General features: G+C 32.1%; 1 protein-coding gene across 1 annotated transcript; it reads left to right on the top strand.

Moving 5' to 3' along the window:
• Positions 1 to 287: 287 nt before the first annotated feature.
• On the top strand, positions 288 to 55,246 carry LOC125066357. Its single transcript, XM_047674414.1, has 4 exons — positions 288 to 399; positions 50,891 to 50,933; positions 52,459 to 54,052; positions 54,372 to 55,246. The coding sequence occupies exons 3-4, from the start codon at positions 52,533 to 52,535 to the stop codon at positions 55,216 to 55,218; spliced, it is 2,367 nt and encodes a 788-aa protein (XP_047530370.1). The 5' UTR covers positions 288 to 399; positions 50,891 to 50,933; positions 52,459 to 52,532; the 3' UTR covers positions 55,219 to 55,246.
• The last annotated feature ends 5,702 nt before the right edge of the window (positions 55,247 to 60,948 follow it).

The raw sequence follows: 60,948 nt of genomic DNA, 5'->3' as shown, positions 1-60,948 counted from the left end.
GCTCACAAACTGCTACTCGTAAAAACTTACCACTTCATCGAGTGGCTTACATAGAATCGCCTTTACTCGGATAAGTTCGACTGCCTTCGGCGTTAGTCGTGGCTTTTGGGCGGGCGGATATTCAGTCCACGGAGGCAGCGGCAAGTGAACGACGTATCGTGCAGACGTGTTATATTAACTGTGTAACATCGTTCTACATATAAAATTGTTTTTAATTACAAGTTTTAAGTGCTAAGTTGTGTAATAAATATAAATAAAATAATAAGACAAAAAAAGAAATATTTCGTGTCATCGTGTGATTTTTAAAGTGAATTAATAGATTTGTGAATCAAATAACTTGAGTTGAGTACGGCGGAAATGATGTTGGGGTGGTTTAATACGAGCACAACATTTAATAAGGTAAGAACTGCTTTCGATGGTATTCAAATAAAATTTCATACATTTCATATTGTTAGTTTATACTTGTTAAATGCGTCTTCAGCGTTTTATGTGGAGCGTGTATGTACTCGCGATTCAAAGACTTCCTTGCGTGTATGTAAGTGATAAAATTTGCATGTTACTTTGCATTTTGTATAACAACGTTATAAGGTCGTGGCTTTGATAGAATTAAGGCATATACGTTAAATATTTATCGGCTAGAATAGTTGTTTTTTACTCACGTCTACAGAACTGAGGAACTAAAGCAATGAGACTTCTTGTAATAGGAATTATAATTATTTGTAACGGTAAAAATGTGTAATAGTTGTTTGTCAAATTTTCGATTCTTCTTTTTCCTATATTCTAATGTATATAAAGTATTTTGTTTTATTATGAATTCAATATAGCTTTAAGATTAAATTTTCAGAAAGTAAACGCTAATTAGTTTTGGGAAATGATGCAAAGATAATAGTAATTTGTAGTTATAATTATCTATGTATATATATATTGTACGTTTTGATTTATTGTTGAATTATATGTTCAATTGCCAGTTACCATGCTAAAAAAACAATTTGTTCGTTGTAAAGCAACCGTTGTAAAAGTTGATTATTTATTTTGCAGCGACTAGTATTAAACGACTGCGTCACATAAGCGAACTTCAATGTTTTAATATACATGTGGCTTTCATGTCATTTTGAACATTTATTTTCGTTTATAATTTACTAGCTGATGCCTGTGGCCTCGTTTGCTATTAGGTTTATAACGGAGCTTTCATTACTTACCAACTGGGTAGTTTCCATAAATTGTTTTATGACTGGTTCCCGTCATTGTAGTAGTATAAAATATGTATCAATATTGAAAACTAATCATAAGGTTTTTATGGCTTAAAATTTTATCAAAATCGTTTCAGTAACTATCACGAGATGTTACAGCAAAACGATTTACATTAGAAAAATAATTTATATTCAAATAATGAATACAAATATTACTCATTGAATAGTTTTTGAATTTCGAATTTTTAAAAAGCAGTTGCTACACTGTACATTCAATATAATGATTTGGATTCGCTTTCGAGTTGATTAGACTCCCGCTTTTAATCCTTTGATCCCTATTTTGAAATAGTAATTAGTGGAGTAGTGTTAGTAATACGACATATTATCAAATTGTCAATCAATAGGGCGTTTCAAGATTTATATTTATTTGAATGTGTATTGTGAATGTTGTGACTAATATTTTATTGAATCTTTATAAAATTAAATGTAACAGTTATTTCATATAGATGTAAGGGATGGTTAATTTTTCTTACAGAGCCATTGTTTATGGGCGGTGGTGACCACTCACCAGCATTTGCTAGGCCGTCAACCTATATCATAAAAAAATGTCGGACTCGAAACTGGTCGCAGAACCATCGTGATACATGTACAAAACTATGTTAGAAAGCGATTTGCGACTTTAGCCTTTACAATTATAGCATTTGAAGGATATACGAATCAAAATAGCGTAACACTCTGAGCTGAATTCTAACATTTCAAGAATAAAATATCACGTGACTTACGGAATAGCACGGCAGTCATAATAATTTTAACCGCAAGTTACCATCTTCTTGAACAAATGCTTGGGTAATGTAAGCACGTTTAGTACTTGCTATATACAAATTGAGGGTTAAGCAAGACTAAAACGTGAAGCTCAAAGGATTTCTTCACGACTATAATAAGACTAATAGGTCTGTGCTAGGAAAACTACTACTATTAGGTTTGGAGTTTATTACACCAAGCTGCTACGATGTGGGTTAGTGGATGTAAGGAAACTTCACGGGACATATGTAGATTTCTGTGAAGATGTTTTCTTTTACGACGAACACGTGAATTATAAACACAAATTTCAGAAATGTAACTCAGTAATACTTGCACCGGCTTGACTTAGCAATTTGCTATTAGGTTTATAGCGGATCTTTCATTACGTACCAACTGGCAGTTTTCATAAATCGTTTCATTGTTTTATGACTGGTTCCCGTCATTGTAGTAGTATAAAATATGTATCAATATTGAAAACTAATCATAAGGTTTTTATGTGTTAAAATTTTATCAAAATCGTTTCAGTAACTATCACGTGATGTTACAGAAAAACAATTTACATTAAGAAAATTATTTATATTCAAATAATGAATACAAATATTCCGCGTTAGACAGTTTTTGAATTTCGAATTTTTAAAAAGCAGTTGCTACACTCTACATTCAATATAATGATTTGGACTGGCTTTCGAATTTCGATTAAGATTCACTTGATTTTACAACTTGGCTATTGGGGCCAGTTTTTTAATTTAATATTTATATTTACGTTATTAGTTAGGGTTAAAGGATTAATGTTAGTGTTAAAAGTTAAAACTTTGTGCAGTTAATGTCGGTACTTGCGTGAAGTTTTCTGACGTAGTGACATCAACGTACAATACACACTCGGGGTCATGTCGTGTAATTATTACAATTTATTTTAAAGAGGATTACAATTTTTTTTATATGTTTATTTAGGTCGTGACTGTTAACACGGTGACTTGCTTAGCCTAACACTTGTTTTAATATTAATCATATAATCCTGAAAGCAAATAAATTTATACATTTACGTTATCAAAAGCTGAATGTTATAATAAGTTTCATTCGAGAAGTAAATAGGTGTATTTATAATGTATTTAATTGAGCGGAAAGTGCTCTTATCAGTAATTGGTTGCAGTTGATTAACGTTGCAAAAGTCCAATCAATTGGATTCGATTGTTTTAACCGAATTTGTTCCCCGTGCCCAATCTATGGAAGCAATTACAGTAACAAAACAAACAAAAGAAATCTCTTGTTTATTTATTCTAATCCCGATGGTCTGATGAAACATTTCCTCCTTACTCACTGTTTTGTTTAGATTAGCATTTTTGTAATAGCTTTTTTTTGTGCCCTTCGCCTAAATAATTGAATTTTGTTTTAACTAGCTAAATGCGATTTCCTAAAGCAAGTTGTAAAGTGGTATGTTCTTTTTTTAAACGGATTTCTTATATATCTTCGTCCTCTCGTATATAAAGACCAACATGTTATAAACTCTAACCTAATAGTATTATGTGTACATGATTTTCTTTAATAAGGCGTTCATAGTAATAAGGTGTTCGATGCATTATTTATTTACTTTATATAAAGGCAGTGATTAAAAATGCTATAAGAATATGATATTTATAAAATATTTACATTTGAATAATTGCAAATAATTCTTGTACAATTAATGATCTCGTGGAGCACTGCCAAGAGATCTGACAACATTTCTCTGTTTAATCGTAACTTATATTATGTGATTAACAATGGGTGCAATAAGAGGGGAAGGTGTCTACAACCACCCCAGTGTAGAACCACACGCAACACAAACGTCGACAATACCTTGCGCGTAGCCAAGGGTAGATCCAGATGTCGCACCATCGTCGGGTGAAGATTTCGAGTTAAAGTTAAGATATGAGAAAATTGATGGGATCAGGCTACCTGTCAGCTGAATCTAAAACCTAAAACCTACTTATGAGAGATTGTTATGGTGCAATAATCTTGTCTTAAATGAATCTTAATTAAAGACTGTTCGTACTCTCTATTGGTTCTGACGATAAAACAAATTTAAGGTGAAAACGTATTCTTCTTGAATCCAGTGAAATGGTACATTTATTTTTTGTAAGAAGAAAAGAAATTTTATTTTATGCTTTTTTCTGAACAGTCAACATATATAAAACTTATAAGTTGTTACTGTGTAAATTGAAAAGAAAATTGTTATCTCCTTAAAATTCTTAAAATGTCTATATGAAGTGTTAATCATTTTAGTTACTTTTATTAAACATTTATATGATAAATTTACTTACTTTTAATTAATAAAATGAACTGTAGTTTTACGATTTTCAAATTAACAAGTAATATATGTGAACGATATTTTTATGCGTTATGGTCAACTGACCACTAGTCTAAATACATCTGTTATCCGAATAAGTCCCATACATAGGGCTAATAAGCCCTATGTATGGGACTTTTCTAACAGGACCCCTATAAACATTCCGAAATGTTCAATTGTAAAACCCAAAAACATTGTTACTGATCGTTTTTATTTTAAAGGATATCGTGAAATTAATTACTTTTTAGATCATAGCACTCTTGGGGAAAGAAACGATCGCCTCCAGGTCGTTTCAAATGAACACATAAATTTATACAAGGTCAAAATTAATTGTTGAAAAAAGGTCCTCCTCAGATCTGAGGTATTTCCTAACGAAGTGGTTTTTGATACTTGATACTTAACAAGCAAGTACGTATGGATATACTGAATAAAGATTTTGATTTGGCTTTAATAAAGGGTTGCCTAAGAGCGAAGCATTTCCCGAGCTTATATGAAATTAATCATTATCATAAACTTCCACAATTAAATAATTATAATAGAATTTTGGGAGTCAATTAGTTGTCGTATCAAGCTATTAACGTTGACGCGTTTAAACAAGAAAACGAGACCCTTTTTGGAAAATCTTAATTTGTTCATTACTTTTGTAATTGCTAATGGGCGAAGTTTTGCATATTTTTCTAAATATCACCCTGAATTGAATGAGCCATTACTCATACTTTTACTGACTTTACCTTTAATGAACACATTTTTTTAAGATAATTTCATGAAAAATAGCCTTTTGGGTTAAGATGTTGTCATCTTTCTCAACTTTTAGTTGTATATTAACGTGTCAGATGTTTTTATGTTTTTTCAAGTTCATTACTGTAATCAACTCATACTAAATTTCAGTTGTAATCTGTCCTTAAATTTCTAATAGATGAAAATGGAAATGTTCACTGATTGTTTCGAACTTCTCGCTTACCATCTATCTTGGTGCAAAATGTAAAGAAAAAATCCTCCATAAATATTGTTATACGATTGTCATAAAATTAATGGAAAGAAAAAAATACTATGAAAAATAAATAAAATATTTTAACGTCTTGTGTTATAAGTTACATATTTAATTATTTGATTTGAAAACAATAAGAAGCAATCGAATCTGAAAATATCCAGACAGGAGACGACAACCGAACTACAAACTTCAATAAGCCGGGTAAGCACTACTGACATGTTGATGTGATTTACATTTCATCTAGTGCTCTATGATAAAGAGAAATATCATCAGGAAACCAGTAGTGTCCCGGAAAATCTTTAGAGGCTATGTGAGTAATATAACCCACAAAGACTTCATTGAGGGTTTGTGGTTGTCGCGCGGTGGAATGACCTCCAAATAACTCTCGTACCTAGGAGGTATTTGCTCAGTATTCAACATTGCGCTGTTACATGAAAATTCTAATTAGATTCTCTACAGTATAGATTATAGCAGGCTAGATATAAAATATTTTTTTAACAAATTGTAGTAAAGGTGTTCTTTACGAGACGAATATAATAACGAGCGTTGAATCCATAGAACGTAGACGCGAAATTAATATTTCCAAAGTCGTAAATAATCAAATAAAGAAATAAAGTCTTTCGATGCTGAAAACGTTAGTAAAAACATAGTAGTATTACCTACTTAAGTTGAAAACTCTAAAAATAAGTACTCTTTTAATATTTCTCTTTCATCTATTTGAAAATCTATAAATTGTTTGAAGATGAAATTATATGTTCATAACAATTCTATTTATTACGCAAGTGTTTATTAATAATCTTTATCACACATTGCTTGTTGCTATGGCTTGGTAGGCGGTCGGTTAGGCATTCACACGCTATATAATAACATCAATCCAGAGTGGATTTTTTGATTTGTTTTCTTGGAGAAAACTGATTGAGTCAAAAAGAGCCGAGATGGCCCAGTGGTTAGAACGCGTGCATCTTAACAAACCCAGGCAGGCACCACTGAATTTTCATGTGCTTAATTTGGGTTTATAATTCATCTCGTGCTCGGCGGTGAAGGAAAACATCGTGAAGAAACCTGCATGTGTCTAATTTCGACGAAATTCTGCCACATGTGTATTCCACCAACCCGCATTGGAGCAGCGTGGTTGAATATGCTCCAAACCTTCTCCTCAAAGGGAGAGGAGGCCTTTAGCCCAGCAGTGGGAAAATTTACAGGCTGCTAATGCTAATGCATAAAAGTTATTCACTTTCCCACTAAGACATCATATTTCTATCAAGCGTTATATCTTACATGGCTGTTGCCATGAGCTCAGACCACTTTCCAGGTGGCCTATTTGCCCATCTGCTCCTTAAAAAAAAAGTAAAACTAAAGTAATGCAGCACTCGAATACGCCATTGTTAGGCCAACGTATATGCTCCTCACGTTATGTTTGTTCAGTGTTTGTAAGTTTAACATGCAAATTTGTATGCAATGAAGAAGTCTGCAGGAGATGTTGTATAAAGCTTTATACGTACCTGAACAAGAAACGCATTATACTCCTTGCTTCGTAGAATAATTAAATGAAGCAATTGTAACTTTACTTCATTGTTGCGGCTTGTTGTCTCGAAGAGTTTTAAGCCAAGCCGTGGGTGCAATGAATTAAAAATTAAAAGTTTTCGTTGCGAACAATTCATGCATATTTAAATAAATAAATCTATATTCGATTAATTTATGATAAAGTTAATGGCATTTTTATTGGTTTTATTTTTAATAAAATGTCGTAAATATATTGTACGATAAATATTAATGACAGGACACGTATTGAATGCTTTTTTTATATCATGATCTGTTTTTTCAATGGTATGTACAAAGCAACGGAGTTGTTTAATATTTTATAATGAAACATCACGTTCTACGGCTTTACCTATAAATGATGCTCAGAAGTGATTAAATTAAACAAAACTATGTCTTCTTCTTTCTGATATCAAATCAATGATCAGATATCTTTGTTTAAGTCGTAATTATTACTTTCAAACACCAAATAATAATGACTATGCTGGCTAAGGTCTCTTCACTTTTTGTGGAGAAGGTTTGCAACATATTCCTCCACGCTGTTCTTGGATAAACATGTGGCAGATTTCATTGAAATTCAACACTTTTTTCGACGTTTTTTTCACTATGTTTTCTTTCACTTAGCTCAAAATGAATTATGACCACCAATGAAGTAAAAGAAAATTTAGTGCTTGCCTGGGTTTGAACTCGCAATTATCGGTTAATAAATCGGCACGCGTTAACCACTACACAATCTCGGCTCATTGAATGAATAAAATAAAAAAATATATTGAAATAGATTCGCCTGACAACGTGGTACGTTATATAAATTATATTCTATTCACAGCTGCACCACCGCGACCAAATTTAATTGCTAAATTGCCACCATAAAATTATTAGCCAGTCACAGAACGTTGTAGCAAATGAAAATTATCAGAAATTCAATACAATTGCCTCGTATGTGTTCAGCTTGTTCAATTGTTCTGACCACGTATATTTAACGCGACACTTTGTCCATTCGATTTTGAGTACTATTTAATTAAGGCGCGAAAAACATTGTTGATTTAATTTGTTTTCTTGTATGCATAAATATAGTCAATATTTAGTCGTACAATATTTACAATGAACATTAATGAACAATGAGTGTATGATAACGATGCATCATGATCGAGTATCGGTCATGATAGGCAATCTCGAGACCAGGCCATTTCGTAGGTGATATTATTATATGTATGAAGTGTCAAGTATGAACAAACACTTGCCCCCGCTATACTCGCAGTCTCATAATCCGATGGAACGGCAATCATATACAATTAGAGAAATCTACTTTCTTAGCTGGTTGCTAGTGATAATTCATCGTCAGCAAACCACAATTGCCTTTATCATTTCGATTCAACATTTGAAATGAGGGCTTAGTTAGTGATTGCAACCTTGGCTTGCCAGTTAAAAATATTGATAGAAGTTATCTTATTAGGTCCATTCCGTCTTTGTATTTATTTGACATGGTACATAATACTTGGAAATTCATAACACTTTTCTTTTACTTTTAGCTTCGTCTGGACATTGTTATAAAAACTTCTAACTTATAGTTTTCTTCCAGTTTTAAAGGTAGTGTCACTTTGAAACTTGGCACAATATCGAGTTTCTAAAATAATTCGATGAAAGAGGAAAATAACGATACAATAATTCATAGTTTGATAGAACTAAGACAGATTTTTCCGTAATTTTTTTTATTTATTAAATAGGTAGGCGAATGGTCTAGTAGGTCACTTGATGGTAAGTTGTCACCACCTACCAGCCATAGACATTGGTGGCCGTAAGAAATTTTAATCATTTCTCCAATGCCTCATCAACCTTGGGAACTAAGTTATTATGCCCCTTGATCCTGTAGTTACGCTCTCTCACTCACCCTTCAAAACAAAATACGACGATACAGAGTATTTCTGGTACTTTTACAGATTATTAATCGGTAAAAGTCTTACGACTCGGTTAAAGCCCCCTCTCCTTTTGAGGAGGCTTTAAGCTGTTCTGCGCCAATCCGCATTGGTAGATCATTCATGTTCGTTAAAAGGTTTTTGATATAATTTTTTTTACATCTATTGACCAGAACACTGTTTATTACCAACTTAAAACATACAAGAATTGAAATGTATTAAATTGGATTTTATAGGATTTAAACAATAATTTTGCCTCGTTTAAATCTTGATGAGTTAGCACTGTCAGCTGATTCTTTTAAAAAACATAGTTTAAATCTATTACTGTTGTAGGTTTCTTTACAGACACACTCCATTACAACGTACATGTAGGTACTCGTATGTTAAGTTTAACTGTAACGAATTAAATATCCTGGGATGATGTTTGAGCTGTTTACACACACTTATGCCGCAGTGTGTATTATACGAACTTAATCTTAGTGTGAGTTAACATATATCATTTTGAGTTTTTATTTTTATTTTGAGTATGTTATTTGTGGGTAAAAAAGTAATCTTCTTAATGCTTATTTTATCTTTAAATAAAGAATATATTATTTGCTCTAAAAAATAAGTTTTATAATATATTATGTTTTGTGTATTTTTTAAGATATGGTAAGGCGAACGGCCAAATGGTTCTGATGGTAAATGATCACCACCGCCCCTATAGACTGCCGTGTCTATACATTGAAGTTGTAAGAAATATTAACCATTCTTTACATCACCAATGTGACATAAATCCTAGGGACTAAGATTATATGTTCCTAATGCTTCTTGTTACAATGGCTCTTTCATCCTTTAGACCGAAATACAACAATACGAAATATTCCTGACTGGTAGACGATAGGCCCGATAAGCTTGCACAGAGCCCTACCACCAAATAAAAAACGAAGACTATTATATTATTAGTTTGTTAATTCTATATGTATATATACGCGGTGAAAAAGGGTATTGGGTAAAAATAAATACAATACACTAAATACATTATGGACTCACAATCGATAATATTATTAGATATTATTAGTTTCACAATCATGTTATTTTACTTTAGTGAAATTAGAAAATATATTCAATATTATGTATCAAGTGTAAATTTTTTTGTAAAGTTAGTTTAAGGAAAATTTGGAAACAAATTGTCTTAGAATGACGTTGTTGTCAGTTTGTTCTAAAAAATGCATGTGTTGGTTTTCTGACATTTGCTTCACCAATAATTGACGTCTAACGTCAATCAGTCAGTAGGTCCTTTATGTATAAGTCGTACTGAGACAGGTATTTGTTTATTAAGGAAACGTAAGCCCACTTTCGATACCCAGCAATTATTAAAATTAATTATTAACGAGTACTGTATTAGTTACGTTCGAAATTTCATCTATTTACATACCGGATGTTATTTAAATATTAACACATGTATTATGTGTTAATATTTAAATAACTAACCATGAAAACTTTACGATTAAATATTTCAATAATTTTACGTATCATGAGAGCACTCTGAACTTTATAAAAATATATAATGCGAGTCAAAGTGCAATGCCTTGTTACTTGATCGTAGCTAGTCGGTTCGTTACATAGTAAGAGGATTAGCAAAGACCTAACTAGACCGTCTAACCAGCCCTGTTGGACTGCGTTGCTTATTTATGTTCCTGTAATGCTTATAGTGAAGCGACATGTTTTTTTTCCTCGACTTACACAACTTATAATACGATTAACGTAATAATTTAATACAGCAGAGTTATTCTGAAAGTACGAACTCACCACAGAACACGATCACGAAATGATATTACTGTTATAACTTTTAAGTGATGTAACTTTAGAGCGTTATTAAGTAGTACGACCATTTACAAAGGACAAAAATCAACTAATCCTAATTCCACTCGTTCTTTAATGTATATAACATTTTAATGAGTAATATGCCTTATTTTTTTTGTATAAAACCTTTAAATGTATCAAATGGCTGTGCTGTTATATGAATTCTGTAAAATTATTTGCAGGTTGGTATTATAGAAGCCAACATCTTGCCTGAGGAAGAATGAATTGACAAGTTTACAAGTTATTTTTTTACTTATCGTAGTTATACAATGTTTGTTACTGTTTCTATAAAGATAATCAATATTATTTACTGCTGTAAGTATGCGAACTTTGTTAAAAACCTACTGTCGGGAGTCTTGAGCTCCGAAATTGTAAATGGTCTTAATAGCTCTATTTGTTTATACGTCAGTCGTATTACCCCAAAGTAATATACCATAGTAAATGATATTGCGGGAACACAAACGAGCCTTGAATGCCCTTGACCTTTTGACGACAGAAAAAATGCTCTGATTGGCTTAGAAATTTGAAATCCGCACATGGATAAACTTTTCGTCACTCACAAAATAATACCCGTGCCCAAACAACTTTAAAATCTGCTGAGTAATCATTCAAAAGAAGCTATAATAATGCCTGTTTGTATTAGAGTCAGAATTCATTAAATGTTTATCTTTATAATAATTCCCACGACGCACTTTAGTACGGAGGAGTGTTTTTTTACGAGGATTAGGAGCGCAAAAACATCAGGAACTAGTCTATAAAATATTAGGCCTTGATGGCCGCGGCTTCGCTCGCGTTGTAGAGGTTGGTTGTCAGGTGTTAGGCTTAAAAATGTAGCCTATATTTTTAAAGAGCAACAGAAAAACAGACATACCACCAGACAAATAGTTTTACATTCACATTTATATAATTATAAATTAATTTAAATCTACACTCAAGTATTTAGGTATTTTAAGATTTTATTGTTTATCGATAGCTATTGTAACTTTTATCAAGATGGGCTGATCAATACGAGTTTTACCCTCTACTTGCACCCACCGATGACAGGTCCGGTTAAATTTTTGTCCACAGGATCTGAGTTACGATTAAAAGGGGGAAATGTTGTCAGATCTCCTGGCAATTTTCCACGCGGGTATTTGTACAATAATTATTTGAAATTCTGATGAAAATATTTAATTAAATATCATATTGTAGTCTTATTTAACCTGTATTCTTACATTTTTATTGAAAGATGGTCAAATATTTATGTAGGTCCTTCGCTTATGTATTTTAAAATCGTTTAGACAACACAGGCCGACAACGCACCTGTAACCCCCCTGGTGTTGCAGATGTCCATGGGCGGTGGTAATCACTTTCCATCAGGTGAGCCTCCTGCTCGTTTGCACATAAAAAAAACAAACATTGATATAGAAAAAAATAATAATATCGATATGAAGCCACTATAAAAAACATACATGTCACGATACCTTCTGATTTACATATTTTCGTATGAGGATCTAGCTTAGTACGTTTAGTAATATTACAAGATATTTTAATAAATATATAAGTACACATGAGGCCTTCAGTAAGATATATTTACAAAAAGCAAACGCGGTTTGAAGATTGCTACGATTTTTCTGTAAGCAATTCATAATAATAATATGTAGTGAATTAAAAATCGCAAGGCCATTTAATGTTTACTCTACTAAGAGCATACGCCTGTCAAAAATATTGCGGGTCTTATCAAATTATAAAACAGAAGGGCTATTCTGTGACAAGAAACTCGAATCTCACTCGTATGAACTCGTGTGAATGTGACATTGACTATAACAATTATAACATTTGCAGGGTACTAGTATTAAAACGGCGTATCGCTGTAAGTCAGTTGTCGAGATTTCACGAGTGACGTATTAAGTGAATTCTTACTGAATAGCACTGCAGCTTACTTAACCCACACTACATGTACAGTTTTAACGAATTTCTAAATTCCTGTTATATGTGAATTTTGTATAAAAATAAGGTGCTTATATAAGCATATAATATTATATACATAAAATCTGTACCTACGCAAATATTATTTAGTATGTTTTTTTAAAGGTTATTTTCAGTAAAACTGATATGTGATTTTAATCAAAACGGTATCCTGTATTTATATTACAAGTTTGATGGAAATGCTAGAGTCTATTTTGTTTTTACATATAATCGAAATAAATACATATTATGTACTTATATAAATACAATGTATGATTTTCTATACACTTAAATATGTCTTAACAAATATTTTTATGAAGACATCCAAAAAAACGGTTTAGTTTTTTTTTAATTTTTTTTTTCAGTATTAGTATAACATACCAGTACTTAACAAAAAATTAGGATTATACTTGGTGTAAAGTTGGGGTAGATCGTTAGTGCTTAGTGTCTTACTTAGCTGCAAGTCAGTTCGTTTTATTACCTCGCTTAGTTGCACGTCGTAATAAACAAGTTTCTATAATTTACCAGTACAAAAAAAAAGTAAAAAAGTAACAAGAAAGGAGGTTACAGATAGTTTTTTTTTAATAACTATTCTATACTGACGGATCAAAAATAATACTACGCAATTCTCATCTTTATTGTTAAAGGCAGTATTTTGGGAATATAGTGAAAGATTATAATAAGATAAGAAGGAAAATCCCTTGTATATCAGCCAGTATTAAATATTTTTTTAATTAACACGATGTAGTATTTAATACGGATTTCGGTTTGACTACATAATATAATTCTACCACTAACTAATTATCAGATAACGTATGGCTTATCTGGTGGTTAAAAGCATACAATTTGCACGTATTAAGTTCCTTACTAAAATCTCCTCAAAATGACTCCCCAAATAATATTCGTAATAATCCTCGAGGGATTAAATAGGGGATAGAAATTTCAAATAGGATTATATTTTTAATGGTGTAATATGAAAATTTATGAAAAAAAAATTGACTTCTGTTTGTTTAAATCACGTGCATTCGTTTTTTAAAATTAAATAAATGTTAGTAAATTTTATGAAAATAGTGTTAATACTGTTTTAAGTTCAGTGGTCTCCTCAGCTTGTGTGTATTGTTTACGAGGAATTAATTACTCGCCACGACCAAAGAGTCAAAAGGAGAACAGAGTAGTTTATCTAAAGTCTAACAATTGAGAAAGTCCGTTCGTTCCTGAGATGCTGCGCTTAGGAAATCCCATCGGGCATACCGCTAGTCTAAACGTACAAATCTTTATTGTTTCATAATGACAAATGATTCCTGTCTCCTTAAGATATGCATCTGTACGAAGAACGATATCACATGCGAACGTGACGCAAATACTAAAAGGATCCGTATTTAACTTAAAGTTTTCTACAGAATAGAAAAATCAACTTGTTTTATAATAATTATTATTAATTTATTTGTTTGTGCCTAATTGACAAATTCGTTCATTCGTGAAGAGTAAGCAGATGAGAGAAAGGGAAAAGTATATTTAAAACAGCACGCACTGCATATAAGGTATACTAATTTCATGACATTTTTATTTACAAAAATGAAATCTCAATATTAACTTCTGACATCTTGGTAACAAGCAACATCAATATTATATTCTCTCTAAAAATGGGCTACTCTGACGTTTAACGCTAGCAACGCGCGCGCTCATTGGATAAATCAAATAGCGCGCGCTTCCCGAGCTTCCTGTTACATACTTCCGTCCCTTTTTACGAAATCAATTCCATAGATGGCAGGAAAGCGAGCGAAAAGTGGTTACATATAAAAAAAATAAAAAAATTAACGCAAATATATATATGTAATCTTATCGGTAGACTAGATTAATATTATATTTAATATTGTTAATTATATTAAAATTCTTGAATATATTCAAGAATTTTAATACGAACAAATTTCAATACGAACTATTAAATTCAAAATATTCTATAGAATATTTTGAATTTAATATTATTGAATTAAAATATTAGTTGCGCTATGCTGATGGAATATACATGTGACGTCATAATAAATGGACCCATTAAGTCACTTTTATTATAAGCCTCGTGACTGTAAATAGAAGATGTAACGTTATCGTTTGACACAAAACATTTTCCTATTCGTGTAAGTTTAGCGATATAGCGAACGACGGCACAAGTTGGCAACAAGTTAGTTTTTAACTCGTTAGTTTGCCTTGAGACTCGTCCTACTTGTCTGTGTCGTATATGAACCATATAGATTGTAAGCAATGTGACAGTTCGGATAGTAATATGCTTTTCTTGTTCTCAGTACATTTTTAACTCTACGTCTTGCTAATGGGATTGTTTGTTGAATGAATGAACGAACGGAATTGAATAATTTGTTAAATGACTCGTTTTTTTTGTTAATGTTTATAAATGTACCACTGCCTGTCTCTTTTTGAGACACTGGTCTAACGGGAGTTGGTGGATACAAATGTCAGATTTTAAACCCATATATGCAGGTTGTTTGTCAAGATTTATTCTTCCACTAGCCCGGAAATGAACCCGCCATCTTCGCTTAAGATTCACTTGATCTATCCAGAGCCATCTTGGCTCTTGATACGCTATTAAGCTGATTGAAAGACAAAGAAAAGAAAACAAATACAAGAATCAACAATGAGTGCACTACGGATGTTTGATGTATAGAGGTATTTTAAGACATGAGTACAAATAAATACATACAAATCATTATCAAATTACAAATAAAGATTAACGGCCTGTAATGTACATCACATGTGGGAAAGGACATATTCTTTCCTGAAGGAGATTTCGAGCTTATAATTAAATTTAAAATTTAATTTAAGGTGAGCGAAACGATCGTATGATCGTGAAACAGTATCTATTACAAACAAATGTCTATAGCAATTTTAATAAAACAAGCTATGTTTAACATTTTGATTTTGAAATAGTTTTTTTTTTTTTGCGTGCGAATAATTTTATTTTCAAAGAAGAAAAACGTAGACAGTTCAGAATTCAATTGATTAACTTAACAAAAATTTCGTACATACTTTTAAGACAAAGGATTTATAACGAGACACTATTAATAAGCTTATTATCTAGAACTTTCGAGATTTTACTCGTAAAATAGATATTCGATCTTGACAGGTTTTCAGCTTAAGTAAGCAAAAACGTTTTACTTACTTTAAACTGAAAACCTAAAAAATCTAAATATTATTTATGACTAAACCTTAAAAAGAGAGTACTACACATCTCCATCTTGAATTTTGAACTGATTTTCAATCAAAGCGACAGTTCTCAACAGAGAAGAACCAATTACATGGGTAATATTAGATTGCATAATTGATTGTGAAAAAACACAGCCTCCGTTAGGTATATACACATACACTTTCTGAGATAGAAGCGTAAACATTAGTCAGTTCTCAGAAAACCTGATAACTTTTTACTGGAACGCCCTGAGGTTCAAACCCATCTTGATATCTACAGCCTCATAAAATAGATCAAAGAAGCATCGTGCAAGTTAAATAAAAATATATGACACATTGAACAAGTACCGAAGACATTTTTACTGCATATTTCGTGACTACTTTGTTTAACAAGAAAAATTGCAAGACTGAATCTGAGTCATAGAACTTCGGTATTACTGAAGTATTCATGAGAAAAATCTGGCAGCTGGTATGACGAACATTGAACAACAGACAAATGTTGCAGGCGAAATTTTTGTCAAATTTTTATTTGATATGAAATTACTACGAAACATATATTTAGAAAAATACTTATATTTTATTGCTGTGATTTATTTACATTTATGTTCACACACAAATAACTATTGGAAGAAATTTCTATATATTTTATTGATTACATACGTATGTATGTAAGTATATGAAATACCTAGAACTTAATGACGTTGATTTTTTTTTTTTTATGGCATTGGTTGGCGGACGAGCATATGGGCCACCTGATGGTAAGTGGTCACTACCGCCCATAGACAATGGCGCTGTAAGAAATATTAACCATTCCTTACATCACCAATGCGCCACCAACCTCGGAAACTAAGATGTTATATCCCTTGTGCCTGTAGTTACACTGGCTCACTTACCCTTCAAACCGAAACACAACAATAATGAGTACTGCTGATTGGCGGTAGAATATCAGATGAGTGGGTGGTATCTACCCGGGTTTACACAAAGCCCTACCACCAAGTTGATGGACATCATCGCTAAAATTGTAAAATAAATAAAAAATAAAGCAATACTAAGAGATTTTTTTCAATACTAATAGTTAGAGACGTCGCAGTGAGATACTCTCGTTAACTAAAGCACATATTATACAATCTATGTTATGAATTATTGATATGGGACTTACTCCAGTTAGTACAGGTGATTAAGGATTATACAGATAGCGCATGTTTGAGCAGAAAGCCTTCTTATATAACGTTATCGTATTGTTTTCAAGCTTTGGTATTTACGGAAAGGATTTCATAAATATTTAACGTATTCAAATATAATATTGTGTACCAAATTCGGTTATAACGAACAATTTATTTATTTCTCAAGAGACATTGCACCAAGGTTAATTTTTAATTTCCACTCTCTTATGATTCGATAGAACGGAAATTCGCCACCAACATTTAGAATTTCTTGACAGAAAAGCTCAATAAAATTGTTTTGTCCTGACATGCGAGTTAAGCCCAGGACTTAAGGTTTTCTAAGCAAGCCAGAGAACCAATAAGAATATGCTTAAAATCACAGTAATGCTTTTTGCTTTAAAAATTAATAAACCAAGACATTTTGATTAGATATCAGTTAATATTTAACGTTTACTGTAAAGTATAAGAGCCGAGATGGCCCAGTAGTTAGAACGCGTGCATCTTAACTAATGATTGCGGGTTCAAACCCAGGCAAACACCACTGAATTTTCATGTGCTCAATTTGTATAATTATATGTATTTGTATTATGTATAATTCAGCTCGTGATCAGCGATTAAGGAAAACATCAAGAGAAAACCCGCATGTGTCTAATTTCACCGAAATTCTGCCACATGTGAATGCACCAATCCGCATTGGAGTAGCGTGGTGAAATATGCTCCTAGCCTTTTTCTCAAAAACGGAGAGGAGGCCTTAGCCCAACAGTGGGAAATTTACAGAATATACATTTTGTATGTTGTTGTTGTAAAGTATTATTTATGTAGTATTTTTATGTTAAAACTTATTACTTCATATGTCAAAATATGAAACAGTTTAAGCCACACCGATAGATTTTAGATTAGATTTTATAAATTGAAAAGGTTCCGAAAACTTTCCTACAACATGCGAGTAAATTGGCATATTCGTACGATGTTTGTTATTCGGACTAACAATCCAAGCGTAACGGCGTGTATTTAAAAATCCACAAAATAAAGTTAGGATTTTTGCCTTGACATAAAATGTTTTTACATCGGTAGTATTTTTATTCTAAACAGTATCGTTAGGGTAAATAATAATAATGTTTTAAAACTCAAAGTGTTTCACTTTTGTAATCAAGAAGTCGTTTAGTGTTTCTTTCAGTCTAGGTAATGCATCTTTTGAGAATATTTATTCATCTTTATTGTTTTGAAAAGTTTTAGCATCTAAGGAACACGGTTAGTTTGCGTCTACTTTGTGTAAAGGAATACGGAGTGATCATTTGGAGTGCATCTACCGCTATTGTTAAGTTTTAAAAGGGTTATTTAAGGATAATTTATTTTTGTTTAATTTCGAGTTAATGAGAAACGTTTTCGGATTTGTTTAATCACATTCTTAACGATTACTTCTTATCTAGTACTTTGAATATATTATTAAATAAAAAAAAAAAAAATCTATTTTAATATTTATTTATTTATTAAGTCTTTATTGCCTACAATTTACAGTAAATTTAAAAGACTAACAGGTAAATTATAAAGTTAGCAAAGGTGGCCTATCACCTATCATCACCTAGAGTGATCTCTTCCAGGCAACCTGTATTTGCGATTAAGGCAGGGCAATAATCGACCATGGTGTGCACTTAAATTACACAACACACAACTAAATTAAGTAACAAAATAAGTTGTAATATATAAGCAATACAATACACACACATACATAAATAATAAGGCAGTATAGCTTATGTACTGTATGCAAATACATTTTTTATCTATTTTATAACCTTTTTTGTGACATTAGAGTGGTACCATTTCAAGTACGAAATCTAAAATTTAACTCAATTCTTCACGTATCACGTAAAGCTATTTGATAAAGTAAAAATAATAATAATAAAAAAGAAACTGTTTCATAAGAACGTTGGATGTTATTACTTGTCTTAAAAAAAACATAAATGTCATTACAGACGCTTTCTTTGTGTCTCGTGAATTACTCTCAGTGAGAACAAACGCGTGTCCGAAGTGAGACGTCAGAGCGCCTGTTTTGATAGGACAAGAGCGGAAACTCGGCTGGTTTGTTTTCTTGGACATTTTTTTTTGCTCGTGCGTATTTGTGTTTATTACTTTCGCTATTACGAAAAGTTTACGACTGTCGTCGCGTTTGCGCTGTTTGCGGTTAATGTGGAGATTTATTTTTCTGTTATGATTTGAAAGAATCTTTTCTTTGTATTTGAAAGAGTCTTGTTTTAAGAATACGATTCGAGTACAAGATGTTATTGCTCCTTATGTTTTTGTTACTTTTTTATTAGTATTTTTTTATTGATTCAACCTTTTCTAACCACTTGGCTATATCACTATTTTTGTGTGGAAATAGCTGTAATTAAAAGTTAATTTTTAAATTTATTAATTTGTACATTTATTTTTATTATAAAACTTAAAAGAATTAATGTTAAAGGAATAGAAAAAGTTACTTAGTTTGATTAAAATTTTTTATCATAAAGTGTATCGTACACTTAGCTTAGCTTAGCTTAAGCTCATAAGCTTATTAATATTTTAAAATCATATTTAGGTCTCACTATATAGAATACTATTTGTCATCTGAAGCTTCGCTTGCACTTTGGGGGCTGATCGTTACGTGTTTGCCATAAAAAGTAGCCTATGTCGTTTCTTGAAGTTCAAGTTTGCTTCATACCAAATTATATCAAATTTGATTTAGCGCTCTAGCCGTGTAAGAACAAAATACAGACAGACCGAGTTACTTTTGCATTTATAATATTAATATATCAGTATAGATGTTGCAAGATTAAATATATTTGCTCATGGTAGAACTTATTCAAATAAAACACAAAAAAATACACTTCAAAAAGTTTATACTCCACAAGTATAATATATATATAAAAAATTAAATCAGTGTTCTATTCTATAAAACGACGCCATATGAAAAACGATACAAAATAAATTGTCTACATTTTACTATATTCCAACTTTTGTAGAGAGGCCACATGTTACCAACAAATACAATGAAATTGTATTTTCTGGCAACGTGTACCGAGAGAATGAGGGCTTCGTCGATTGAGCTATTTCTTTCATCAGCATCGCTTGAAATGTAACACATTTCTAACATTTTATACATAAATAATATGAGTAAAGTAGCGATATTGAAATGTTATAATGTCATTCTAATCTATTGCTTAATGTTTATCTCATTAAAACTCCCGATGCAAAGGTGTTCAATTATTTATAAGTATAACGTATCTATCTATGTGGTAGTTCTTAAACGTGGCTTGATCGAGAGAAGATTTAAATCAAACAAATTTAGAACAAAATTCTTTAAGCCTGAACCTGACCTGAGAAGAATCGGCAAAAGAAATTCATAACTTAAAAAAATATTTCATCTGTTCGAAGATCATGAGTCCCTTTCTAGTTGAAGGGACGAGATAAACTTCTTATGGTCTGATTCAAAATATAATATCCTGTGACCTCAACGATATTACAATAACTCGAAAACCTGATGCTGCAGCGTCGTCTGGACTCAGCAGAGATTCTTTAAAAAATTTACATCAGAGGTCTACTTTGAGCTCATTGGAATGGTCGCAATAAATAAGTTATAGGTATATAATATGATATTTTTGGATGATTTTTTTGATATCATTGCAAATTTATTTTTCAAAATGTTCAAGTGTCTATTTAGGCGTTCGGGTTTTTTATTTTGAAGGCTTTGAGCGTTGCACTCAAAGAAAATTTGCGTACAAATGCATTGTCAAACAAGCTAGAGAACGATGCCCTGTTAAAATTTTGGAAATTGTGGTAGCTTATAGATCCATTCGCTCACAAAGGCCCCTCCACGTTAAATTTTCGCCGTTCGTTAGTATTGAGTGATGTCTGTGCTTAGAAGATGTCTTAGTGTGCGTGCAATGATTAACATGAGAGTAAAGATTAGATGAAATGATTATCATTGTTTTTAAGTTTTACGAGGAGATTTCAAATATAAACAGGAATTCAACGTTTTATACAGATTATGTATGCGTTTAATTTATGCTTCCTTTCTAACACGTACTCTTTACAACACATAACATAAAAATAAATGTCAACAGGTATAGATAAAGAACAAAAATATCGTTGGACACCAAACGGACGATCCAATTGTTTGTGTACATATTTGTCCACAGTGTACAGCGTCGAAAAACATACAAAATATTTAAAATTATATCATGTACACAAAAAGCCTGAGATGTCTCAGTGGTTGGAATAAGTGAATTTTAAATAATAACTGTGGGTTCAAAACAAGTAAACAATGTTGAATTTTCGTGTGTTTATGTTGTGTTTGTAATTTATCTCGTGTTTGTCAGTGAAATAAATATAACGTAACACTCGTGTATTATATTTAATATCGTGTATATAACATCAATTCGCATTAGAAGATGGGTGATGGGATAATCTCCAAGCCATTTCCTCAAAAGAAGAGGAGGTTTTAACCCAGCATTGGGACATTTACTAAAGTTTATGGACGATGGTGTCCATTTACAACCAGGTCGCCTATTTGCCCGTCCGCCTACGTATATTAAAAAAATTGCGACCGATTATAGAATAATGTAGGAGATTTATGTGTCAGTGTCTGCACGCGTGTGTGTGTTTTTGTGTGGGCGTGCTTAACACAGATGCATGCTATCCATTTACATATTCTCATTATCTCTTGGGTCGACAATTCTTAACTACTGGAGAGAGTTCAGATGCGGGAAACTGGGTTTACATGTTTGTCAAAATTATATTATAAACATTGCAAACAACATTATTTGCTACTTTCAAATTCTCGGCTGTTACTGAAAAATTCTTGACAAAAAACCGTATATATAAGCATTGCATTTCAAGACGTCTGTATAAGCAGATTTATAAACTCGTCACTACTAAAACAAGTAGGTAGTTATAGTAGGTCATTATATAAAAAGTGTTCTTTGAGTGTATGAGTTCATGGCAAGTCTGTCTTGAGTTTAGTCTCTTTATTAACGTAAGCTGTACATTCATAGCTTCAGTTTGATTTGTGTTTTCATGTCAAGGCTGGCTTTGTTTCAAATATCGGCAAACGAAGCACGTTTTAAGTTACGTGTACCGAATACAGATATACCATTTACAATATTTTTCTTATAACTTGGACAAAAATGGCCAGGAACTTTTGTTCTTCGCCATTGATTCCTTAATGTTTTTTTAAATAGCATTATAGTTAACAATGTAATTGTTATGCGGTATAAGATAATTTTGACTGGCAACACTATTAAAGCACATTTTGACTAACGAAGCAGGTTAGTTTAGTTTAATTATTTTAGTTCACCTGATGGTAAGTAGACCACCTAAAGACATTGACACTGCAAGGAACATCAACCGTCCCTTATAACTTCAATATGCCATTACCATCGGAAACCTAATGCCCTCCCTTGAGCCTGAAAGTACACTGGCTCACCCAACTATCAAACCGGAACACAATAATACTAGGTATTGTTGTTTGGCGGTAGATTATCTGATGAGTGGGTGGTACCTACGCAAACACGTTTGTAAAAAGCTCCAGCCCTAAGTAAGTTGGTTAAGTTAGTTCAGTTAGTTTTATTTCTGTGAGCGCGTCATCTGGTAAATGGATATAACACTACGGTCTTTGTACGAAGAAACAAAACATACAGGCAGATGGGACGGTTGTAGGAAATTAAACTGACCAAAACTGACCTCTGTTTTTCATCTATAAACAAAACAACTTTTAATTAATATTGTCAGTCAAAATTAGTTTTGATTGGGTTGGTTTCCTCTAATAACTAAGCTAACTTGTATGTATGTTGAATTCATTCACTCATATGAATGTCTTTACAATAGTAAAAGATAAATTAAAGAGGAAAACGTTAGAAATATTATATGCACTTTTTTTAACAAATATGCAATGTGTTTATTTTTATTATATTCTATAATTTACGACGATGATACGGTGATGACGTAACAAACAAACAAATTTTCGAATGAATAATGCTATTTAGAATTTAGTATTTTACATCAAAAGTGAGTTCGAAATTTGAACACAATCGTTTATGTGAAACTAGCTTAAAATTCAGTAGTAAGATTTCACCCAGACATTCTTGTAATTAGTGATTTTAAATAATAACTTTCAAAAAACCGATAAGTGTGATATTTCATAATAATTTATGTGCTACCAAATATGAAAATTAAATTACAAAATGATAATTAAAAAGAAACACAAATGCGAGTTTGATGTTCTAATTATCCCTTCTACATAAATTTGCACATAGATTTAGCCACTATTAATTAGTTTGATCGAAGTATTGTTTGTGAAAATTATTTGCCATTAAATTAATTAATTATATTTTCAAATAATTTTCAATAGGTCTATAAAGGGGAATTTTCATTTTACATAATTGATATTATATTTGTTGAACGATTGATGTCTTTTTTGTATTAATAACGGTTTTGTAATCGTACGATTATCTTCAAGGATATACAAATATGTCTATTTAGCGTACACTCTGATATTTACTGACAAAAGATACGTTACAATATACATACCGATCACTTCATATCGTTTTTAAATCACATAGTGTAATTTTAGCCGATTTCACGTAGGAAAAGCAAAGAATATTATAAGTTTGACGTGTATGTTTATTGGTAAGTTATCATTGTTTTTATTGTAACTTTATTTTAATTTTTAGAGGTTTATAATTGTTTTGTTTGTATTAAGCCTTAAGCCGTAGCTTTTACCTAAGTTTGTGCGTGTTTGAAGTTTCTATTATTATTATTAATTTAAGAGTGTATTATTATTATTGTAATTCAATAGTGCTGTAAATACCTTTAGTGGTCTATCACACTGCATTGGTCCGTGTACTTTTGATTGCATTGTTTTTGTGGATATGCTGATGGTGTTTTGAATAAATAAATAAATAAATAAATAAGTAAGTTTGCCATTTACTCGAAATCAGCAAGAATCATGTTGAAGATTTAAAGTGTGTTCTAATAAGGTATGTCCCAAGTCGTATATTTTTGTATATATTATTTTTGTAAATAAATTCTTACAGTAGAATGAACTGACAGAAATCATCACGTAAGAAAAAAACGTTATTCAGGCGATCTTACCTCTCTTTTTTTTCCTCTTTGTCTCTTTCTATTGTATACGATTTTATTTAAGTTTATTTAAAAATATTTTTTGTTCAAATTCACAGGTTTTGGAATAACAATTTTGTTATTGGCATTTAAGTATTCTCAATTTTTGTTAATTTATTTTATTGCGTCTGTTATATACTACAGAGGATATAACGAAAGCAAAATCCTTCAACTGGGTGTCCCTTGATACCTCCCGCTTTTGTGATTTTTTTAATTACTTTATTCATTAAACGTGATGAATTTTAGTTCATCAGAAGAGTCCAATTTCCTCCTAAAATTGACATGTTTAGTACTTTATAAATACATATTTACGTAGCACGTTTATTTGTACATAGTACATACTATATAAGTAGTATTTAATAAACTAGAAAGGATTTATGTATTTTTTTTTAAATATGTTTATCTATGTAAAAATAAAAAAATATATGCTAAACTTTTTCATCCGAGCATTTCTGTTGAAAGAATAAACATTTTATCGCAATATTATTTAAAATATATTTATAAAAACAAACAGTTTAAAAGAATCAATAAAAGTCGAGTGGTCGTTTCAACGGTATCCTGTTAAATATTTTATCTTTTTGTCTTTTCGTATATCTTTTAATATATATTAACAATATGCTTAAATTTTTATTGAAGTTAAAATTATCTGCAAGATTTTAAAAATCATATACGCTCTGGAAAGTTGTATTGACTTTGGTTAAGTAGAAAACGTAGATATTCTTCTAGAATGTGTATTTATTACAAAATTATTTAAAATTTTTGTATAATATACAAGCCTCATAGATAAATTAGTCTTTTTGGTATCCTGACATCGATGCGAAATGCTTATATGGAAGTGAAAATGTTTAGTTTAGTTTTAATTACTTTATTTTCAATAGGACAACGAACAGTAGATACAATATCATATAAAAAACTACATTTTAAAATTATCTTGGCAAATGTTCTACTATTTACAGGCAGTATATTACAGTAAATGTACTATCACATAACATTGCATAATATATATTAAAAATATAAATTAAACATAATCAATGATTAGAGATAAGAATTATAATACATTTTTTTAACTATTACATAATAAATAATAATTAATAAACCAATGAAATACAATAAAATTAGAAATGAGCTCAAATAAAATTGTTTATATTTCGATTGTACTGAGGGCGGCTACCGTGACGTATGTCTAAATGTTTTACTTTATTAATAATGGTGATGTATAACAATGATAACCTCGATATTATGAAATTTTTCTCTAATCGCGTTCTGTATAGTTGTGTGATTTTTAGTGATGTAAGTTTTCCGCTTTATTTATTAATATATTTTAAAGCGTTAAGGTTATCTCAAACGTTAAGTATCTTGTTGTTACTGTGTAGTATTTTAGCCACAATAATTACTAGTATAGCTACCACTAAACCGGTTGAAAATAAAGCATTCTATGTAAGTAATAATTTTATGTAAATGAAGATTCATGTGCATTGCCCGGTACCGAGGGTGGATTAGACCCGCAGTAAGTAAGCATCGTTAAATTGCCACGTGACCAAGAGCCGTCGAAAAGTTTCGTTCAAGTTAAACTTTATTTTTTTTTAATTTAAATACACAAGTTAATACCATGAAATATATGATGCAAACTTTTATTATTTCTTTGTCCGTGCGTTCGACGTATATACATATTTTTATAGCTATGGCATAATTCTCATTTATTTTTCTATTTGTTTTTTCATATAAATATCAACAACTTATACACTTTTCTTCGAGTGATATTAAATTTATCTGTGTTTGCTTGTTTGCTTTGTGCAAGCCTGTCTAGGTAGGTACTTCCCACTAATCAGACATTCTACTACCAAACAGCAATACTCAGTATTTTTGTGTACCGGTTTGATGGGTGAGTGAGTCAGTGTAACTATAGGTACAAAAGACAACATTTTAGCTCCCAAGGTTGGTGGCACATGGACGTTGTAAGGAATGATTAATATTTCTTACAGCTCCATTGTATATGACTATTTAACATCACGTGGCCTATATGCTCGCCCGCCTACTTAATTAATAAAAAAAAATTTAAATTTTTAACAACAAGATTAATACAATTAGGATGAATTTTAGTACAGTGCTAGAACATTATTATTTATTATATTAATAACTCTATTACTATTACATTATATCACAATCATGACACTAGCAACTTGCATGTGTGATCCAAAATTTAATAAAATATAAAGGAAATCCAAAACAGTAAAACATACTTAAAAAAAAAAACCGTCAATAAAAACATCAATTTCAATTACCAATTCAGAAAGTACTATCTCTAACCTATAATTATTCTTCCACTTTCTTTCGAAAACAAATCAAAATCGCTTCATAAATTCACACGAACATTCGTGAAAAAAATGATATTCACAGACGAATTGGAACCTCCTCCTTGTTTGAAGTCGTTTAAAAATGTAAGGTACGTCACGATGGTCTATTCCGTGTAGTCCTTGCTATGGTCGAATTAGTTAAGGACAATTGGAGTACTCTGTAAATCGCTGTCATTTGTTGAGTTGAATTTTAATGAAATAATCTGTTTGGAAATATACATTTTCAAAGTACTAGCTCACAATACGTCCCCGATACATTTTTTATAGACATAAGCTACGTCACAATAGAATTCAGGCCAAAAAAAACCACCAAATTAAAAGAAAATGAACAATTAAAACCTTTGGGGTTTCTGCGTTCGTACCAAATTCCATATAAATTGTTTCAGTGGAGCGACAGCGAATGACACACAGAGTTACTTTTGCATTTATATTATTACAATAGATTATTAATCTATTCCAAAAGAAATGCTAATATTTACCAGCGATAACAATGTAACTCAAAATTACCCTGAGAAATAAAATCGTGTAATCAATCCGCATCCTACATGTTATCTTTCCGGTGAAATAAAAAAATTCTTGCATATGTATTCTAAGTGGAGTCTCTAGTCCATTTTTTTTTTTTTGTTTAACGAGGAGGAAATGCATTTACGCATGCCGCCCGGTCGGGGGACCGGGACGGGTATGTGGGACTCAACCGGGAACTAATGCCCCGTGCCAGGGCACGCTAGTGCTAATGCCCTGTCCTACCCACTAAAACCATCCTCGGGTTTCCACCATGCCGCCGAGTGGTGAGGCCACGGGATCGCCAAGGGCATGCAACCGCGACCCCACCAGCGGCAGCCGCCGTAAGGCGGCTGAATATACATGGAAAGCGCGCCTAGTGCGCGCCTTCCCCCTCATCCTCCACGCGGGAATGTGGCGAACTACCCCGAGTCCGCCACTGGAGGCTGGGCGTCAACGAAGCTGACGCCCTGCGGCGGATAAGATGGTAGGCTCCGCCGCTAACCGCCGGTGTAAAACACCTGGGAGGCTCGAGTAGCGAGCCCTCCCACTCCCTCCTAGCCAACGAGGCCACTCACATGGACGCCGATCAGGGACGAACCAGGAGCAGCCCCGCGGCATCCCTCCCGCCAGTCTTAGCCGTGGCCGACGAGCAAGCTCAAGCCGGCCCCGTTGCCCAGGGTACACCACGAGGAGGTGACTGACATGTACCCCGGAGTCTCTAGTCCACCTCTAAAGCTTATCCTTAAAAGGAAAGCCTTCTCGCTCTTGCCTGCTCTTGTATTGTATAAGAATTACCTAATTACCAGAGACCTTAATTATACATAAATAAAAATTAAAAACAGCTACTGTACAAATCATTCAGAGACTTTTCATTTACTATATTTAAAAATCAACGAATGATAAAATATAATGAAGTATCTGTGTTTTTATAGATCGATATTCTTTTTTGTAAGAACGGTTTATTATATTATCATCCTTTAGGTTAAATCTCAAATAATACGTCATTAAAACTTTTTCAGAGTTCGTATAATTTTTACAATATGAAATTCATAATGTGAGTGAGCGAGACAGAATTTTATCCTAAAATAATAACAGCTTAAAACTCCTCACTAAACTATTGGAAAGAGTTATTTCAGTTGTAGGCTCATAAAATATTATTGTACGAGTATTTCAAAGTACAAAACTCAATGTCCTTAAAGCCTTAACTATAATGCTCTCTGTCTAAGGCACAAAAGTTGGCTTTTTGTCAAATAATACTACAAAGAACTGTATCGTTTCATGTTTGCTTATATAAGTTGTTATATAAAAGAAGTGTGCTGGAATGTTATTGAATATGCGAGATATTAAATAGTTATAAATAAAATATAATGAATGCGTATAATAAAGAAGGCAGCATCATATCGTGAGAAAATCGAAATTCGAATGAAGATCTGCGTGTTCACTCGAAAAGAGTGTAGGACTGAGATAAGGAGTTTAAAATTTACAGAATTATAATTCTTTATTCAATTTCATATTTATTATTTATTGTTATTCTAATATAAGAAGATTCTCCATATCACATACTTGATAAAAATAAAAATCTTAAGAAATTTTAAGTCATTTGCATACAGAAATGATAATGCGTTAAGTCGGCTATACCAGTAAGAAGGATGCTGAATTTTTATCTATAATTATTTACGTATAAAGCTATTTTTATATTATTTATATAAACATATGTACAATATGTACATATAACCGTATAAATAACTTTGATTAAATTTGTATACCTACGGATTCCTTCTGTCTGTGTGGGCCGACAATTTGCCTTTATTGACGGCCGCTCCTCATAACAATGTACAGTCCGGCTTGTGTCCCGTAACTTTGCGTATATAACGTCGAAGCTGTAGTTGAAATCGTTATTTTTTAATTTAAATATGTATGCAATGTATAGAACACTTGCTTAAGTCTTAAGCCACCCCTGCTTTGTTATTTAGCATTAGCTTAAGTCATTTTTATTATTCTTAGTTATTTTATTCGTTACACTTCAATTTCCTTTGGGTGATTTCTGTTTGTTTGTACGAAATAAATGGAAGATTATGATTAAAAAATACGATTGGTGATTGGAAATTTTGCAAACCCGTCAGGTGAGTGAGAGTGTATTCTACCGCCAAGCGACAATAGTGAGTGACTCAGTATAACTACAGGCAAAAGGGGCTTAACATCTAATGTCCCAAATTTGATGGCGAATGAGCGATGTAAGGAATGCGTAAAAATTCTTACGGCGCCGATGTCTATGAGTGGTCCACGTTTAAGTGGCCCATTGAACCGTCCGCATATATATTGCATAAGAAAACAAAATTTTAAAAAATTACATGAGTCATTTGTAATTTAACATTATAATAAATTACCACGGGCTGATGTTTTCTGTAACATCACTATAGTGGATTACTGTATTTCTGTTAGAAGAGCGAGTGAGCCAGTGTTATTAAAGACTGGCACAAGATAACATCCTAGTTTTCATAGTTTGTGATGGGTTGGCAATGTAATTATGGTTAATATTTTATTCGCAATGTCTATGGAAGGTAGTTAACATCTGGTATCAAGTTGTCTTACCTTTGTTGGAATATAATTTTTTATCTTTTCAAACGTTACCAGCTCAAGAAGGCCCAATGCTTAGAAGCACGTCAAGCTTAATCAAAGATTGTGGGTCCTAATCTGGTTACGCTTCATGTGCTTAATTTATGTATTCAAATCATGTTGTTGTCGGCGGTGCAGGAAAACAACGTAAGAAAACTTGCATGAGTCGGATAAGAACCTGCTATAACCACCAACAACTATACGAGCATCGTGGTGGAATTAGCTTCAAACCTTCTCCTTAAAAAGGATGCTATTGCCAAGCAGTGGGATATCTTTACTAGAAACTAACAGAGAGACCTATTCTATATTTTCTAGTATTGTAAATTATAGAGTTTTGTGGTACGAGCTGTGTTTAATGCATAATATAATAGTCTTATTGTTTCATTTAATATATTTTAAATGAATGGATGTTATTTTTTGAATCAAATTCAATTCAAGTATATACATATATGCTTATAACATAAACCACGTACTCAGGCTCGCATGTGGCAAGAACCGCTATTATTAAGACGTCGCAATAAACGCTTCGCATTCTGTACACACTTCTGTATGTTATTTGTACTTATTACTTTGTAAGAAACTCACATGTAATTGAACTAAATTTATGATTTTTTAACCTTCGCCCGTATCGCTATTTATATTAATGAAAAAATAGTACAAGATTAAATTTAAAGTAATACTACCACCGAATCGGAATATAGAATTTCAATAATGTCAATGTTTCCTCAGTAATGGTTCTCTCTTAAGTCATTTTGGTCTTATTATCTTCGTTTATATAATATATAGTATAACAATTTGTTCCACCAATAGAGTGAGTAGCGAATTTCTTGTGACGCTTCGTAGCATTGCTTTCAATTCTTGTTTTGTCTTTTTCTAAAAGAGACGAATCCATTGTAAGCTTCACGGAGACATAATAAAATGAATTCCGTTTTCCTTTTGTTAAACTATATATAAAGTACAAGTCGCTATTTGCTTATGAAGGGAATATACCGAACCATTTTGGGTTATTAATTAAAGAGTAGTCTCTTTACTTAATATATTATAACAGTGAGTTTTATTTAGTAAGTTTAAAATATATGTACTCGTAAAATAATGTAGAGCATCTCGCAGTTCCGATTACACATATTAAATTTCTTTAAAGCATCTCCATAAAATAATTCTATCGTTTGGATGTCTTATTACTAGCAACATAATAACCATACTCTTATGAAAACTTAAGCACTATTTGTAGTCTATATTTTATAGATAGATACTATGATGGAGTATATTTTAAACTTAGTAATATTTTAAAAATATTGAAGAAATAAATATAAATAAGGACTCCATTAATTTGTCACACTGTTTTAGTTTTTGTGAAAATAGTAATATTTTAACATTTTACATAAATGTAAAATTTCGTTTAATAATTTTAATTTTGAAGATGTTTGCAGGAACATATTAACAGAGAAATAACTTGTCATAATACTGCGATAATCATAATATTATTTTTATAGATAATAAAATTGAGACAGTATAACTGGTGCCCTTTGAAAACAGGGATAGATAGTTTTTTTTTTTAAATATAAGAAATACCACTAACACACACACTCCAGATACTAATTAGGCAGTGGCGTAGCTATGCAAATGCGGTCGCATAAGGCCCTCTGATCCAAGAGGGCCCGGCGGGCCACATGAAATGTTTCAACATTTTAGATTTAAGTAGCTTTTTTTATCAAAACCCATCGTGAGTTTACAGGCTGCACTGTGATGCTGCACATACAATGTAGACAAGATGAAACGACAAAGTCGACAGTCCTCCTTCGATTTTATAATAGGCAAAGTCCTATTATAAAAATCTATACTAAGGAAGTTAGTCTAAAGCGCTCATACAAAATACATACACAACGATATACAAACTTCGTTTCGCCCACGTACGCTATATTCATATCCACTTACAAGATCCGACATGATCTTGTCCAATTACGTAATTTAACAGATAGCCTACGAAATGGTGACAGCTCTCTCACTCATATTTCCTTATATCATTACATTAAGAAGCAATTACACGATGTTATTATTGACCTTTATAAGCGTTCGCATTTAACTGCTAAGCCGCGACAACACTAATGTTGTTGGCGAACTGTCCCTGGTGATAAGGGTCAGTACTACCAATTTGTTGAAACGTTTCCTGACACTAATATAATTGGCCTTCGTTTAAGCGGCGTTAGCATTTTAATCGAGGGATATAAATTTGCATTCTCGTCTGAGATATATGTTTTGTGTTGTTAGAAGATGGATTGATACACAAAAATTTAAGGCAGCAGTTGAGCGAAGCGTGTTCTTGATTAATTATCGCGAGTAATGAAAGGACTTAATAGGTTTAGTGTCAGCGGGAACAGTGTCAATATTTCAGAGGAACTATGGATTATATGGTTCAGATTTAAATTTTCACTTTTCATAACTCTTCGTATTTGGGGATGTGAAGTTACTTGCTGCTTTACTGATAAGTGAAATAATTTTCATGTAATATCTTGTATGCATCACGCTATTATTATTATTAAATAGGTTAAATTATATATAACAAAGTCACAGCTTAAAAATTAAAAAAAGGTTGTAGTTTAAGGCTGCTTCCACCAAAGCTGTCCTAATGCGGGTTGCTTGACACACTGTTATTTACCGCCGACCGTTAGACTCTCTGGTTAAGATATACTAGTGGGCAAAAACGCTCATACATGAAAATTAACAAGTACTCAAGTAATACTATCAAATAAAAGACGAACGTGTTTGTTACGTATCATTCATTTTGTTGAAGTACGTAACATCCACACAGAATGAAACCATACTAGACCGCGTGCGTAATAGTGAGGTACGCCAGCTGTGAGTCTAGATCGCGTTTGAATGAAAACGCGACGTACATAAACCTACACATATATTGTATTGCTTCGGTCTTTGACTCAGATTATTGTTCGATTCCGATTTTATCTTTGTTATTTTACGTGCTTCAAAATTCATTCAATTCAGCTATCAGTACACTATATAAATCTAAGTGTATTTAAGAGATACAAATTAACTTATTTTCAAGTTGCACACATTTGTAACAAAACAATATACCGAATCAAGTTTTTTTTTAATTTAATAGATAGGCGGACGAGCAAATGGATCACCTGATGGTAAGTGGTCACGGCCATCCATAGACATCTGCGCTGTAAGAAATAATAACCATTTCTTACATCACACCAATGAGTCATCAATTTTGGAAGCTAAAATGTTATGTCCTCTGTGCCTATAGTTTCACTGACTCACTCACCCTTCAAACCGGAACACAAACAATATTGCTGTTTGGCGGTAGAATTCCTGATGAGTGCCTTACGACCAAGTGAATCGCTCTGAACTTAATCTCGGACGCTTATTTACTGTTATGGATTTCCAACGGTTTAACAATTTACATTTAATAAATAATACATTAAGCCCCTTATATTATATAGTCCCAATTATAAGACAACAACACAAACAAAAGGATAATATTATATACGAACTTCATATTAGCTTTACTCGTATTTAACAGTCTGTTAACAAATTTAGATTAGTTGATTTTAATGTGCTCCTAGTTTTCTTACCGATCTGTACCTTCGCAAGTATATCTATGTGATTCAGATCGATTTACGTAAATTTAGCACCCTCTAACTAATCAGACAATGGAGTACTTACTTTAATTGTTACTGGTGTTACTTGTTTAGTAACAATATGCTATAGTAATGTTGTGTTACTTAGTAATAGATATTATTCCTTACAGCGCCAATGTCTATGGGCGGTGGTGACAACTTACCATCAGTTAGCCCATTGGGTCGACCGTCTACATATGATGGTTAAAGTGACTTTTGGCGTATTGACAAAAAGATGGGGGCCCACTACCAGAACTTTGTATTTGTACTATTGTTTTTTTGCTCCGCTATAATGTTCGTTATGCTCCAACTACCTTTTGTTTTATAATCTGAGGATTAAGCCAGTATAACGTCAATTCGCCGTCAACCAAGACAGTTAAAACTTTTACCCTAATCTTACCTTCCCTACAAAATGAAATACAGCTATACCAAATTCGACTTTTAGCAGGTGGAATAAATTATACTGGATGGTACCCACGCATACAAGTAATCAAAACATGTTTACGGTTAAACATTTCAGTTAGCTGATTTATCTCTAATGCCGGCAACTTAGCCTGCCTTAATCTCATTTGAAATAAAATAGCAATAATATGTATTGAGGTTTCCGAATATATCTATAGCGTGGGTGACTAAGCCTTCCCAAATATATTTCTTCTAAGCCTTACATATTAGATGTTAATATACATATTCGATCGACTTGTTTTACTGATTATTGATATTTGAAATGGATATTGGCTTAAACATATCATAAATAATATTTTTACACTATTAAATTTATCGTAACTCGCCAATGCTTGTACCGTTCATCCGATCAAGACAACATCCAGCGGGTTATTCTAGTATTATAAAAATATTTAAGATAGATAAGATTAATTACGTCTAAAATAGAATATTTTGCCAAAGATCATAATATATGATGCAATATGAATATTGGATTGTACTGACCAAGCAAAGAATATGTTGCATACAGCCTGCATTCTTTCTAGGAGCGCAGTTCAATGAACTTAGTAAATGTGTTAATTATTCTCTTAACTTCCTAAAAGGGTTACAGAATTTTCGTCCTCTTTAAATAAATATGCCGTTCACTTCTTCTTCATATCCTTGACCAAACTGATATGCCTTCATTTGAATGGAACACTATTAAAAAAATCAGGTTGAACTTTTATGCTTATTTAAGGGTAGTATAAGTTCTGTTTTTTTGATTTCAAACGAAGAAGGAGGTTCTCAATTCGATTGAATTATTATTTACGTATACCTTAGAACTCCGTCATTTATAAAAAAATTCGAAAATTTATTTTTATCAAAAAATCAATTCTTATAATGTCAAACGAATGGAACTTCTCAAATATTATAGGAATACATGTAGCGTTCTTGGTATCGCCATCAGTATTCAGAAAGTAACATTTGGTCAAGTGGAAATAATGAAGAAGACCACATATGATCACCAGAATTTTCCAAAGATAAGTTCATCGTGGGTACATTCAAGATCCTTCTATACTTTTTAATAAAACATTGTTGTATTTTATGTAAATTATTTACCACTCAGTCTATTGTGTTTACATTATTATAGAAAAATTAATTCCTACTTCTCAGAAAAGCGAGGGCGTATTCTAACTTACGTCGTAACTTTTATTATTCTAAGTCATACTTATCAAAGACTTGGCCATAGCTTATAATTATTTCTTTCAATTTTTCTTTTTCACCAAACGAAGCAATTATAAGTCGCTAAGTGCAAATAACGTTTGTTATGTTTCATTTTATTGTCATCTTGTACGGGAAGTTCAGGTTTTAATTACATTTTGCTCCACCGAGTCTAAGACAGTTATCTTGCTATATTTTTTATACTATTGCGTTATCGTTATTAATGATAGATTCTCAAGAAACGTGTTATTATAACACTTCTCCTCAAACGAAAGATGTATCTTGAATATTGCACCCATCACCCCTATGTGGCGGGTATATGGGCTACCTGATGTGGTCAACATTATCCAATGACATTGATAGTAGGATATATTTAGAATACCAGGTACTTCTGTTTTATAATAGAATATCTGATGTGTCGTGTGTACGAGTTTGCACAAAGCCCCGAACAATCAAATAAACATATGAATACTTTTATTTTTTTATTTTGGAACTTTTGTCCTGCACATGTACGTCAGTCCAATTGTATATGAATACTTCTAGTATTGTTTTTCCATTTTTTTAATTTCTTGTTTATCTATATATATATATATATATATATATATACAATGTGTGAAAACAATATTCTATAAATCTCAATCCACAATTAAAAATAAAATTATCGAGATTTTAAATTTAGAAATATACACGTTTCGTAAATTAGAAGCGCACTAAGTAAGGAATCTGTGAAATTATGAATCTAGTTGGGACGCTATACCCCTCAATTTTCAATTATATTAAATCTGTTCATAATTTTTATTCTACATAACACAATCGAAGAATAAATATCGTCATATATATTTTTATAGTTAGATGACTCTATACTGAAGTCTAGAGTACATAAAGAATTCATATTATATATATATGTACCTATATTTGTTAGAGTACCAACTAGTTATAAGATAAAAAGGCAAATCTAAAATTTTAAGGCATAGTTGTTTTGCAATCTTCTGCCTGGATGATACTGTGTCGAATGCTGAATAATTATCTACAACAGGTGCTCCTATGGTACTCTAAAGAGTTACACAACATAATAAAGTATCAAATTAAACTTTCATAGACAGAACTTTCCTTTTTGAGGAGAAAGTTTGAAGCGTGTTCCACTACGCTGGTCCAATGCGTGGTGGATACACGTAGCAAATACTCACCCGCCACAATCAAGTTCGCCGAGCACGAGATGAATAATAAACCCAATTAGGCACGTGAAGTTAAGATTCACGTGTCCTAACCAGTCGGCAATCTTGGCTAACTGACTATAATATATAAATCAACGGTCATCTTATAAGATTCAATTAAATGTAAACCTATTTATTAATATTGATATTAAATGAAAAACATATGTAACTATTGATTAGCCAAAAAAATTATTCATATATACTAGGTATAATACTCTTATGAAAAAAGATAACAAATCAAATCAAATTAAAAAAGTAAAGCTACCACCGGTTCGAAAACCAGATTCCACCGAGAAGAACCGGAAAGAAACTCACTAGTTACTCTTTTCCACTATTTTGATTACAGACTATGTCAATAAAGTAGAATTAAATGTATCCTACCCAAAAATAAAAAAATACTAAGTCTTCCCTATTTATCAGCATTATTTATGTATGATTTTTTGACATGAACTTTAAATTTTATAATAAGCTAAAAAATACTGTGGTATATAGAATCGGACACTGTGTCCTAAAAAGGATTAATTAACATTGCGAAGGCGGAAAGTAAGTGCTATTAGTTTACCTTTCCTCTTCGTATTTGTAAAATGATCGTTACCGTTACTTTCAAAAAGGTTTATACGGCGTATGGTCTAGTAAAACTTAAATACAAACGTTGAGACTAAGTGACGTGGACACTCACGATGCGACTGGTGCCTCTATTCAAGATTGCCCAGAAGCAAAGAGAGGAGATGGCTTGGTCTTTTTCTGAAGAAACCGAAATAGTCTAGAGAATTACGAAGTTGAAGGCAGTGGGTCATTCACATCTGCCGCAGATCCCTTAACCAATAGGGTAAGCGAGTAGATTTGAGATTGAAGCGTAGTAATCGTAAGAGCAAACAACGAATAGTATTTTTTTTTCGCTGAAAAAATGCGAAAATAATGGAATTCCTAGAAAGCCTGGTGTGCATCAGTATACCGAAATGCCCGTCAGTATACTAAATAGCTAACAGTAACCACTCTGTGACTCAGAGGGCCATCTTGGGATCAATACACGAAAAATAGCAGGTGGTGGTTGTAAAATAAAAGAACTGATCGACCTCAGATATTTTCTCTAAGACTTACGTCCATCGGTGAATTTATGCTAATGAAGATATAGTAGAAACATATACCTAAAAGCGAGAGGAAAAATAGGTCGTTGCGATTCTATTGAGATTATACTGTTGTAAGTTTATAAATCACTAGCAACCCGACCCAGCTTCGCACGATATTTACTAATAACGAACATTTTATGGATATAAATATAATTTATACCCTAAAGCTCTCAGAAATAATGTAGCTTTCTACCAGTGTGACAATTTTTTACAATTAGATTTTCGTTCCGGAGATTACGCCTACGCATAACGAAACAAATTTTTCCTCTTTATAATATTAGATTAAGTTCATGTTATCATATATCATTTATTTCATTTATAAATAAATATCTCGTAATGTTACTCTGAGCTATACTATTTGGGGCGAGTTAATATTAGTTAGCAAGCAATAGTAATTGTGGCAATGTAATAGGGAAGCCAACAAAGTGGATGATCTATCCACATTTCAATTAGCGAAGCGTTTTTGGAATAGAGATGTTATATTTTTAACCTATGTGAATATCAACGAATACCACCACTTTAATTATATATTTAGCACATATTCGACGGGACGGGGGGTAGGCTTGGATTAAGAGTTAGGTATTGCGAGGTGGCGAGATCATCTTTGTTTCTCGAGATGAGCTCCACTGTTTAATAGCACTGCATCGTTGAGGATGGCCATCACAGTGGTTTTAATGAATGAATTCCACTGCGTAAAAAAGGTGTTAGGTATCACAGTAAGAACAAGCAACAGAAGTACAATCATCGTCGTAGGTGCATTTTTTACAATTATGCATAAGTCTACGTAATATACATATTTTCTATACATTGTAAGATAATCCATCTCCGCCGTCTTATAAGTAAAGATTTAACAACGGATGCATGAGTCTGTCACCGCTTTAATACGTATATTAATTATAAAGACTTAGCGGATGCAACGCGGATGTCTCTAGAACGTAGACGTCGTCCATTGTTTCATGTTGGAGCATAAATAAACACACGTGGATGTATAAGCTTACGCTGTGAACTCGCTCGCTGTCACACGGATATTCGTCAAACTTCTTGTCGGGGAGAGGGGGGATTTGAGAGCACGAACTCGGTATGTGTGTGTGTAGTCGGAATGCGGTATTTGACCATCAACATTAATCTTTATATATAAAACCGAAATACTACTCACTGTTTAATCACGAAATATCAAATACTATAAACATCTACACCCGAGTACACCTTTCATGTGGTTAATTTTATAAAAAAATCTCGTGCTCGGTGCTTGAGAAATAATAAGAACGTCAATCATTTGACGTTTAAGATACATTCATACAAATTAAAAAATAAGATATATGTAAGTACTAGTAATAAATAAATTAGTTAAAACAAAAACGACACAATAATGTATCATCATTTATTAACAAATATATTACAACGCTTTAACAATGTATATGATATGAAAATGTATTTTTGGGAAATAAATTACTTTTTAATTTTTCAAAGATTAGTAGCGGTGCCCTATTACAAGGCCAGCAGGTGAGCCTCCTGCTCATTTGCCAACTATCAATTTAAAAAAATTATGTGCTAATATTCCTATTTACCCTTCCATTAAAGCTTACAGCTTGTGTTTGGAGTGGGGATGACAATAGCCCAAGGGATCAGATTCGATCCTGCGACGCTTATATCGCTGGACGCCCCATAAACCATTGCTCTATTGACACTTCAAAAATATTTCTAACTTGATTTTTTAAATCAAAAGCAAAATAAATGGAAATATTAAATAAATTCATTTGATATATCAAGTTGCTTCAATTGCTGCTAGTGTCAAATCAAATTAAATCAAATGTATTTTATTCAAGTAAACTTTACCATGAAGCGTTTTTGAATCGTCAATATTTAAATACAACCACCATTTTAGGAAAGTAGCCTCTAGCGAGAAGAAATGGCAAGAAACTCGTCTTCTGTTATTCATAATTAGTGTTCAATCAGTCCTGCTTTCATCAGTCAATCATCAATCAGTTTTTTTTCCAGTCGTTTTTTTTTCTAAAAAGTATTCTCTTAATAAATAATATTAAGATTAATTGATTAGCTTAGTTTTGAGTATTTAATGTTTACTAAAATACTTGGAATTGGTACGGTTACTGACACGGGGAGTTTTTATCGAAAAAATATAAAAAAAATAACGCAATTATATTGACTAACTCGTTAGTCTAGTGGCGAGCTTATAAGGTTGCAGATTCCGAGGTCCCTATTTCAAATCCCAGGCTGGGTAAGTAAAATGAGTTTTAGTCGGTTATTTTGTTTCATTCGACTTTTTTATCACTCACTAGAAACTACGTGAACAATATGAGGCAAGCATTATATAATACGACATTTTATGGTATTAGCAATTCTATAACTTGGATTAATGTAAAAATAATCAATGTGGAACGAAATAAAATAGTTGATATAATATGCTGGGGTTCCGTAATTCCGGATTTAGGAAGCGCTAATTGAAATACGGATAGGCCAACCACTTTGTTGGCTTCGGTGACATCTTGCCACAGTGACTTAGTTGCTTATAAAATACTAGCGAACCGGACCGGCTTCGCATGGGGAAAAAATGAGAATTGAAATAATTTTGTTGTGAAACAAATTGTGGCTTATTGAAACTAGCAAGATCAACCCGTTTAGCAGCGAACGATTTTTTTTCGTTGCTCATAATTTGGACACAATGATATCTTCTGAAGTATTCATTCAAAAGATAATTTTAATCTATATATTAAATGCCCTAGGTAACAAACATATTTATTTAATTTAACGAATTAGAGGAAATATCTCGCACATAATCTATATTTTTTTATTCATCTGTAACAGACAAAAAATGATAATATGAGTGTACCTCAGATGATAGACAGATGCTAACGCGCTCTTTAAGATCTACAGTTTTCTAGTATGTTGATATTGCCCGTCTGGGTAGGTACCACCCACTCATCAGATATTCTACAGCCAAACAGCAGTACTTAGTATTGTTGTGTTCCGGTTTGAAGGGTGAGTGAGCCAGTGTAACTACAGGCACAAGGGACGTATCATCTTAGTTTTGTGGTTGGTGGCGCATTGGTGATGTAAGGAATTGTTAATATTTCTTACAACGCCATTGTCTATGGGCAGTGGTGATCCCTTACCATCAGGTGGCTCATTTGCACGTCCGCCTACCGATATCATAAAAAAAGTCATAGATCAGTCATTTTGTACGTAATATATACAAATTATGCACGACCTTTCTCGTTTATCCTTATTTCTATTAGTGAAAACCGCATTGAAATCCGTTGAGAGGTTTAGAAGGAGTTAGCGGAGATACAGAGAGAAACAAAAGGCGACTTTATTTACTACTAATAGATTTATACTATTTATAGATTTTAAATTGTCTATAGCATCCATATATGTTAAATTTAGATTAAACAAACCTATTTCATACAGTTTGACATATTGTTTTAAGTTTGTAAGGATACTAGTTCTTAATTTTTAATGTAACACTAGCTTTTAATCAATTACGAAATTATAATTTTTTTAATCGACGTACTATCTAACTAGGGTCGTAACGTTTGAGTTCATTAATACTTTGTAATGTAAGAATTTTTTTTATTTAAAATATTGTCAAATAAAATATTTATCGATGAATTTTGATAATTAGATAATTTTGTATATGCTGACAGTAAGAACTGAGATGTATGAGATATTTTTTTAGTTTTGCGAATTAAGTATGTTATTCCCGTTGTCAAATAAAATAGTTTTCGAGTCTTTTAACAATTTAATAATAGAAAGAATAAATTAGTATTTCGTGAGTCATTTATATATATTTTTATTAATTGACATAAAGTCCTCAATACATATTTTGTAATAAAACAAAAAATACATTTTAAAATACAATATCGCTTGTCTTTATCAATGACACAAGATCTAGACATACTTATTATTATTGCTTATTACATAATTAAATATTTAGTGAATGGGCTTTTGTAAGTATGTATAAAAGTAGGGAGAAATTGTGTATAATAGTGTGAGCAGCATTTAAGCAGTGAAATTCTAAAGCAATATTTTTAGAATATATTAAAATATACCCCAAAACATTCAATTCAGTGTAAATTTATGTCAAATCTGTGTAGTATATTAATTTAGAACAATATCTGTCCACAACGATATCGACTACTTTCGTAGAATTATTAATAAACAATGTATCAACATGAGAGGCAAAATATAAACGAGTGACATCAAGTTTTCGACATTCACACATCTGTCCTGGGGCAGGGTTTTCGATTTCATATTAAAATCCCGTGGATTATTTTATATTTACCGTGTTATTATTAATTTTAATGCTCATGTTATATAAATAAAATAAATGTTAAGAATTATATTATTCTGTACATGATTGTTAAGGTGAAAAAATATCTTACCATTAGCAAAGCATTCCTTGATTGCTATGCAGGATAAATTTTAATTGTATATTATTATTGCTTTAAAACATTTATTTGTTATTTTGTTCCGTGTTTTTGCTAGTTTAAGATTTTTATATTTAATTTCAAAGTTTATTTTAATGTAGTTTGAGTCACATCTGCATTAGTTCATTTGTTTTTTAAATATGCGAAGTTTGTTTCAAATTCAAGTGTATATGATTATTGAAAACAGTAATTACTAAGTTTGTTGTCGATTCTTCTCAGTACAATATTTAGATTTCACTGGAAAAATTGCAAGTTATTATATAAAAACTTTGTTATTTCATCGAAACCACCATTGCAGTGTTTGTATCAACATTAAAGCAACTCTATTTCTATTATTAAATATGATTTGGCAATCCATAATGGTATACCTTATATGACCGCATAATCACATAGAATATATTTACTGAATGATAAATTTAATTTACGTCTAGGTACTACCGGCGACATAAATAAAAATTTATTTATCGTGTAAAAATTAATTTGTTATACAAAATTTCATTGATAAACTTGAAAGAGACTATTCGTACATAATGTAAATGCATTTTTGTTTTTTTAAATCGTTAAACTGTGTCAAATAATTATGAAGGCCAAAACATTTAAACAAAATCTTAATTATGTTCCTGCAATTTTCGGTGACGTAGCTTGTATCTTATGAAATATACAGTACAGTATACAGTAGGTAGGCAATTTAGACCTGAAGTCTAGATTGCCCAACATACCTAAATAAAGTACTTAACAAGGCCTTCGAAAATCTAGGTAAGTACGGTTAGGTAGTCCCAAGGTAATTATTTTTTCATTTATAAAATCTACTTTGAACACCAACGTAACTTATCAATTGTTAAACTGTTTAATACACTTCAGATTTAGGTAGATATTTTCTACTTGGTAGGTATTTTTTAAAACTTTTTTCCTTGAACAAATTGAGGGTTATTTTCTTTATAAACAAATAAATATATACCTTCTTTATAATGATAACGAATATAAATATTCTCATTTTAAAATTTGAAGTATGTTTGTGTTGTAAGTTTTTAACTGTTAGTATAAAGTACAAAACGAGAAAGGCGCTTCGAACTTGACTGTTTTTAAAAGTGCAACGACACGAATGTTGTGTTGCCGAAGAATCTAGGTCAGAAGGTTTTGTAGGCAGTCTTCTATTCTAGTACATTAAGCGTATTCGATATTTAAATTTTCTATTTATATCTAATAAAAGCGAAAACATGGACTGTTCCGAATATTAGTAACACGAATTCGTGCTTAAGTACTATTTATAAAATATCCTAACAATTGTTTTTACTTTATATTTCGTGTTAGTTATTGTACTATTTAATATATAATATATATGTTAGATATATAATATATATGTTTTTCTTGTTATATATGTATTTGTAACGTTGGCATTTCATTTTGAGTGATTGCGTATTCTCCGAACATAGCAATTAGTAAATAAAGATAATGTATTCGATTATATACAAAATGTATTTCTGAGCTCTTATGAGTTTTTTATCAATAAAGTCGAATATTTATATGTCTCTGTTGATCGTCCACACTTGGTCTGCTCAGATACCAAGATAGCATTGCAGAGCGGTTGCATTAATTGTTTATTGAATACGCTAACATTTCAACATATTTCGGTCATTGTGAGTCTAGACTATCTAAAGATGCAGTGCTTCGATTGAGTTTGCGTCGTGCGAGTTTTGAGTCTTTCGATTTGTCGGGCAAAATAATTATTTGATAGTATATTTTAATTAAGGATTTAACTATTAATTTATAAAAAAAACAACACACACAGTTACACACAGTAATAAAATGTTTATAATCTGCCAAAAAATATATAAGTTTATATACATTATGCAAGAACACTCTCATTTTGTCAGCAGAGACTTGGGTATCACGATGTAACTCTGATGCTGAATGGTACATCTATTTGTGACATATATCGGTTACATACATTCGGTATTGTTTCTGCTTTTGTTTTTAATCTTTAGATTTTACACATAATTTTACTTAAAAAATACTGATATTAGATTTTTTTTTGTTATATAAAAATTTTATAGCATTTTTTGTATAAACTATTTACTTTTAGTATGTTGAGATATTTTGTATCTGATTTACGAATTATCAGTTTCTCATGCTTAATATACCAAAGTATAAATATATTTCTATTTAATACCTCTCAGTGTCAGTAAAAACTGATCTATACTAATATTATAAACGCGAAAGTAACTCGGTCTCGGCGAAACAGCTGGACAGAATTTGATGAAATTTCCTTTAAAGCAAACTTGAACTCCAAGGCTATTTTTATGCTTAACGCTTGAAGACTAACTCCTTAATCTTGGAGCTGCGGGCGACAACTAATAAGTAAACTTTACGATCATGTAACAAAAACATGAATCTTTAGATTTTGAAGATTACAAACATCTAAAACAGTTTTACAATAACATTTGTTGTTGAGGAGTACAACGAAATCTGAAACATACATTTTATAACAGTCTAGCAGCCTCGAGCTTCGACCTGGCACGGGTACAATTAGGGTTTTATTTTATTATACATACAATTACATTAATACAAACAGGGTCGCGCCAAGCGATCTCCCCGGTCATACCTAGTTAGCTTAGCACCTTTGCAATTCGAATTGCGAATATATTTTCCTTTTTTTGACAGTCTCTCTCTTGATGGTCTAGTGGCTGTATATAAGGCCGTAGATCCTAAAGTCGTTTACCAGATCAGTCTGAGGAAAACTCATTAACGTATTTTACGTTAACGGGTTTTTCTATCGAAATAATCTCAGTAGCAAACCAGAGTCTAAAAATTAGACACAGGAGTGCATGCATACACTTAGTATGCATGCACTCCTGTGTCTCGAAAAGCACGTAAGGCTGATGGTTCTGCACTCTTTCGAGTTCTGATTATGTGAATAAGAGAACAGTGCGTGCACCTGTTTTTGCACAGACACAGGTGCACTATAATACGTGCTGCGTTGGCTAGTCTCCTTGATATTGTCCGCAATGGCCAAAATCGGTCAGAATGACGTTATCACATTTTGTTGTACACTGCAAGACTTTTATACTATAAAATACAATGGTCTTTCCACATATTTCCCAAAATATTGACCTACATTAAATCTCATTAATAATAACGTAGACGAGGAACGAGCGTACGTAGTACTAATAGTAGAAGTAATTAGATTAACTGCTGGTAAATGCTAAGCTAAGGCCTCCCCTCCATTTAAGCATAAGGTTTGGAGTTAATTCCACGCTGCTCTAACGCGGAAATGTAAATGTACTATCAAATATAATTCTCATATCAGAGAAACTAAATTAGCACGTTAAGAAAAATATATTCGAACAGTATCATCGAAGCCAGCGCGTTTTCGAAGGTCTGACGCCTTAAGTTTGTTTAATGGGCATTAAATCTCAGGGACCGTTAATGGCAGACTATTGTTTTGTTATGTTATGAATAAAATTCGAGCAGAGTACGTCGAGTATATTTAGAAATACTAAAAGCCGAGGTAAAATTCGAAGAAAATATTTTACAAATGTGTAAACCATCTAATGCTGTTATTATATTAACATTTATTGGTGTCGTGACAGGGGAACGAAGCACTTATTTTATCCTTAACATAAACTCAGGAACGATTCGGATTTTAACAGATTTAATTTTCGATATTTTATAATTATTAAATAGGTAATTTTAATTTAACTAAAATTGTAAAAAGTATACTTTTAATTAATTTATTATAAACTGATGGTTTATATGGTGATATAAACCATAAACAAAGACATAATTTTTGATTAAAAAAAAAAGATGTTAAGCTAACAATAAAAAGTGCAACAAGTCGGCTAAACAGAGGCAAAAATTTATTGAAAATAAGGACCTTTAGTGTTGGCTGTAGCATGTAGTCATGTATCATGTTGAGCACGCGATGGCGTGTTTTAAAAAGGGCGCATTACAATTACAAACGGAATGACCCTTTATTCCAAAGTTACACGCGAATGTTGCTCTATATAAAGATGACGTAAATGCAGTTTCATTTAAGGGATGTGAGTAAATGCAGTTTCCTTTAACACTCACTTGATGTACAAATAAACGTCCAGGAACCGTTCTAATAATGCGTAGGCAATAAATTATATATTTAGGGGAGAAATATTATGCTTTTCTCATTTGTTTCAGCTTATATATACCGTGAAATATTTCGAGCAATAAATTGTATACTTTGTTACTTATGTTTAATATATTACAAGTGAAAGGTCTCGAATAAAAAAGATAAATGCCGTTAGAGCAAGAAATTGGAAAAGTAAGAAACGAAATAATAAAACGGCACGATAATATTAAGATACAAGTCCGAGGCTTTTCTTGCTGTAAAATAAATATATGGGACTGTTAGCGAAATAGGTAAACAAAGTCCTACAATCTCTTTAAATGTTTGAAGAGATTTTCTCGTAAATCGAATAACAATCTCCACATAGCTTCAAGTATCCAACATTGATATATTATGTGAATCCGATGTACATAAATATTGAACGGAATTATATTTTATGTATAATTATATGATAGAGGATTTAGTAATGTATAAATATATATAGATTAAGCAAATTATTCTATAATTACTTATAAGCAGTAAGATCGAGATTCCGATATGAATGTTAGCAAAAATTTATTAATCCTCCCGTCGCAAGTAGAGAATTAAAAAATAACCTATAAACCTCTACTAATTTTAATTCATTTGTTTCGGTATAATCAAACTTTACCTGTTGTATAATTTGAATATTTATTCAAACAGACAAGAATAAGGGAAAAAGTATTTAAATAAAGTAAAATAAAATTACAATGACAAAGATGGATCGTGGAAGTGAAGCGTTGTGCATCTGAGTTGGTACCACACTGTTGTTCTACCCAGATCAGATTGAAATTTGAGTAAACCAGTGTACACATACATGAGATCTTAGAAAATATAGTTGTATTTTATAAAATGTTTTAAAAAAAGAATAGATCTTTTATTTAAAATCAATTAAATATGATATACCATATGTATTTATCCATTGCTTCGAACAGTAGACATTGATGTAGGGTAACTCCAAGTCATGGCTTATAGCGCTCAACAAATAAGCCTCCATTAGACCCAGACATACGAAAGTAATGAATGTGACTTCTTTGTTATTCTTGACGAATACGAATATCTAGAAAATTAAATATATTTTCCGTTCAGCTTAAAAGTAAGATGCACTTAGTACTTAATGTATGGATATTATATGTATATTATTTTTAAAATATGTAACTAATCACAGACATTATACCCTGTACAAGATAGCTCGTTCTTTTTGACAGATGTAAATTTTTCTGATCGACATAACTTTGCAATGACGAACATATTATTTACTTTATTTAATGATTTTAAAAATTGTAAAAATACTTTAAAAAAATCGTATGATACAAAAGTCTCTAAAGATTCGAGCTCTATCCGAAAATTTTAAGACTTTTTATTGCTTCAAAGTAAAATTTAAATAGAAACACTGAAAATAATAGACGCTTGTACAATGTTACATCGGTCGGACGCTAGGGACATGAATAACAGGCAGTAACTGTTACAAATATCGATAACAAAAAATCATTATTAAAGATCATTGTTAAGTTATTGTTACGAACGGGGTTGCTTTTGGTTGTAGTTTTTTTGGCTAGTGTTTGGGTCTCTTTAGCTGGTATAACTCTTTTTAGAAAAATAAGGAAAAAAATAATAATTCAAATTTTAATTACGCATTCCATCGTTCCATCGATTGTTATATAAGTTATATTTTCTGTTTCCCATCACTAGCCCGTCTGTCAAAAAGATCAAGCTAACTTGAACAGGGTATACATTAGACTCGTTGTCAGATAAGATAAAATTACAAGACGTATAAATTGTATGGATTCATATCAAAATTACTTATTTTCTCGCTTTGATGTAACAAAGTTGAATGTAATTTTTTTTAGAATACAATAATATTTTATCAATCGCCACACTTTCTTGTAAAACGTCAATTCCGTGAAGATAACAACGTATTAAATTTCTTATGAATATGTTCTTAACATCTTGTAATATTTATTTTTTTCATTTGAATGACAGTTGAAATAGAAAAATTTTATTGTTATAGTATGACGGAAAAAACGTCTAATTAAAATTGTATAATTAGGTGAACTTAATATTATGTTGCGTATGTTGTATTCACTTGTATGTGGAATAGCATTTAATTATGTACTTTTAGTATGTATTATTTGTATCTTTTTAAATAATATTTTTAATATAAAGTCATATACATATACAATTAACATTGAATACCTGTCTATAAGTAAGACGAAGAACGAAGTATTTGATGAATGAAAAAAAAATACTTTTATGGGATGGTAATGATTCTTTTCATTCGCTCAAATTATATCTTGCTTGGTAATGATCAAAACATGAGAACGTGCTACAGAGTTCATATTCAAAATATGGTAATGTTAATATTACTTTACTTTTCTTTTTGGTGAACCTTGTGCGAGTCTGTAAGATGTTTACCACTCATTACGTCATATTCTACCACCAAACAACAATACTTAGTATTTTTGATCTCCGGTTTGAAGGTTTAATAAGCTAAAGTAACTACGGGCACAAAATGCATAATAACTTAGTTCCCTAGGTTATAAATTTGTTAGTATCAATGGCAATGTAGTGGTGACCACTTAAAATAAGGTGGTCGATTTGCGAGTCTGTTCTAAATAAAAATACAAGTCTAGAATTGTTTTAAAAATCCTGTCAGGCACCCAACCACTAATAATATTATTTAAAAAAACACAAGATGTATTGTCAGAATAATGTATTAAAAATATTATTATTAAAAGCAAAAGCCTTTGACTCGATAATAAGCACTAAGTTATAAATATAAACGCTCAGCGAAGTGGTACGGATTTATGTTCATGAAAGTAGCGTATATAGCGTATATATACTAGCTGAACCTGCGGCTTTATCCGAACGAAATTCATAAAACTTTACCTATAGCACACCATTAGCCCCCACTTTACCCCCTAGAGGGGTGAATGAAAAAAAACCATGTCCTTCAACAGGACTCAAAGTATCATGCCAATTTTCATCTAAATCAGTTAGGGATTTAAGCGTAAAGAGCTATTACATATATTTATATACAACAATGGCATGTGTATCACTTCTAATACACTAAAAGTAATTACTGTCATATTCAAAACGAATACGTGTTCTCGTAAGGTTTTTCTATTACAATAATCACATTTTCGTTTTTGTGTTTAATTGCGGCTGAAGGAAAAGCGCGGATCGTTAATTTTGTCATTGACTACGTCGCACATAATTTTGCCACTTCATCTTCTCAAATGTTCTCATTTTCATAGATTACAAAACCTTTAGAATTTCACAGGGTGTAGTGATGTATATTTTCTATAATTATACATTAATAATTTCTCATACAAATCCGCGAATAAAATAAATGAGCGGTTCGAGTTTGCGTTGTCGTTTTGAAAAGGTCATAATTAAATCATAACAAGTGTTTTATTTTTCATATGACATTTAATTACGAATCTCTTTTACTTTTTTTGTATTGCCTTCCAACGTCGGCATGATCCGTGGCTGTTTGGACTCTCGCTGGACGCTGTATGCCCGACGGGCCAGCTATGTAATCGCTTTGCGCTGTATTTTCATTTTCTTTTTGACGCTGTCGTAGTTCTCGTAGTTTTTCGACCTTAGACTTTTTAATTTTTGGTATTATTTTCGACACGAGCATTCTCCTGATATGTTTTATCTATAATTCTGAGGAGACTGACCAGTCATATGAGATGACATCTAGTTTTTTTTTTTGTATTTTCGTTATAATATTGATCTTTACTCTCTTCTGGCAAATAATTTTGATATTTCGCTTTGGGTTTTGGGTTCAATTAGGGTATTTGCGAGCTCTTTACCATACTAACATATACATACTTGGTACTTGAATCAACATCCTCGCTAAACATATACCCACCATAAACTAATTTAAAACTTTACGCAATGCAAATTCAAAACAATCACAAACATGTACTGTGTCTTAGTCCGAGGGTGTCACAGGTAGAACAAATGCTGCACTACAAACTCATACAGACATGATCTACTCGTTGGGGACTCAACCGTCGTTAACTTTATTAGACTTGTAGTTATTAGCAATTCAAATCTGACGGTATTTTGTAACGTAAGAAAGATCGATTGGCTATCACGTTTCTTAGCAAGCGATAATAAGTTTTTATATCGATTGATTCTTACATGAGCCTCAAGGTTTAAATCGAGAATTAAGGCGATAACCCGTAAAGTATGTTCTTCACGGCTGGGCCATGGTCTACTCTCCTCTTGAGGATAATGTTTATGGAAGTTTTATTTCAAAATAAGCCTTCCATGCGACTCATGGTTAGATATGTGGCAAATTTGCATCCAGTTCCCAGGCAGGTCTCCTCGCGATTGGTCCCTTGATCATCAATACGTCAAGATGAATAATAAATGAAAATTCAGTGGTGCTTACCCATCTGAGGACCTTGGCCCGTCTGAAGCTCTTTTAGAAAACGTATATCAAATATAATTATAATATCTCTGACAAAAGATAATGCACAAGAATTATAATAAATATTCTTATGAACTCCATATTTCAAAGGAATATTGTATCCACTTGATATTCGACGTTGACCTGATAGAATAACAAATTAGTATATCATTGAATTTATCCATTATTATAATTTTATGTTAAAAATTGATTTTTAATATTCTTGTTTTTTTTTTAATTGGAATGAATATGTGGTTTTTAAGATTCTTCATTTAGGAAACTGTTATTTGTCTAAGATTTAGAAGACAAAACTAAGCAGAACAAATTCACCTTTTGTACATTTAAACGGTGTACGTGTTACGTAAAAAGTATCTTAACCAATTGTGAAGTGATTTTAAGGACTCTTTTTGATCGAGTAGGATACATATAATCGCAAAGTTTTCACATACTGAGTTTCTTTGGAGTTCTTTTCGACGGAATGTACATATTGAACCGTAATCTTCAATTTAATCCTCGAACATGAAGAATTAAATTCTTCTTAGAGGATACTTGAATAAATAATATTTTGATAATGATTCTTTCAAAGTTTCCTTAACTATGGCCAACCTATAAATATAATTTAATTAAACTGACGCTGCATTATATTCTAAGGCAGATCATATTATCGATATATTTGAAGTAAATTAAGCTTGGACGTTAATATTGTAAGAATTTAATCGTGTTTTTATCGTTTGTTGCAGATTTTGCGAATGTTCCATGAATTAACAACAGTGAGATCTTGAGGTGAGTTAGGTCTGTTCTACCATCGTGAACCATGTAATATGTAAATAATTATTCATGTTTTATTTATATATATAATATTATATCATATTTTGTTTGCCTAACGAATACATTTTATTATTTCAAATCTGTGGTACGAAGAAAAAAAATTATCTTGGTCAACAAAATGAAAATAATTATAGGCCAACCACAGCATCCAGTTTATCGTTTTTTTTTTTTTTTTAATTAATAGTTCTGTTACGTATTTAAATGTCTTGTTCTATAGTTAGACTACACTATACCATCTAGATTGCCCTTTATTTATAGCTGTAACAAATAAATAAATATTTGTGATGTGTAATTTTGTGTGTAGATAATATTACTTTGACTTAATTTTGGATCAAGGTTTGTAGAAGCGTGGATTAATAATTTTATTTTATGGCATTGTAGGTGAACGATCAAATGGTCTATTGGTAAGTGGTCTCTAATGCAATAGACATTGGTTTCGTGTAAAATTTTAACAATATCTTAGCTAACCAATGTCCCTTGGTCTCTTGTGTCTGTAGTCACACTTATTAGCTTATTCACTCTTCAAACGTAACATTACTAAGTATTTCTGTTTGGCCGTAGAATATATGATGAGTGGTACCCCGGCGGGCTTGCATAAAGCCTTGTCATTAAATAAATTCGACAAAGATGTCATGTCAATTAAAGATCAAAGACATTTATTAATTTTAACTCCTACTGATTTGGAATCGGCTATGGATACTGTTAACATATATTTTATATAGGGAAATTATTATATTTTATATAGGAAATTATCATTATCATTGATTTTAAATTGTATTTCTTTTAACTTGCTCAAAGTATGATTGCATATATAAAACAATTTTAATCTTTTTTATATCGACAAATTCGTATATAAATCAGTTACTTTTATATTTATCCAATTCGAGAATATTCAGCGGCATTGTTTGCTTGAAATTCATTTTTAAATTGTTTTCAGAAGAAATAAGTGGGTTACGAATAAATAATTTCGTAACAGAAACATTAAATATATAACTTACCGTTTAATATAACATTCGGTTAAATTTGACAAAGTGACAATGGTTTAAAAATAAGTAAATATGTTATATAGTTATTGCATATACGGATGTACATAGTACTGTACAGCAACAAGCTGGCCAACTTAATAAAATAAATCAAGTCTTCTGATTCATAGGGTACGAAGTGAGTTTTTATATAATGATATATCTTTTGTGACACGGAAAGTAAGCGGTTAACACTAATTTAATATAGAGCCATTGTTCTAGATTGTATAACACTTTAAATTTCTATAAAATAAAATACATGTCAAATGAGATTTAATAATAATTATCTATAGAGTAATGTAATAATATGATTTGTTCTGTAACCAGTTAAACCAATTAATTACAACCAAAAATTTAAATAATGGTGCCAAGTAATATTAGTTGAAAAATTATCAAGCTAAATTATCAGAATACGTTTCATCGCATAATTTAAAATAATTATAGAACTTTGTTTGCAGGATCGTGGTCGTATAGGGAATGACGCTCGGCAGTGAAGACGGCAGGTGTGGCGCAGGCTGAACAGGCGCGTGGAATGTGGGTGCTGCTGATGCTTGCGTTGGCGGTAGCCGTCTCCGCCGAATGTCCTCGGCATTGCGAATGCAAGTGGCGGAGCGGGAAAGAGTCCGCTCTGTGTGCTCGCGCTGGACTCAACGCTGTCCCACCGCGTCTAGATTTAACCACACAGTTACTGGACCTTACAGAAAATCGAATAACAAGTTTACGTGACGATGCTTTTTCATCGGCAGGTTTACTTAATCTTCAGCGTCTGTATTTATCTGCATGCAACTTGAAAGTAATACGACAAAACGCATTTCGCGCTCTTGTAAATCTGGTTGAGCTTGACCTCTCTCGAAACCGCCTTGAGTCTGTGCCATCGCATGCTTTTGAATCAATACCTGAACTACGAGAACTTCGATTGGGTGGTAACCCGATTACTAAAATAAAGAGTGAGGCTTTCTCATCCTTGCCTCATTTAGTGAGATTAACTCTTAGTTCTTGTAAAATATCAGAAATAGATCCAAGTGGATTCAAAGGCTTGGAAGGTTCTCTAGAGTACTTGGAACTCAGTAAAAATAAACTTCATGTACTGCATGTTGCAGTTTTAGCACCTCTGAGATCCTTAAAGGGGTTAGAACTTGCAAGTAATCCGTGGGATTGTAATTGCGATCTTAGACCAATGAGAGACTGGATGATAAGAAAAAACGTCCCCTCAACTGTTGTACCCGACTGCGCTCTACCGGCACGATTAATGTTACAATCATGGGATCGTCTTGACTTGGAGGATTTTGCGTGTCTTCCTGAAGTATCAGTGAGCTCAAACAATTTTAAAGGAGTAGAAGGGGAAGAGGTTACTTTGGTATGTAAAGTAGATGGCGTGCCAGCACCTAGAGTAAGATGGGTGCGTGCCGGACGTCTTCTCGCAAATACCACTTTATCATCCAATTTTAATTCAGGCAGAACATTTACATTACGCAGTGAGGGACAAACAAGTAATTTGACCATTCGTTCAGCAGACTTACAAGATTCTGGTTTTTATACATGCAATGCAGAAAATAGAGCTGGGAAAGCAGAAGTAGTTTTAAATTTAATAATAGAAAAGAAACCTCAAAATAAAGGTTTTGGTGGAAAGGCACTCATGGCAGGAATGGCAGTGTCTGCGGTAATAGTGTTAAGTTCGTGTTTAATAGTATTATGTGCGTATGAAACTCGTAAAAAGAGACAAATAAATAGGTGGAATGAACAAATAGTTACATCCAACCATAATGATAATAGTTACGAAAAAATAGAAGCAAATTCAAAAACAAATGAAGATGTTTCTAGAGTTGTCACATCTGATATTAATCGAAAACGAGGCGACTATAGAAACGTACCTTCACATGACCCCGAAGACGAATATGAAGTTTATGGCCGTAATGAAATAAAAGATCGAAGGGAGTCTACACCACCCGACGGAGCACGTTGGCGACGAGCGGACATAGAGCCGTCGTCTACCAGTGCTGGGGAAATAGTACGAGACTTGCACATACCACGACTGAGTGAATATAATATAAGGTATTCGTTAGTTGCTTTACATACTATTTTTAAAAAATTTCATAGATGATAAGTTTTGAGAACTAACTACATAAAATAAATATAAACGTATATACATATATAAACTGAATGTGACTAAGCAATAAGTTTGTTATAGTACCTTATGTGCAAATATTTTCTTTTCCTACTAAAAAATATCTCTTATTTGGATTAACTGTAACCGTAGAATTATTACTATTATTTTTTCAATGTTTTTATAATCGATGAGCATACAAGTAAAAAATTGTTGTCAAAATATCAATTTAAAATAAATTATTTCATAATATGTATTTTGTTACAGAACTGATGCAACGTCTGAATCAATGCAGAGTTCCAAATCAGCGGGGATTTTAAGCGGCCACGTTGAGATTTTATCAGAAAATAATCGGTTTAATAATAATCCTCGATCATGTCCGCGCCCTCGTTTAAGCGACCGCCTTGATAATGATCAATCTGGTAGTGATAGTGAAAAGAATTATCCTGATCTGATAGAAATGAGTGCTTTAGGTTCATCGTCATATTTTCGAAGTGATATTAAACACGATCCGTATTATTTTTATACAATACCCCGAAGAAAAGATGGCGATAGTCGTAGTCCGCTCCTAAATAGTCGCAGAAATAGTTCCGGAGGAGATTCGATAACATTTATCGAAAGAAGCTATGAAAAAAGCAGACAAGGTTCGAGTGGACGTCGGTCAAATAGTTTTTTAGATCTTTCCACGGGCGGTGTCCGTATGCGTCGAAACCCCAGCTTACCAGCTTCACCATCCAGGGAGCAATTGTCTGTTCCGTCCGCTACACCACTCTTGGATTTGTCAGGTCTTCGGGATTACTCGCGTACGGGCCAGCCCTTTGAAGATTTTGACTTTCGAGCTTCACAGCTGGAAAAGTTTTTAGAAGAATATAGAACTTTAAGGGAACAACTTTCGAGAATGAAAGAAACTAGAGAAAATTTGCAAAGAACTAGGGCTGTTGAAAATGAGGAGTTGAGATCAATTCTTAAAGGAAAACCCAGTATAGCTGTTACAGAAACTTCGTCCTCAGTGGCATTAGCAGATGCCGCTTCTCCGCTGGCTCTAAGTCCACCGGAATATAAGCCTCAAGGGACGAGACCTGAATGGCTAACACAACTACTATATCGTAATTAAATCTCCTTTGTAAATATTTATATTTGAACTGATGTTTATAATAAGCAATTAAATTGTTTGTAAGGAAAGTGATAAATAGTATCATTCTTTTAAAGTTAAAATAAATTTGGACTCCAAAAGCCTGTTGATTATTTACATACAATTATAAAATTAATAATTAAGAAAGAGTTGTAAATATATTAAAAAGCCGCATTTTATCGTAATTGTTATTTATAAAATATGTCATGACCGACTCAAGTTCAGATTAAGTATGGAAAAAATACCTCGAAAGACCAATATTAAGATACTTATGATACGTAGTCGCAAAATGATCGTATCGATAGTTATGATGAAAGGAATAATTTGTTAATTAAAAATAACATTATTTTTCAATATTGTGTAACGCGAAAATCAAAGGAAGCTTTAATGATGAAGCGTCGTAAATTTCCTCAACCCAATTAGTGTATCGTAGCTCGAATGCTATACAGCCGGACAATTCTCGAAATCGAAAATAACGATCTCTCAAACTTTTTATTAAAATCAAACAGAAACTTGTTACTCAAGAAATAGTGTCGAAGCCATTTCTATTTTAAAATATGAAAATATATTTTTATTTACAATTGCTTTATTTATTATGAAATTATGTTAGTTCGTGTTACAGTTTTCAGATAATTCTAAAAATATGAAATTTTCACAATATGCCTTTAAAAACAATTCACGGTAGTAACTTTTTTCAAGGAATTACTCCTATTTTCCGATTCAGCGAAGCTTGTAGCTTATGCTGGTACTGTTAACGACAATCTATTTGGTCAGGATCAAACTTGCGACTTTCAAATCGCTGAACGACTCATACACTGTTGAGATATCGACGCTTCAATCATTGAATTAAATTACACAAAAGTCGTACGTTTTAGTACTTATAATTCTTTGTCCTTTTTTGGGGTCGGCGTATTGTGTAAGCTGCATGAAAAAAAAGGGAAATGGGCAGACTGCTACAGCCGGCGGCCTTCATGACGTCAACTTTCCTGGGAACGCATTTGCTGGTGAGTGGGGTTTCAGCTACCATGCGGGTAGTTGAGACGTATTAGATTGACCCGTATAACAAATTAAAATTTCCTTAATCAGCTCTGACGTCACATACGGTTCACATAGGGTCTGCTACTAATCTACTATCTGCCGGTCTAATACGGCAGTTAACATTTGTACTATACGTTAAAAAAATCGTTTATGTAATAATTTATGATATGAAATAATATAAAATATATTAACTGCATAAATGATTAAAGTGGTTACAAATTCAATAATTCGAAACTTTGATGACTTAACTTATTTTACTAAAACACAGCGTTAAAACGGCGCTAAAAATGGAGGTTAAATTGTCGATCCAATAGACAAAGCGGGAGTTCGCAATTACAGCTGTCCGAACGAATTGTGTGTTCGACAATAAAAGCGATACTTTTATTGAGGCTGTAAATTTCGAAGCCGTTGTCGACTCAATATCGATGTCGTATCGTATCCGTTTCTTTATAAGTTTGCTTGATGTATATATCAGCTATAATGTTACGTATTATTTACGTGCCAAGTTTGTAGTCTGAATAATCGAAAAACTTTTCTAATTATTATTTTACATTATAGGTATTGATTACTAAGTGCTTGTTTTCAATGGATGGATTTTATAAGTATTTCGCAATAGTAGTTTAATTGATCTGTGTGGTTCAGATGTTAGAAGACTTGAATCCCAACTCAATGTTGCCGGTTTAAACTCGAACAAGCATCACTACGTTTACTAATAGTGAAGATAAATACAGCGCTCTACTATCTTATGTGCTAAACGATATTACAACACTACTGACTTCTTAGTTGAGTGCACACCATGGGAATGAGATGATCGAGGTTGTTTCAAATGACGAAAATATATTTATTGCGATTGAATCAAAGCAATAATTCCAATTTAAAAAATCCCGATGAGTTTCTTTCGCCGTTTCTTTTCAGGCCCTGGGTATTAATTTCCGAACCGGTGGTAGATTTTTGACAAATAATAAGCAAGTGTAGTACTTCTATATTGAATAAACTTTGACTATGTGCCACCAATCTGCATTAGAGCAGTATGGTGGAATAAGTTTCAAATTTTCTCCTCAAGAAGAGAAGAAGCCTTTCCACAGACGTGAGATATTTATAAGATGTTAGATAAAGTGCCTTATGTATTTATTTTTGAAGTCAGTTAGTAATAATATAATGATTATTTCTCCTATCTTATTAATAAACTATCATAACATTATTGTCTGTAAGGTTTGATGCACCTATCAATTATTCAACCAGAAGTTAATGTACTCATTGTGTTCCGGTTTAAAGGGTAAGTGTTCCAGTGTACAAGAGTTATACGTGTGACGTCTTAAGTCCCATGGTTGGTATGGTGTTGTTCAGAGTGACTTATATTAACTATACTAGTTAATATGTGAAAACTTATCATCAGATCATCTGTCTTCGGTCCAAAATCAAAGTTTAGCTTGCTATTTGATTAGAAACAAATAATTTAATATTATATCTATAACGCATTTAAAAATATTGACGTCAGCTATGACTATTAGAAAGCCTCTTTAGCAAAGTCAAATCGTAGTTGGTGATAATGATGGTTAATCATGATATGAATAGACACCCTATTCTCAACGAAGAATAGACCAATTGTGATAAATTAAAAACGAAATAAACGAGCAGGATAAGGTCCAATTTTTTTTTATTTTGTATTTTACGTTTATTAGTAATCTTAGTTTCAAACATAGTATATGAATTGTAAGCAAGTCCAGGTCGGTAGCATATACTCATAATAAATAATATGTGCGTGAGCTGGTGTACCAGTAATAGAGAAGGGAGGAGATATATAGTATAATTTATATAATATAACTTCCAATATCAAATTCGTTAATTTAAACTGATTCTACTTTCATGGTGATAATATTTTTTTTGTAGTTTTAGAAAAAATGGCTCTGACAGCTACAACGAGAGTTTCTATGGGTGACTCGTTTTTAACCAATTAATTATCCGAAGGAATAAAGGTATATTCTGATGACTATATTTGTTTTGTTTTATTAAAAATAATGAAATTTTGGTATTTGACTTCGGCCATTCGAAAATATTCAATTTTTGATTGGACGAAGTTAAGGAAAAATAATTTTATTTCAGAGTACATTACGTAACGAAGTTTTCTCTAGCTTGTAGGAGTATCATGTCTTATAGTTTTTTAGCTTTGCGTTAATAGTCAGGACGGGGATCATCACGGGGAGTGGCCTATACATATTAAAATATATGCGAACTGATAATTTCGCAAATGGCTCTGCTATAATTACAATAGATTCAACATTTAAACTGTTCAATCCTTAATAACAAAATTTAATTTAAAATAACATATATTCAGTAAACGACATAGACTAATAAGTTTTAATAGAACCAACGTATCAGAAAATTGTCGCTTTAATGTCGATTGCAACAAAGCTTAAAAAATCACAGGCCATGTCAACAAAAACACTCAATTCAAAAAAGGTGACACACAATCACTCACAATATTTTAATTTTAAGCATTTATGTTATGAAAGAATATTTTTTAATTCTAGCAGAGTCGATTCAAGGTTTTTTTTTTTAAATTATTAATCAAGGTAACTTCTACTAATGATCTAATTAAAATTATGATTCAATCGAGTTGGTATCAAAAGAATTTAAATTGAATCAAAGTTTATCTTTTTACGTATAATGAATTAACAAAAGTACTTAAGCGGCAAAATTAAAATAAATAGCAGTTGAAAAATGTTTACCACTGCCACGTGAAAACATATTTTAAATTACGTATTAAAATGAAAAGATGATTTTATATTTAAAGAAAATATATTACAAATTCACGACTTCGTTCACACGGACGTCAAATATGGTCGGACAGTTGACTTTTCACTGGGAACCTTTTCATTTTCTGGTATTATAAGGTTTGATATCGACGCGGGCTTATGTTATTAGGCTCCGAGTTTAATCGAAATCCATCGTATGGTTTTTAATAAATTATATGTACAAACAGATTTTTATAAATATACTTAAATTAAATGTTTACAGATACAACTGCATTGTAATGTAGAATAATTTAATTTGATAAATTAGTATTTTTCTTACTATGATTATATAACATAATTAAAAACATTGCGTTTAATTTCAGTTATTGCATTGGGTTCCAATTATGGTTCATTATTACATTAACAGCCGTAAATTTCCCACTGCTGGGCTGGGCCTCTCCCTTTGAGGAGAAGGTTTGGAGTACATTCCAGCACGCTGCTTCAATGCGGGTTGGTGGAATACACATGTGGCAGAATTTCGTTGAAATTAGACACATGCAGGTTTCCTCACGATATTTTCCTTCACCGCCGAGCACGAGAGGAATTATAAACACTAAAGCACATGAAAATTCAGTGGTTTGAACCCGAAGTCATCGGTTAAGATGCACGCGTTCTAACCACTGGCCCATCTCGGCTCTCATAACTTTACATTTTGTAATTTCTAATTTAAGTAATAAGGACGGAATGTCCTCCTTAAATGCATGTCGGTGTCTGTGTTTGCACATTGCACACATTACAAATGGAAATTATTTAAATATATGACTTTTTTTTTGTTATATCTTGTAAAGACAGTCGATTCTTACTTCACTTTGTAAATGCTGATGTAGAGTTAAATAGAGCACACTCTTTGAATATGTATTTATTCATTTGTATTTAATATTATATCAGAATGATATATTTCTATCTCTCTTTGGAATAATTAGAATACGTAAGAACGTTGGCTACGCACGTCGTGTTATAAGTATTACTTCTATAAGATAGCGTTGTGGTAATGTTATGGTCTAGTCGTCCGATGGTTTATCTCCCTTGGAGTTATGGCAAAAGTAATCGACTGTACCATCTAAGCAAATTAAAGATAACATTGCAACGAGGCGACGCAGCGCCTAATACAGTGACCGCGATTACGTGACTACCGCGATTATAATACCTTACATTATTTTTAGGTCTATAGACTGTTATAACTGAGAATGCATTAAAAAAATAGCCAGTTTTTGGCCGCTAAGTACACGCACACTATTAACGTTACATTTGACGAGCGTCAAGCGTAGCTGTCACGTACACCAAGATAATAAATTTGGCTCGTTTACTTTAGTTCTTCTGCGCTGCGACAATCTATTTAGATATATAAATAATTGAAGCCAAATACATAGACTCGTGATGAGTAAGGATCCGTCAGAATATATTCAAAACAGCACTTGCGCTACCCTGCAACATTTCACTGAATAAAATTAAGAGCGCTCGGTTAGGTAACAGCTCTTGATTGGATTATTTAGTGTACGTTGTACACGAAATAAAGAGTATAGAAATATTTACTTAAGAAAGCGTGTTCTTCCACGTTAAACTACATATATATATATATATATATATAATGTATTTACTTTTATATTAATCGACTTAGAAATACATCTTGTAAGAACGAACGCCACTCAATACAAATGCCCGCCGATAACCTAACGTGGGTACAATATTATCACGCGAATATAGTGTTAATTATGTACTATTACATAAAACTATACGCGGTGTTACATATGAATATGTAAGTGTTTGTATTTAGTAAAAGAATTATTATTGTTACATTATAGAACATTGACACTGCGGACGAATCATATCGGTGCGAATCGCATTATTACAGAACCGGTGGCAAGATAAGCCGATATAG

The sequence above is a fragment of the Vanessa atalanta genome, chromosome 9 (genome assembly GCF_905147765.1).
Source record: "Vanessa atalanta chromosome 9, ilVanAtal1.2, whole genome shotgun sequence".
Classification (NCBI taxonomy): Eukaryota; Metazoa; Arthropoda; class Insecta; order Lepidoptera; family Nymphalidae; genus Vanessa; species Vanessa atalanta.
The sequence above is the reverse complement of the archived record's forward strand: the minus strand, read 5'-3'. Positions and strand labels throughout refer to the sequence as shown.

Coding starts and splice junctions, on each gene's coding strand:
- LOC125066357 (XM_047674414.1), top strand. CDS start 52,533: ATGTGGGTGCTGCTGATGCTTGCGTTGGCGGTAGCCGTCTCCGCCGAA. Junction 54,053..54,371: donor CTGAGTGAATATAATATAAG/GTATTCGTTAGT, acceptor ATTTTGTTACAG/AACTGATGCAACGTCTGAAT.